This window comes from Vicugna pacos, chromosome 2, assembly GCF_048564905.1.
Source record: "Vicugna pacos chromosome 2, VicPac4, whole genome shotgun sequence".
Classification (NCBI taxonomy): Eukaryota; Metazoa; Chordata; class Mammalia; order Artiodactyla; family Camelidae; genus Vicugna; species Vicugna pacos.
In genome coordinates, this window is record NC_132988.1 from 2966584 (window position 1) to 3038499 (window position 71916).

Sequence of the window (71916 nt, forward strand, 5' to 3'; positions counted from 1 at the left end):
AGCCAGTCCTGCAGCGAGAGTGACACACCGTGTCAGATGCTGCTGATGGTTCCGGCAAGACGAGGCGTGAGCACTGACCCCTGAGTTCAGCAATGCGGCAGCCCTAGAGAAGCGATGGGGCTACCATTCCAGTAGCGACAAGAGAATTCAAGGAGAGAAGTTGAGACAGTGCACATCACCAACTCTCTTGGGAACTTTTAGTTTCAGGTGTCAAGAATAATGAAAACAGTGCTGACACGCAAGGTGTGATGGATAAAAATTCTCATAAGTTTCAGAAATAATAGCACGCTTGAATGCTTACAGGTACCACACACAGGAGTGAGAACGTGAAGATGTGGGAGAAAGAGGGCTTGATGGCTGGAGCAAAGTTTGTGAGGAGTCAGGATGGATGACGACAGAACATGCACGTGGAGAGTCTGGTAGGACTCTGGTCTGGGCAGCAAGGGGCGGGGACAGAGTGCGTGGGAAGACATGTCAGGAGGGATGGAAGTCCAAACGGAAATACTCTTCCAAGTGTTTCAGATTTCTCAGTGAACATGTGATTAAAATCATCAGCTGAGATTATAAATGAAGCAGGAGAGAGAGGGGCAGACGGCTGAGAGAGAGGGGTAGAGCAGATGGTCTGGGAATGCATGGTCTGACTTCCCCGCAGTGTGCACAGACCACCTGAGGTTCAGGGCTGTGATTTTGAAGTGAATCCAGTGGTATGGCACTAGTACTGTAACCCCCAAAAGAAGAGGAAAGACCCCAGCTCTTGTCACACTTGAAAGATACAATTACAGTCAGGAGCCGGTGCCTTGTGTAGCGAAAGATTTTGAAAGATTTATTCAGGAAAGGAAAAGTGCACCTGGAAGAATGGGAGGCGGGCTGATCTGAGGGGAGAAAGGGTGGTTTCTGTCCCCCCTCCTCTCATACCCTGGCTTAGAGGGGGTCTCTTGCTTGATTGGCAGCTCTTGCCCCTGGAGTGCTCAGCCGTGTTTGCCCCTTGGCGCTTGTCCTTACCCATGGTGCACGCAGAGAAGCCCGTGGAGGGGGTGGGGCCAAACCGCGGTGTTCACTATAATACAGTGAGCACTGGGTCATGCCTGCTCAGGTCCTTGTCACCACCATACAGTTGTGACTGTCGGGTTCTAACCGGTTTCTTGCTGGCACTCGTTTCTTGCTGGAGGCTGGAATAACACCATCTTCTGGACCCTCCTCCCTCTCCTCCTCCTGTCTGCCCAGTGCCCCACTCATCTAACTACCTAAAGTACGAGACACAGTTGTCATTTTAAGTTCTTATGTAGATGTATAAAAGGAGAAAGAGGTGAAATTAATTTTAATAATCGATCTTATGAAACAAAATAGTTTAAAGAGTTATTTGGACTGGTAATCAACGTAAGAAGTATTAAGGAGACATTTTTCCATTTTTCTACCAGATTTGGTGTATGTTTCACATTCACATCTCCGTTTGGACCAAACACATTTCACGTGTCCAGTAGCCACAAGTGTCTAACAGCGACTGTGTTGGTGCTGCAGGCGTAGTGACGACTGCAGGAGAGGCTGACTGTGGGAGTGGGTTCAAGATCGTGAGACAGGAAGGAGAGGCTGGGGAACTGGACCACCAGGCTGCTGGTGGGATCCACAGAGTATTCTGAGAGCACACAGAGGAGGGCTTTTGACGAGAATGACAGTAGTCAGGTAGGTGAAATCACTGAGAAACAGGAGAGGGTAGAGCAAGATTCTGAGCAAAGAGCCACTTGAGGAGAAAGGAGGCTTTTAGGAAGAAAGGAAGAAGGGTCTGAAAACAGGAATAAGAAGTGAGTGGACTGTCTCTCGCTCCCCGTGGTACAGAGCTCGGGGGAGAAAGAGCGGCATGTTGGAGAGGACTCCTTTGGGGTGAGTGTCCTGGGGGAGGTTTTCAGCAGCGTGAAAACGACCAGTCCAGTGAGACTTACCGGTTTGCTTACAGCTCTTCGGAAGGGATGTGTCTTTGCTGGGGGGGGGATTGCATAATAGAAATTGACAAATATACACGTATTTACATTTTTCAGTGGAAGTAAAGAAAGATTTGCCTAAATTTACAATATTAAAGACAACTGATTTCTAGACATGGGAAAATCGAGGGCACATAAGACCCAGTGACTGGTTCTTTCTGGGAAGTGGAGCCCTGGTAACTTTCATTCTTGACTTGGTGCCTGTTTGTGCTGATACTGTGTTACAACATGACGTTCTTGTTTGAAGAACGAAAAAGGCAGAGACCTATTCTTTCCTGGAGGTCTTTTAATTTGATAGATCCTCTGTCCTGAAGAAAACATTGGATTTTCAAAAGAATCGCTAAGTGAACGAGATTGTTCTTTGTGTGTGTGTGTGTGTGTGTGTGTGTGTGTGTGTTATGTTAAATGTTGAGTTAGGTGATAAACAAATTTGGACAACCAAGGTGATCAAATAGTCAATAATGAAGGAAAGTCCAGACTGTATATCACCTCAAATATGCTGCTTTGATATAAAAAATTACATAAATGTAAAAAAGCTCCCCATTTTCTGTCTTGAGGCAGGAAATAAATTCTCCTTTTCCTGCAGTCAGATCCTTATCAGCCCAGAGAAGTCACCAGAGGAGTCTGAAAACAAGCCTGATTCCACTCCCCCTTACTTTCCCAGTTACTGCTTCACCGTTACTACCGCCAACCCCTTGGTCTTGTCATTTCTTCACACACGACTTGTTTCTTGGTCTAAAAAATGTAAGAGCTTCCTGCTCTGGTTTCTTCAAGGCTTCATTCTCTGATGAAGTCTCCCATGTACATGTACAAATCCAGCAACATCTGCGCACTTTTCTCCTCTTGGTCTTTGTCAGTTTCATTTTCAGACACAGCCAGGGACCCTTAGAGGGTCGAGGGACACGTTTTCCTCCCCAAGGACATTGTCCTGAGTGCTCACTGAACACAAAGCTGAAACCAGCCTCCACCAGGACAAACACATTTCTCAGCCCAGACACCAACGCAGGCGGCTGACGCTGCTGGACTCTGCTGGTGTAAGGTGTTCACTCCCTCAAGTCAGATATAATTCAACTTAACCAAAAGCTTATAATTGCTGTTCTTTTTCGGTCTGTTTTTACAGAACTGGCCATGATTATAATTCATCAGGTTGGTTACACTCCGTCCACCAGTTTGAACAAATATCGAGATAATAATCTCTCATAGGAGCCAAAGTTAGTTTATTAACGGAAGGCAGGGTGACAGAGTAGAAACAACATGGTGCTGGCAATGGACCCGCTCAACCACTAACTGGGCGCGTAGCCAGGAGAGGTCGCAAAGGTATGGCTTCTCCTTCCCTACGGTCAGTGCAATGGTATTTCATAAAGTCGTCCACGAGTTAAACCAGATAACGCGTCTGCTGCAGGGTGAACTCTATACATGTTAACAATTACCGTTATGGATTAGCCCATGTTGTCAATTAGAAATTACTTGTACAAGTTTTTTTTTTTTTTTTGCTGGAAGATTGACAATGATTATAATTACAAGCATATGCTCCTAATTGTTGGATAGAAAGATGTCTTCAATTTTCAAAGTCGTATACAGTCTTTAGTCTTTTTGTTTGTATGTTTGTTTGCTTGCTTTTTAGGGTCATTAAGAAAACCTATTTTTTTAGTGATCAAATCCATCCTGTAATAATATCATTAAACCAAATTCATAGAACTCATAGGGTCCCTCTTGAGTAAGATGAGTAAGTAAGTATCTGCTCCTTGGAGGATGTGAAATCTGCTCTCTGACGCAGAGAGAAAGCAAACACCTGTCAGAGGAATCTTGTAAGTAACAGAGGGTCTGAAGTCACAAGGAATCAGTTCCCTGTGGGCTGACAGCGCTGCGAGAAGCCATCACGATAAAGGGAGGATGTCAGTCAGCTTCGAGAACAAAGGACCGCGTTCAGAGATGGTCCATGTCATTTTGCACCATGTGATGACTTCCTGCGAAGCTGGGTGTTTTACTCGCTGCTGCAAAGGAAACGACAAACGATGAACTCAGATTTTCCTTCCACGAACATGAGAGACTCCCACTCCTCCAGCGAAGACCCCGGACCCACATGGTCCTCCTGCCTCTGGATGAAAACCCCGCTACCCCATCACCCGTCCAGGAACGCTGTTTAATCACAGCACGTCTCCTCCCTGTATTTCCTTGTTTTACACGTTTGACACAGAAAAATTCTTCCACCCAAGATTTCCCAGGTGAGATGTCAAGACTCTGATGAGAGGAAAGCAGTATTTTGGATTTTCAGTACCCGATTCCCCAAATCGGTTCTATTTCATACTAATCCTTTGATGTATTTCTGTGGCTTTTTAAAAAGACACTCCAGTCATCCAGCAAATTACAGGGTTTCAGGGGCTGTGTCAGGAGCTGGGGTCAAACACCAGATATTAGGACAAAAGCTGCTCTGAGTACTCTTGTTTTTTGATTTTTTTGTTTGTTTGTTTACTTTTGTTTTCATTTTTCTTTATTGAAGTACAGTCAGTTTCCAATGTGGCATCAATTTCTGGTGCACAGCATCACATCATGTACCAGTCAGACATACACACACCTAGATTCACTTCCATATTCTTTTTCATTATAAGTTACGACAAGGTATTGAATCTAGTTCCCTGGGCTGTACAGTGGGTCCTTGTTGTTAATCCATTTTACCTAGTACTCTTGTCACTTAAGAATTATAAGGATGTCGAGAGCTCTGGGCAGAGACCAACATATATTTTCTCCTATCTCACAGAATGTTGTTAAAGTCTAAGGGCTGGGAGTTCCAAGGCAGCTGGTACAGGAGAAAGAGGAAACAGAGAGTCTTTGGTTTGCGTTTGGCTCTGTCAGTGGCCCGCAGACGCATGCCCGGCTCTCAGGGGACTGACATGCCTGAAACAGCCCCCGCGGTGTCTGGCTCAGAGAAGGCGTCACAAACGTCACATACTTATTCTCTCTTTCCCCTTAGGGAATTTTCTCCCTCCATGTGTGCAAGTCATTTCCCAAATACTCGTCAGTTATTTGAGAATGAGCAATTCAATCTCGGACACAGCAGCATTCAAAATGCACAGAAGATACTCAACTGCACCTGAACAACTTTTATTGAGACGGTGCCCAGTTGTTGACTTCATGACCTGCCCGTGTGCAAGTATGAGCTATAAATGGGCAATCCACAGGGCCTGGGCTTCAGAATTTTACAACAAAGCTCATTGACTTTCTTCATAGGTTATCCCTGTTCATCCCCACGTTTCTAAGCTACCAATAGGCTCCTTCTCTGCCAAATACTGAAGTTTTAAACTTCGTCTTTGACTCTGCTGAACAAAGCATTGTGGGAAGAGGAGGCTGGCTTTTGCTGAAACATCCGTTGCGTCCATGTTTCCCTGGGGGTGCTGGGTACAGAAGATTCCAGGAGGTGGACCGCAGTACTTGCCTGGAGGAAATACAGCCTAGTGAGAGTGTCAGGCAGAAAACCCAGGGGTAACAAACAAACCCAATGAGCCTAGGAGTTTGAATACAAAGGCTTGTTGACTCACCGGGGAGAAGGAAGACAGTGCTCCACCTGGGGTTATTCCGGAAGGATGGAAAGAAGCCAGAAGTGCTAATTTGAAGAACCAGGAAGACATCAGTTTGGAGAGGCCGGGAGATCACACCAAGCACCGAGAGTTTGGGAGATTCCAGAATTTCGCCACCATGGTTCAGATTTATTAAGAGATACTTGGGCTGGAAGTGATGGAAATGATAACTGAAAATTACACAACCTGTTGTTCAAGGTGTGGAATCTTGGGTTCTCTGCAAATAATTATTATGCAGATTTTGTTGAATATTTGAAGATATAGGTTTATCCTGGAAGCATCAGAATTTGCTTCCCTCTTCCTTTTGAAAGAACAGAACAGACTTATTATCTATTTGAGCATTTTGCAAATTTTCCTCACTCACAAGCCGCCTTTAATAATATTTTATTACTATTAAGTATTACTGTAATAGTAGTAAGATGAAGCATATGAAATTGCTGATATTCAACCATTCTGACTTACAAAGCAATCATTTCATATGATTCAGACTATTAAATTTCTAAACTTTTTATCATTGATTTTAGATGATTGATTATGAAGTTGCTTTAAAAATTATGTAACACATAAAAATTATATACAGTTTTTTTTATACAATTCATACTATATAGATGATTTTAACAATTTCTCACTTACAAATACCATATTAATAAAAAAATTCTATTAAGTTATATATGAAAACCATGATTTGGGGACATTTAAAATGACAATATATCATGTTTGACCTAGGGCAAGAGTGAATATTAAAACATTTATTGGAGTTTCATGACAAATTACACCACCGATAGTGGGCAAAAGTAATTTTTTATAACCTTGTGTTTGAAATTGCTACAACTTACATTTAAAATATCAATGAAAATATTTTTATAAAGTTCATGCTTGTTAATAAATAAGAAAAGTAAAGGAGAAAATATGAACTTATCTGTAATCATTTCTCCACAAATACTGCATTCTGTGGACTTGGGTTAAAAAATTTCCCCTCATCCCTGGCTCCTTCCTGATACTTCTGCTGTGTGAGCCTTGACAGCTCTTTACCTACAAAATGGGTTATTCTGAACTCTTACACAGAGAGACTAAAAATATTGGGTATATGAGTAAATATGTATATTTTATGCCTTATTAAAGGGTTGTACTATAAAGTAACATATATTTCTAAAAATTATAAAATGTTTTATAAGTTCACCAAGTCACGTAACAGTTCACAATTGTTTACTTCTTTATTTCTACTAAAAAGTAGGATTTCAAAATATTAAGAATTCTAATTAATATATGTAATTAAAACTCCTAAAATTAATAAATAAAACATCTTTTTATGCAAAGAAATTTTTTAAAAAGTTATAAAGAATGGAAATGCAGTTTGTTAAGGGAAATAAAGTGATTTTGACTTAAAACTGATTATTTCTAAATAAGCAAGAAAACAAGGGACAAATAAAATGGACGTAGAAAGTTGTAAAAGGTTTGGGGAAAAAGGAATCTTTAGAAAGGAATTTTATGTGTGGCCAATCTGGATAAAATTGGAATAATTTTAATTTAGTAAATGAATTTTAATATCAAGAGTAATCTGGTGCAAAATTAAAATTTGTTTTTCTCTGTGAAAAGAAAGTTTTCTTAGATAATTGGTCTGGTCTTAGTAAGAAATTGTAAACAAAGGTTTTCTTTACCTTTATTGCAATCTGTCTAGAAAAACAAAGGTTTTTACAACTATATAAGCTTCTATATTTGCCTAGGAAGTCTTAATTGTTCTGCTGGTTAAACGGATAGGTAAGCAATGCTTCACAGTGACCTATGATCTTATTTTACCAAGTGTTTTAAACATTTTTGATACTTTTGACAAACTTCCCCAAATCAAATTCTACTGTCTTTGACTCAGAACTAACTTTGAGATATGTTTCAGAGGGCCTCTGAAATATCTCAAAGATTTGCTCTCTCTACTTATGAAAAGGAGACGTTAACTAGGTTTATTTGCTATGTTAAATTACACGGGCATAATGATCAAATAAGTAGTGCTACGCCTTCTCTAGGTGTACACGTGTTTCAGAAATTGTGAAATTCCTAGAAATCTGATATGTTCTGGTAAAACTATTATCAGTCTTCATTCTATTTATTATCTTAAAATGTTGTATATCACAGAAGTAATAGCCCAGTTTCCTTTGTCAATTGCATTGTAATCAGCTCTTTAATGACGTTATTTTAAGTCTTTTGTTACTTATAGTCAGTTATGGTTTTACATTGATTCTTTTACAAATATGCTTCATCTTCAAAGAGATTCACGGAAGGGACTCTGGTACTTACTGTAGAGTACAGTTTTCTGATAAACTTTCAGATCATACCATTGAATTGGGTAAGAATCTACAGAACTCTAACGAAGAAACAGATGGCTTAATACAACTGCTAACAAAAGCTAAAGATCAATAATGAATTTCATAGGACTGAATGGACTGATGAGGATGATTGTAATATTTATGAATTTTCAACGTAAACCTTGCCAGTCCATTTGTGCTTTGCTTTTCCAGATTTAAGGAAATCCCTCAAGCTTTCTGTGACTTGCAGCAATTTGATAAAGTATACCTTTGTAAACAAAGATGACACGTTTATCTTTTTCTCCCTAACAGATACCTTCAGAATTCAGAAACTCTTAGTGATCATTCTTATTTTCATGGCAATATAGCTATTTGCATAAGTTCAATAAAAATCTGTTCTCCTTATAACAGAACACAACTAGAAATATTATATTAGCGAGGCTTTGACTGCAGTGTCATATTTGAAAGAGACACGCATAGACTCAGATATGGCCAGACAGCTTTAAGGAACTAAGATCGACTTTATGGAGCCAGTAAAGACTCTTGGAAATATCCACCTGCTACTTTCCTAGCAGCCTAACGAAGTAAGAAAGGTAACTTCCTAGCAGGTGCAGAAAACTCAAGATATTTTGGGGACCTCAAGAAAAGAGTTCACCCAGATCTGTAGGTATTGCAAGTGAAGTCTGATAGTAGGAACTTGAGTTGTCTTTCCAGCCCTGAGAGGGCTCTAAAATTTCAATCTGAGATTCTTTATGAAAAGTTCCAGCAAAGCAGATTTTAAAAAGCCTATATGGTCAATCATTATTGTTGTTATACATACGTAACTAATCAGGCCAAGCTTTTCTAAGCCAGACTTACTTTGCAAAAAAAATTAGCCTTAATCTGACTATATTTGGTAGAAATGAGGATGATTTGAGAGAGAAAAAGTATGTTTCAGTAATATACCTTTGTGAGTATTACTTGCTATGACTCTTAATTGTCTTTGAGGTTTTGTTGCTCACTTGTAAACTGGAATAGATCCTGATTCTTCCAGTTTCCTCCAATATCTGGCTGTGATTCTCCAAACCAAACTTTTTTTTTTTACATTTTTTAATTGAGTTATAGTCGTTTTACAATGTTGTGTCAAATTCCAGTGTAAAGCACAATTTTTCAGTTATACATGAACATTTTTTTTAGCTGTGAGCCACCACCAGATCTTGTATATATTTCCCTGTGCTATACAATATAATCTTGTTTATCTATTCTGCTGTCCCTTCCCACCCCCCACCCCCTTGGCAACCACAAGTTTGTATTCTATGTTTATGAGTCTGTTTCTGTTTTGTATTTATGTTCTTTTTTTTTTTTTTTTTTTAGATTCCACATATGAGCGATCTCATATGGTATTTTTCTTTCTCTTTCTGGCTTACTTCACTTAGAATGACAATCTCCAGAGACATCCATGTTGCAGCAAATGGCATGTTGTTGTTGTTGTTTTATGGCTGAATAGTATTCTATTGTATAAATATACCACATCAAAGTAACATTTTAAGTTTCTCTCCGTTTTTTTGTAAACTTGGAATCCCTGAGAACTAAAACTGCCATTTTCCCAAAGCCATGCAAACTAAAATTGGGCAATGTGATATAAACTTCAGAGAAATCACCATAACATCTCATGTACAGACAACCTTCCTGCCTCTTGCTGTCTGAGCCCCTCAGAAAGTTTACCTAAACACCCAATGATATCATCAGAGACATTGCAAGAGATGCTTTGACCCTGACATCTAGAAATCTTCATCCAGCTCCCCTCTTGGTGCCTAATTGTGTTCAATTACAACTAGTTATACTAATCTTTGTTCTATTTTATTCTCTCTTTGTTGTTTTTAAACTGTTTGTGCTTTGTATCTTTTGCTGTTGTGTCATGATGCCCTCCACAGGGGTAATGGTAGTTTGGGGTCTGGAGGTGGCTAACCGCTCCTGTAAGATTCCCCCTGATGAAGCATCGTGCCTTTTGAACACCACCTGAGACTCACTTCCTACGTGGCTCCTTGCTGCTCAGTTGTGGGCATAAACTCTCTAAAGGCGTCCCTCTCACACAACCACCTCCTTCCTCCTCTGTGGGACATGACTCTCTGGAAATGAGCCTTCCCAGTGCCAAGGGAGTTGGTACCAATGACAAATAACCAAATGGTTGATCATCAATGCTTTGTAATGAAAGACCTTGATCAAAAGAAGGAAATATGGAGGGGAAATCAAAACGGAGCTGGTATTGCTAAGAGAGAGCTCTAAAACGGGGCCAGGAAGCCATCAAGGAAGTATGAATTATGCACAGTATCCTGGATGGGATCTGACCTTTTGACCACTTATTGTCCTAAGGAAGGCATCCAGAACATCTGCCAGAAACTCAAGATAATTATCAGACACTTACCCTAAAATATCTTGTGACAGTCTGTCTTCTTATCTGGTCCCTGCCCTGAAACAACTCGTGATTCCTTAAGAACAAGCATTTCCTCACTCAAGTCAGAGTCAGTCACCTTCTCACCAGGAAACATTAGCAACTTCAAGGCTTTTTAGTTTTATAAGCCCTTGACACTTCCTCCTTCCCAGAACGCTCTCAGTTTTACCCAGAACTATGTCTCCCAGATTGCAGTCCTTAAGACCCCAAATAAACTCTTTTCTCAATTACAGCCTTGTGCATTGTTTTTGGTAGACACTAGTTACCTTAAACCCACACAGAGGAAAGAAACAAACCCTTAATTGATCCATAATTAGCAACATGAGTACCCCTTCCCTTGAAGTCAGTGTCTTTTCTTGGGTCCGGCCATGATAATTACAACTGAGCAAACATTACTTGTTGACGGCTGTTCCAGTCTTCTCAAAAAGACTGCGAAGCTCCTGGTTGTATGACAAGTTTAAATGCCAGCTAAAGTGTTTATCCCCATCTATGGGAGTGAAGCAAAACATCATCAACAACAAAACAGCAACAAATTACTACTTTATACAACAAATGGCAACTCATCACATCAAATAAATGAAGGAAAATGGATTATTGAATGGCTGCTGTGTTTGGAGAACTTCCTTTGCTTGGAGAGGAAAAATATTTTGAAAAACAAAAAAGTAACTATTTAGCTCCTAAATGTTTTACATCTCATGATGAACAAGACCTCGATGTATTATTTTGACTTTCTCCAAAGCAGATCCTGAGACAAGGGTTTGAGCAGAGGGAACTTAGTTGGGAAATAAGCAGGAAATAGTGAGGAGGTAGGGAGTGTGAGTCAGGAAGGGAAGGGGGAAAAGCCAAAATTGGACTCGTTTTCGAGATCAATGCTGTAGACAACTGGGGATTCCTCCCAGAGATTTGGAGAAGGGTGCAGGGTGCCTTCAGAATTATCTTCTGAAAAATAGGATGCTGGGCCATTTATCCATGAGAACTCCCCTCTTGGGTTCGTGTTTCTGTGTCTGCGACAGTCTTTCACCGTTGAGTAAGAACAACTGGGTTGCAGGGTGGGGTGGGGGACTGCAGCAGTTCCGAGCTTTGAGGGTTATGTGAAGGGCGGAATGGAACATTCCACAACAGATTACAGGTGCTTCTGTTAGAAATCAACACTGCAATGGCTGAAAGAATGAAGTAAACCCCCATCGCTTTGTAAATCTAGCCCACCCCCACTTCTTGCTAATTCTCTTTTCTTGCTCTATCTCATGGGTTCACTTCTCTATCTCCTAGTCTTAGAAATCACAAAGAGCTAGAAACATAGGTTTTTATTTGAAAAAAAATCTTAATTTATTTTGGATGTTCTTTTAATACTCTTTTATGACACATCTGAGGGAAAAAAAGGTCATTGTGTCTCCCAGGTTTTCAGTGTCTTTACTTCTAAAACAGATTAGATGTTTTCTAGGGTTTCTTTCAGAATTGGGCATGATTTGTGTCTTCTAAGCACGCTCATCCACCAGCTCTGCCTGCCGAGTATTCCTTCTGTAATCTGCGTGTACGCAGAGTTGTGTGCGTAAAGAGACATAATGACTCTACAGGATTACCACCAGCCATGCATGTACTCATACATTCTCCCCTTTTTATCTTCTGTAGTGCCTGAGGTCTCACCCTGAGCTTTGATTCTTTGATTTTAAGTATACTTCTAGAAGGTCCATATAAAATATCTAGTAGCTAAAATGTATTGGGAGCAGTGAACACTATATTGGTTAAAGAAACTTTTAATCTGTTTTTACTGTATAGCACAGGGAAATATATTCAAGATCTTGTAGTAGCTCATGGTGAAAAAGAATATGAAAACAAATATATGTATATTTATGTATGACTGAGGAATGGTGCTGTACACCAGAAATAGACACAACATTGTAAACTGACTGTAACTCAATTTAAAAAAAAAAGAAATTTTAAATTTGATAATGAAGAAGAAATTTTCAATATGAGGGGAACATCCGATTGACAAATTGGTGCCCAAGAGGCAACATGTAAGCATCGGCAAGATACTGACCAGACTATCACCAGTCATACATTTCATAATACTTTCTATTGCAAAAATTCATGGGAATACATGTGTTTGAGGGGTTGCGATTGTTACTTATTGTCCTGGCTGAAGGAACCAAGTTTTTCCTCATTAACTTATAATTTCCCTGATGCTCTGAATTCAAACCTTTGAGTAATCAGTTCTGGTGTTGCTCAGGCAAGCCAAGGAATTGACAGTACTTAGGAGATCCAAGTGGAATGCTATTAAAAAGAAAAGAAAGAAAATCTTTGTATCTTAAATATTTAATTTTTCTAATTCATAGTCAAAAAACATTTCCTTATTTCTTCCACTAGTATGTGGACCATTAAGTGAAGAACAATTCTCACTTGAAAGGCTTAATGAGAATAGAATAAAGTATTTAGCTTTATTCTTGTAAACACTTGCTGCATTGAATAACCAAGTGGAGAAAGAGGAGCTATTAAATATTTGCTCTTTCTTAAGGCTCTGGGCCAGGGCACTGCTTCTCCTGCTGACAAACCCCTGTCCTGGGTAGAAGCAACTGCCAGAGGGATCTGTAAAGAGCCAAAAGGAATATGAGGGATCTAGGATGTGGCTTAGACGATTTCCTAGGCTTCTTGCGACATTTGCACGTTGTTTATCCTGCTGCAAGACTGCATGTACACTACAACTTATTGTAGAGTCATAAAAATCAGAATTGTAGGTTGGATCAAGATTTTCGAAATTACAGTCCATCTTGAATACGTTCATTTCTTTTGATGAAGAAGTCTATTTGTATAGAAGTTAAATTAATTTTCCCACATCCCACAACTAGCCAGTGGTAGAGTCAAGACTCGAAATGAAGCTTCTGACTTCTAATGACTTCGGTAAATTAGACACAGCTCAACAACTCTGGAGCGTGAAATATGCAGAAGTGCCGTCCCCCCGGTGGTTCCTAAGGCATCACAGGGTGGACCTAGGATGAGGGGTGGCGCTTCTGTCCTGGCCGCCTGGTCCTCAAAGCAACAGGTCAGAACTTAGACCAATAAATAATGCTTTCTGGGAAGACTATGTTAGCACTGACATTGTTTGGAACTGTGGGTGTATTATTATTGCTTTCAAATTATCTGCAGACAAAGTAGGATGCCTCCCACTGCCCTGTGAGCAGTACACCACAGGGGGCCAGTAAAATGTTCATGTCTGTGGAAGTTCCAACGCAACAATTAACTGCCGCTAATTATTAGATGAAACTTAGGCCAGAAGAACTGGGAAGATGGGATGGAAATGGGGTTTAAGCACAAATCCTGCCTGTCATATAATGAATTTCTTTCCCCAGAGACATTCAAGTTCAATGATTGCCTTTGGAGTCATAAGAATATCCAAATCTGAGACGGAGAGAATAATTATTTATTTTTTACAAGCTCATCCTCTTATATATGCTAACATTTTGCTACAGGTGTTCTTGGAATAGAATAGTTAACATTTTTTCTATTGATTTAGTTAATGTTTGTTACTTTGCATATGAAAGCAGAACTTGGCAAGTCAACTATTCAGTTTGGCAGAATGCTCATGTTTTTAGCAAACAGACTGTCCCAAACACAAATGTGCTCTAAAGTTTACCGAAGTTCAGCCTCTATACCATTTGCAAATGGGCTAACAGACACAGAAGGCTGATTGGCTGGGGCGGGTCTGCAGGTGCATAAAAGGCAGCTGAGAACATCTGGGAAGGTCAGTGCTGTCACAGTGTCAGAGCTCAGGGCTCCTCTGACTGCGCTGTCACCATGAGTGGCTGCCCATTTTTAGGAAACAACTTTGGGTGAGTATTGCCCTCTGTTTGAAGTATGGCTAAGCTCTTGGGACTGCCAAGAACGAATGCTTTAATTTCTGAATTTCAAGTGCATGGAAAACGGTCACCCTTCTTCCCGTGTTTAATAAGCTACTTTAAGAACTTACCAAAGGGGAATTTTTGTGTCTCATCTCGTTAGTTACTGTGCTTTGTCCAGCTTTACTTTTTCCTCCTCACTTCTCTCATCTGCAGATATGCTTTGAAAAAACTGTCTGTAGAAGGCAGTGAAGATGACCAATCACAAGGCGGTGTGAACAGAGCCAGTAAAGGAGGGCTTATCTATGGGAACTACCTGCATGTAAGTGGCGGCGTCCTCGCCAGGCTAACCTGGCCTTGTAGGCGCTAAATTCAGCTAAATGACATTTTCATATTAGGTGGGTGTTTTTTTTCCCCCCTCAGTCACCAAGTAGTTCTCTGGTCCTAAAGATACCTCTTTTCATACAAATTTATGCTTTCTCAAGTTCTGCTAGAACAACCCAAGAGGCTCACATGGGAAGGGTCACCTGTCCGACAGAAGCACAATAAAGGTGGAGAGTGTGGGATCCGGGCAAGGTGTACTCGTGATAAGATAAAGCGCAGATTACTGGCAGGCGTTGCACAACTTGTTTAAGTAAGACATGGTTGCTAAATCCCAGGCTACAAAATGGCAAATGTATCTAGAAAATCTCTTTTTAATTCTTTATCATATAGTAGAAATGTGGAAGGCACATGCTTTCTTGAAATCATTAGGAGATGAAAGGATGTTACAAAGAGGTATTTGGAGATTATTTTTAAGACGTGAAATGATTAGAGCTCTTGATGTCCTTATTGATGGGTTTCTAAGGATGAGTTGAGAAGCAGTGTTAAGATCTCCCAAGAAGGGACTCTTGCAGAGAAGAAAAGAACAGCAGATACACCGGAGGCTAAACAATTTATCAAGATTTCATGATAACCTCATGAGATAGAAGGGATGTATGTGATTTCTCAGTGAGTTCACTAGCCTTTGCTAGGGTAGAATCCTCCCAAATATAATTTCTTCTGAAAAGAATAAAAATCATAAAGCCAACTGACGCTTTATGAGGGGACATTCATTGTTTAAAAGACTACAGATGGGTTCCTGAGAATTTGGGATTCAGGAGACTTTTTCAGTATTGTATTCTACTTATTAAAGTTGGCGAAAATCAAGTCGTGCAGTTTTAAAATCAGCCCTTTTTGTAATCTTTTTTTCCAGATTTATTGAGCTATAATGGACATATAACATTGCATAAGTTTAAGGTGCATGCATGTTGATTTGATGCAAAGCGATCACCACTGTTGCATTAACTAACATCTGCATCACGTCACGTAATTACCATTTATTTGTGTGTGTGTGTGTGTGTGTGGTGAGAACATTTAAGATGATTAAGAAAGATTAGCAACTTTCAAGTAGATAATACATCGGCATTAGCTGTAATCACTATGCTGTACGTTAGATCCGCATAACTGATTCCTCTTGTAACTGGAAGTTTCTACACAACTGGTCTTTCTCTTTTCTTGTTTAAAGCTGGAAAAAGTTCTGAATGCACAAGAACTTCAAAGTGAAATAAAAGGAAATAAAATCCACGATGAACATCTTTTTATCATAACTCATCAAGGTAAGTGGCCCAAAAGGTTAGGCGGTAAGTGCTTGGCGGGGACTTCCCGTCAATAATGAGGGAAGTTCCAGCCCTTTTAACCACCAAGATGCTGGTGGAGCAAGGGCTCGCTTTTGTTAGCAGCCCTTGAGAATGAACAGTGTGCTGTCAGATAAATTCTCATAGGCCCTCCTTCTGGGATTTAGAACAGTCTTCTTTCTGTTAACTCAATGCTAATTGGATCAGGTAGGACTTTAGTTTTGTCCTAAATCCAAGGGGACTTTCCATCACTCGGAATTCACAAGAATTTGGAAGCTAAGATGTTATTATTTTTCAACTTGGAACTTTAACAAACTATTTTTAAAAACTAGATCACTCAGATTTAGTATAATTGCCACATGGCCTGTATAAACCTGGTACTAAACAGAAATATAAATTTTGTCTAAAATGTGTGCTTATACTCCCCAGACTTCTAACCTCTGGGTAGTGGTTTTTAAAGGAGGCGTCCATGACTTTGGAGGTTTAGGAAGTCCCTGAACTCTTTGAAATTGTGTGCAGAATTTCATGAATATCTATCTTACAAAGGTGACCCCCCAAAACATTAAGATTTACTCTAAGATTGTTCGTGTCAGAAGCGGAAAGTTTGGGGGCCAAGGGCTGCCTTCCTCCTGCTGCTCAAAATTAAAAAAAAAAAAAAGCTTGTTTGTGTCATAGCACCGTGATCTGAGGCCCAAGGACTCATGCTAGTCAATGCTCCATTTGTAGATGCTGCTTCTCTTTCCCAATTCTTTGTGTCTTTTCGTCAAATGATTGTTTTCCTTACTGTCTGGCTGAAATGATCAACACCTTTGTGTTAAAAAAAATTTTTTAATGGAAAATGATTAGCTTCATGTGTTACTTCTTTCGTTTTTTTTTTAAATTTATTTTATTTTATTTTATTTTTTTGTTGGTGACTCACACCAAGACAAAATTAACAGGGGAGGAATCACAGCAGGGCAGCACAGATTTGGAATTAGAAAAGGGTTTAAAATCCCATTTCTACCATTAAAGTTCGTGTAACCTTGGTGAGATTTCTGGACCAGAAATGCTCTCCATTTCCCGATCTATAAAATGGAAAGAATGACTGTACCCCCTCATTCATGGAGTCCTTGTGAAGACGACGTGAGACAACGTGCATGAAACCCTTAGCCCAGGCAGAGCAGGCACTAAGCACACAAGGAATGGCAGCTGTCTTCACTTGATGGGGGCTTTCCTTCCATCCTTCCGTCAGACACGCGCCAGTGGGTCTTGGGACTTAGCCACACAGAGTTAAACCTGAAAAATGGATGCATAAACTGATCAGGAAATATTGGATTGGCTCTTTGTCCAAATATGAAAATTAGATCCCCCGAAGTCTCCTTAACTGTAATTTAAAGGCATAGTTTGACTCCCCTAATTAGTACAGAAGCCCGAATAGAATGTGCTGGCCATCGCTAAGATGACTGATCTTCCATGCTCCTCTAATGACTACATTAGCCATTTAATTCCTCTATTTATAAAATCATCACCCAGTGTTTATGTTACACCAGACACTGTGCTGGGAACCAAGGGGAACAGATGAATATGACAGAGTTTTAGACTCTTCAGAAGCTTGTCCCCCTCGTGATAGTCTAAGTCTCTAGAATCAAGAACCTGTCCTCTTCGTTAGAGTAATGAATGCTGACGTCTTGTCTTCCAGACGAAGCTGAGCATCACTTCTGCCCTCGGCACAGCCCCAGCCTGGGCAGTCAGAATCAGTTCATGGGGCGTAACCTACAAGACACAAACAATATTTTGTTGAGAGAAATCAACACGATAATAACTAAAGCCTGGAGGTCACGTGCCTGGCGTATTAAACCCGTCAACAAAGGCAGGCTTTTATAATGTTAGTACTAATATTTGCTTGTAGCATAAAATGGGGCTACAGTGGCCGTTACTGATTTTTAAATTGCAGTTTTATTTCTCTTTTGATGTGTTAACCATGTCTTTCCTCTCATTGTAGTCAAAAGGCTCCCGTAACTTCCCAGTTGACAATGATTCTCTCATTCCAGCCTATGAGCTCTGGTTTAAGCAGATCCTCTGGGAGCTGGATTCTGTCCGTGAGATCTTTCAGAATGGCCATGTGAGTTGTTATGTCACCATATTCTTTTCATGCTTTTTTGGGGAGAATGTGGAAAATATTATTAATAGGAAACGTTTAATACCAAATGGGGGAGTTATTACTTAATGAGAAAATAAAAAAACCACATTCATGATTACCTTACCCTTGCTTTCAGGTTCCTTTCAAATTTTTGCTTCAAGCCCCTGGATTAAGACTCAACCTTTTCCCTTTCAAAGAAGTTCTTACGAATGACGGTAGATTTCTGGGACAGCTAGTGCAGATTCTCTAATGAACAGGAACCAGATTGTATTGCTAGGAATGTTTGCTGTGGGAAGCTGGGAGCAAGGATGAGGAAAGCGAAACAGGAGGAGGAGGTGGAGGAGGGAAGAGACAAGACATGAGGGGCAGAGGAGGGGCCAGAAAGGACCATCAGGAAGGGAGGAAGGCAGAGCCGAGGGCCCGGGGAGGCTCCCACACCGCCCCTCCCAAGCCCGCCTCCTGCTCCCACCCGTCCCATCCTTGGAGGACACAGGACACAGGTTGGGTCGTTCCACCTGGAACCCCTGCTCCACATGCGCGGCTGGGAGAGAGAACGTGGGTCCACAGACCATCCTCCTGGATCTGTGGACGGAGTCCCCACTTAGGCCGATGGCAACTTGCAGCCTCAGTAGAGAGCAGACCTCCTCAGAGTTAATCTCACCCCGGAGACCCCACGTGACCTTTATTCCTTAAAGCAAAACTAAGAGACACCTTTACTTTGAAATCAGCAGGAGGCATGTGCCACAATTTCCTTGCTTCCATGTAGTTTTCTATTTTTAAAGGAAAACATGATTTCGACTTTGCAGACATCCCTTGCACACAACTCAGAGTTGCTCTGAGTTCAACATGCATTTAAGGCACATTTTAGTCCCAATGTTCCTCTTTAAAAGAGAGAGAAAATCAGTAGGGAGGCACCGTCGTTTACAGCCTAGTTTGCGTCTTCTAGAATTGGGGCTTGATCACTCAGCGCTTCGTGTCTTAACCACCAGGTCAGGGACGAAAGGAACATGCTGAAGGTTGTCACCCGAATGCAACGAGTGGTGGTGATTCTCAAACTCCTGGTCCAGCAGTTCTCCGTCCTGGAGACCATGACTGCCCTGGACTTCAATGACTTCAGGTGTGCACGTGGCTTCGTAAACAGGTGGGGGGTCACCACTCCTTTCTGGGCGTGAGAAGCCTGTCCTTCTGACACTCTGTCACTAGGAGCACCTGGGAGAGACCATCGGAGCACTGGAGCAGCTGTTGAAGATATTTTATTCCTCCATTTTACCTATGCACATAACAAGTTCCATTAATTTCAGTTTATCGTGTGTGCCCTAATTTTACCCCAAAAGGATCTTAGACAACTTATGAAAATGGCTAAAAAGGCTGATAGAATACACACAACTAAATTTAAATGATTCCAAACTGAAAATGAAAGAGAAACAGGAATGATATTTAAAGAAGCATGTCAGCAAAACTGTCAGTATAAGTTATGGGTCAAGTAGAAATTTTAGCTGTATATTTCCAGAATGAGATACACACACACACACACACACACACACACACATATACATATAAAAGCTTTTTTCATACCAAAGTCTGAGAAGAAATGTTAAGACCGTCAGGTGCTTTTAACAATGTCACAGGCCGGGTCTTCTACACGGTTGAAAATCGAACAGAGAGCAGTCGAATTCCTTTGTAGCGTATTTAACAGAGGGACGTCTCAGTGGCAGTGAGAGGAAGGATGTTTACAAGGGTGTGGGCCCGGGGGCTGGGGGGACAGTCACACCTATTGAGGGCCTGTTTTGTGCTGGGCCACATCCCACTCGCTGTGCTTGTAGGATCTCACGGGTGCTCATAACAATTCTAGGTGGTGAAATTAATGGCTTGAACTTTTAGGATAAATTGAATAATATTTCTAAAGACGCTTTCAGCACTATCGAATAAAAAATATTGCTCAGTGTTCACCTGCCTTTATCTTAGGAGGCAGTTTAGTTCACACAGGTGCATATATGTTTATGTGTGTGTATATACATACATGTAAACACACACACACACACACATAACCTTTGGCAAACTATACAAACATTCCAACTTTAAGTTGCCGGCAGTCGTGGTGATATTCCAGTAGCTCACTGTCCTCATCTGGGTGAGGTCCCAGCCATGGGGCCAGCTCTACGGACACACGCCTAGGAGAGCAAAACCCACCAGCTCTCCCAACAGAAAGGACTGCTCCAGCGACTAACATACAATATCCACCATCTCTCCCTGCTTCTGTCCCCTCCCCGCCTGTTCGCACAGAGAGTACTTGTCCCCGGCGTCCGGCTTCCAGAGTCTGCAGTTCCGACTGCTAGAGAACAAGATGGGGGTTCTCCAGAGTCTGAGAGTTCCCTACAACAGGCGACATTACCGCGACAACTTCAGAGGCGCAGACAACGAGCTCCTGCTCAAGTCCGAGCAGGAGCAAACGCTCCTACAGCTGGTGGAGGTACACCTCTGAGGCTTTTTCTTTTATTTATATTTGGGTGGGGGAGGTAATTAGGTTTATTTATTTACCTATTTATTTTTAAAGGAGGTTCTGGGATTGAACCCAGGACCGGACCTCGTGCATGCTAAGCACACGCTCTACCACTGGGCTACGCACTCCCTCTATTTCTAAGGTCTGGTTCGATACCTCAGGTTCACTTAGTTTCTGCTGGACCAGAATTTTAAAGCCCATATCAGAACTGGGTTGCATTCACTGTCATTAAGAATGAATTTATAGAAATTCTTAAACTTGTAAATACAACTAATTAAAATTTTAAGAACTCCCTTGAGAACTCCAGAAACATTTATATAATAACATGTTTGCTAATATTTAATAACCTCATTATGTTATTAAAATAATCCTTTTAAACATTCTCGCTAAGCAACATTTAATTAGCTGATTTTTAAATTGGGTATGCTTATTTATTTAATGAACTTTATTTCTTTAAAATAGTCCATGATTGAAAAGTTCCACAAGTTGTGCATTTTTCTTAATGAAACTAAATTACTAAGATTCTATTCTTTAGAATTTTCCCCTTTTGTGTCTTAATTCTCTCTGGGTCTATAAATAGTCTTGAGGGTTTGTTAATTTGCTTCTACATAAGTAGATTATTAAAGAAGGATTTTAGAATCTTGATCCTTCACAAAGACTTCCTTTGCAAGTTAATTTTTTTTTTATTTTAGTGAATTATACTCTGCTCATGAATCCCCTGGCTATGGTAAATGCAGATTTAGGTGAAGAGAGGTAATATCGTTTAATGACTTACAAAAATAAGGAAAGAAAAAAATCACAAAGCTGATTTCAAAACAAAAATAGGCTAAATAAGAACCCACAGAGATGCATGAATTTGGTTTTATTTTTAGATTAAAAATCTTGTGGAATCTTAAAATAATTGAAAAGGTCATTCATTTCAACATTGCTGCATATACAATGTCCCTGCATGTGGAAGAGATCACAGCTTCTACATGTCATAATTCCTTCAACTCCTAAGACATAAACTATTTTGAGAGTAAACCAGTATAAAACAGTATTATAAAACCAGTATTAAAACAATGTATAGATATGTCCATAGATTTTCAGGACAAAATTGGGATTTCTGTAATAATATATTTCCTAATAAAGAGTAAATATTATTAATATGCTTGAAAGGAAAGAGAAAATATTTACACACAAAAAATCCTTACTGACATATTTCTCAAAACTATGAAAATTTCCTGTTCCAAGTTCATAAATGTTAGTTACAAAGTGTCTTATATATTTTAAATTTTACAATGTATTCACTTGAAAAATATTTATTTAAGGCATGGCTGGAAAGAACTCCAGGTTTAGAGCCACATGGATTTAACTTCTGGGGAAAGTTTGAAAGAAACATTGTCAAAGGCCTGGAAGAAGAACTCACCAGGATTCAGGTAATTATGACACCAAAGTAAACTCGGCTTCCTTCAGAAGTAGTCCTGGGAATTTTATTTTAGCAATTTCCTCTTAATCTGTCATTTTCCTTATAGCATTTTTCTTTTACAAATACACCTGCTTGGTATATATTACATGCTTGATTTAATTTTATTTATGAACACTACAAATAAATTAAGGAGTTCATTGTCAACAAGATTTTTTCTTTGAGGAACAGATGAGATTAATAGACCTCTTTTCATTTCTATTGAGACTTTCACCTCATGACCAATTCAAGATAGAAGCGGGCTCACAGAGGACCAGTCAACCCGATGTATTTAGTCCTACAGCTTCCCTTCACTGGTCTGCCTTTGCTGGGTACTTCTTTTTGGCTCTCAGACAATGTCAAGTTTCTCTCACTTAAAAAAAAGTACTGTTGATACCTCATTTCCCTCAAGTCACGGCCCCTCACCTTTCTTCACGACTATATTTCTTGAAAGGGTTGTTTCAGTGCTGTCTCTCGGGAGGCTGTATGGGGCAGCATCTAAGGCGCGGACTTGGAAGTCACCCTGCTGGGCTCCAGCCCCACCTTCACTTCCTGACGACCCTGTGACACTGAACGCCCTTCACTTCACTTCCATCACTGGCAAAATAGGAAATAAGAGCGTCTACCTCACATGATTATTACGGACATCCCATTGGGCTCGCATCTGTAGAGCGTTTAGGACAGCAGTTGGCATGATTATTCCTTTTGCGTCCCATCGGATTCTCACCTTGACGCAGGCTCACCCCATCATTACAAGCAGCCTCCATGTGCACAAACTCAGTGGCCATCTTTCATCTCCATTTTACGTCTCTTCTCCTGGCGTTCAGCATTAACGGCTACTTACACTTCTTGAACCCTTTCCCTCGAGGTTTTGGTACCAGTGTGACGTCTTCATTGAGCTTTCTGTCTCCCTCATGGGCTTATTTTTCTCTCTCAAACCAGTAAGCGTCGGGGATTCACAGCACGTGGGCTCAGAGCCTCCGTTTTCTCCCTCTGCCCACTTCCACTGTGTGAGCTCATCTGTACCCACTGCTTCAGCGTCTGCTTGGACACCAGTGACTCACAAAGGTTTACCTCTAGCTTAGAGAGCTCCTTGAATTTCAGATCATATATGTCACACCTTATTTTCATTGCCTCTTGCTATGCTCAAAAGCACACTGAAAATAACCAGACTTTCAGTTTCCCCTTCCACCCAATCTTTTTTTCTCTCCTTTCTTTTAAATTGACATATAGTCAGTTACAATGTGTCAGTTTCTGGTGTACAGCAGCACCCATTCTTGAATCAACTTGGTCTTCTCCAGGTTGAAGAACTTTTTCTCCTATCAACCATTTAGTTTAAGACAGACACCCACTTGATCCTTGACACTTCCATCTCTCTCAGCCACCTCTTCAAGCTAGCACCAAGTCCTACTGATTTTACCTACGAAATGGCTCTCGAGTCCCCCCCTTTTCTACCCACCCCCATCAAGGGCCACTCGCCATTGTTGTTTACCTGGACTAGAGTCCCAGCCCCTCATCTGTTCTGTGCACCTCCCAGTTCAGCTCCGTTCCAATTTATTCTCTGCCCCAAAGTTTGAGTAATATTTTCAAAATGCAAACCTAATCACAATTGCCTTTTGCATAAAACTCTTTGATGGTTTCCCGTTGTTTTCAGGATAAAGATAAAAATTCTTACCATAGTCTACAAGGTGTTTCATGGTCTTGTGTGGTCCAGGTATAATGAATTTCCTTTAAGCTGAATTTAGTTCCTTGAATTTATTACCATTGAGTCTTTTTTTGTGTCATCCTTTGGGCTTGGAGTACTCTTCCCCAAGTAACTTCCTCCCAGTCTTCAAGTCTTGGCTCAAGGAAGACTTCAGGAAGGTCTTTGCTGACCTTCTGCTACTGTAAGTTATTAGGACGCTACGCTGCTCCTTTACAACACTGTCCGTGGTTGCAATTTGGTTTAATTTTTCAATGTTTTATTCCCACTGGGCGGAGATCTGGGAAACTCATTTTTGCTCACAACTGTATCTCTATCACATTATGGATAGTGTGATAAGTTGATAATGAATAAATGGATAATGAGTTGGCCGTAGCATCCTTACACATCCTTACTTACCATGCAGCATGGCTGTTCTGATAAACTGAAAACAGCTGGGGTGGCTGATTTTTGCTCCCGCCCAGATAAGTGGGTTGTAAGGAGAGCACATGTTTAGGCAGGCAAGTAAGAGTTTCCTTAAATGAATCGATAGGGGTCAAATGAATAAAAACATAATAGTGAAAAATATCTAAGAAATTGTATTCACAGAACACTCTACTGAATATAGAATTTCAACAGAATGATTAGTTTCTCTGACTAGGAATTCTTAACTTTCCCCACATGGAATGTCTTTATGTTCTTATATTAAATAATCACTGTCTAAAGGTAGATCTTGACTGATCACTTGTTATTACCTTCAGTTTCGCTCACGAGTCCATTTCTCATGATATTTATGGAGAATATTTGAGTTTAACAGATCACATAACCTTAAACAAAAGGACAGAACCAGTGGATATGAGGAAGAGCCTGTCTCGTAAGCCATCATCTCCCAGTTGTAGGGTTAGCTGATGCAGTAAATATTCGAAGTACTCCCTGTTTGCCTCCGGCTGGTCCATTCCTCACAAGCAATGTTGCCTAAAAGGAGAATCTATTCACTCTTGGGAATGCTAATGCAGTGCTTCCCCCTCTCCCCCAAGGCTAAGGAAGAGTCAGAAGACAAAGAGGAACAAATGGCTGAATTTCAGAAACAGAAAGAGGTGTTACTGTCCTTATTCGATGAGAAACGTCATGAGCATCTTCTTAGTAAAGGTAGGTGTTCTTATTCCAAGGATCCTCCCCTGGAATGTTACTGTATCAAACCTTCCACGGGGGAAGTAAAATGAACGTTACGTCCCCTGAGAGGATCTGGAAATTTTTTATTGATTATGGAAGTTAAATGTATTCTATATCAGGCTTTCCTAACAAGACATTTAAAGATTTGGAGAATTTGAAGTATATATATGTAATGATAGTTTCCTGAATTCAAGCTAAGGGATAAAATACTGAAAGTAACATTTGCATTACTTTCTAAAAACATGGCACACTTAATTATTTAAGGTGATGATGCCACATTAGTCAGAGTACCTTAATTTACCTGTTAAATGAGCACTTGCTACATGTCTTGCAGGGGAAAGACGGCTGTCCTACAGAGCACTTCAGGGGGCTTTGATGATCTACTTCTACAGGTAAAAGCAAATCAAAAGAGGGGAAGTCGAAGTCAAAACTGAGGAGTAGATGCAGATAATGCATCACGTGTAAGGCTTATAAGTTGCAGTCGTAGTTTAAAGAAACTCGTTTAGATTGGGGGAAAGCTTAGAAAAAGCTGACATTTCATGAGGGTTTTCTTTTACTTTAAATAACAAAAGTTCAGTTTTATCCTTGTAGTTGGCAAAAAAAAAATACACACAAAATGTTACGATAACTCACAGAGAAAAAAATGTGACAATGAGTGTGTATATGTCCATGAATGACTGAAAAATGGTGCTGAACACTGGAATTGGACACAACACTGTAAAGTGATTATGAATCAATAAAAAATGTAAAAAAAAATACACACAAATCAATCAAATATCCTTCTGATTAAATTCCGCGAAGTGTCGTGTGACACTGAATGTCCTGTAGGGCCAAAGTTTAATCAGTCTCAGAAACTCAGTCGTGAAATGTGTTCTGTCATTTGACAATGTTGTTACTCCTGTTTTATAAGATGAAAAAGAATGGATGAATAAAAGCTGTTGTTTTACTTATTTGGCAATTTCAAGTCAAATCGCTTCACTGTCTCAAGTGTCTGAGGTGTCCATATACGTCCTCCTCCTCCACGTGTAGATCCCATCTTTGTGTTCCAAAAATTAAATGTGTCAAAGCAACAGATAGCATGCTAGTAAAAAGGAACCCCCCCAAAAACAACAAACAAAAACACCCACCAAAACAAACCCCAAACCCTATCTTTATTAGATGTCTTACTTGTATTTAATTTTTTATTTAACTTTTTATTTAATTTTTTAAAGATTTAATTTTTTTTATTGAGGTACAGTTTACAATGTTGTGTCAATTTCGATTTAACTTTTAAATCCTCTCAGATCTGTTTTTCAGAATGGCAGCATAAAAAACCTTTTGATGCTTTTCCTAAACTCTTAGTAAATATATGCCATTCAAGCTCGTGTGTCCTCAGCAGAAGGACTGAGTGTTGAAGGCTTAGATGAAAAAGGGAAAACAGCTGTATTAGAGGACACTTTAAGGAGCAGTCTTTGTTTTTATGCTTTACTATCTTTGTCTGGAAGGAGTTTTTGGCTCTTATCAACCAGAAACTCTGAGATAGTGTTCAAGTCTGCCTTTTAATGAGAATGAATGTCAGGTGTGACTCTGGCTAGCTGCTTCCTATAAGTCAAGGAATGTTCGAGACTCCTTAATCACGTGCTATAAGGTGTGTGGTATCCTCCTGGTCTTTGAGGTGAGGAAAGGGAGACTGAGGAGTGAGCCGGAGCTGCTGCAGCCCCTCAGAGGCAAAGGGGACATTTGTTTCCCTTCCAACAGATGATAAAATGCACTATCTTCCTAACACACTGAATTTTCAGGTCTCTTATTGTTATTATTATGATGATTATGATTGTTTCTCCTCCAGGGAAGAGCCCAGGTTCCAGGTCCCCTTCCAGCTGCTGACCTCCCTCATGGATGTGGACTCCCTCATGACCAAGTGGAGATGTAAGTCCCCCCTCCTTCCTGACCCCACCATCCTTCTCCCCCACCCAGCCTTCCCTCCCTCATCCCTTCTCCACCTCTGTGTGTCTGTTGATTGCTTTGTGCAAAATCAGCTCAGCGACTTCTCTCAGGGCTGACCCATCCCGCACACGCAGCCGGCCCAGCCCTCAGGGTTCATGGGACTTTGAGGTCCATGAAAATGTTTTGTCAGATAATCAGAAGAAAACAATAAACCTTAGGTCAAAGCAAATGCTTTAATAGATCATAGAGATTTATTCATTTTGTGTCAGTACAATTTTAAAATGTATTTTCAATAGTTTGGGCTTTTTTTTTTTTTAAATGGAGGAAGTGTCTCCTAAAGACAGAGTAAGGTGGGGCTCATGAAAGTCGCGGTGTTCAGACTAATGTGAGGGTGGCTGGAGTCACGGGCAGGCAGCCTGCGCACCTGCGGGGCCCTCGGGGCGCCACCGCACTCCCACGCGGCGGGGCGATGAGGTGCGAGCCTGCTCTCGGAAGCAGCAATCACCGCCAGCCCTCGGGTTCAGAGCCACGTGGAACGTCCGGCAGAAAACGTCCAGGGACTTAGTCTGTGTGTCTGTCTAGACAACCACGTGTGCATGGTGCACCGGATGCTGGGCAGCAAAGCCGGCACCGGGGGGTCCTCGGGCTACCAGTACCTGCGCTCCACAGTCAGGTAAGCGGGGGGTTCACCTCCGGATCTGGGGGGGCGTCACCCACTCGTGTTTCTCCGCGTCCACATGCGTCGTCGGGGAACCTCATTTACACTTGCTCCGGCCTGAGCTGCTGGGACTCACTTCTCGTTGGGTTAAGTATTCCTGTTGGAGCCTTCGGAGGTCATGGTAAAGATCCTTCGCTCAGACGTCATCGTTTTGGTCCTGTGAGGAAAGGCAGGCATGGGCCCGAAGGCCGCAGGATCTACGCGGATGCGAACGAGTTACTCCAAGCAGAACCGCTCTCAGCTCGTTCTGGCTCAAGTCTGGGCGAGAGTAAGACAGCTGTCGCTGATTCCACTCATGTCCTCCTGGCCAGACGAATGACACAGCTGAAAAACTGTCCCTTGTTTGCCAATATGACTCTACGTCAGAGCATAAAATCTGCTCCCGTCCACTCCGGACCAGGTCCACGTGGGCTGAGCCCTTAACATGTGCCGGAGAGATTTCTAGGACATCCGTGTCCTTATTTTACGTAGGATTCACAATGTTATGAAAATAGATGGATATAGGAGCAGGCAGACACAGTCGAAAACTGGGAAAACTGCAAGGCCCCCTGGGAAAGGGGACTCGGCTCCGGAATAAATTAGATGCGCACATTCGGCCCCCGAATTCTTTACGGTGCACTGTTTTCATCCCTGCTCTTACTACCGGGTTGACCACGTTATGCGCAGGCGGCATTCTCATCACTTTGATACACTGTCACTTTCCCTGGATATGCTCTGCAAGCGTGAGACGTAGATGACCGTTGGCACAAAAAGCCACGCCTCTGGGCGGTGGGGGTGATGGGCACAGACCGCGTCCCTAGGGTGTCTCCGCCTCGCTAAATCTCCCCGGAGGCCTGGCCGGAGGAAGGGACCGTAGATGTTATTTGCCAGAGTCAGAAACCCAAACACACACTGCGGTTTAGTCAACTTGTCCGGGTGACGTCAGGTGAGGTGTAAGGGGCAGAGCGAAATTTGAACCCAGATTTGACTCCAAAGACAAGTGTTCTTCCGCTATGAAACTGCCAAGCGTTGACTGACAAAGACAAAAGCAACTTTAAATGTGACTCTTTTTATAAATCTAAGATGGCACTTCAGTTTTTTAATGCCTTTGCATTATTAATAAACAGCTTCTTTACAGGTGGGACACATTTTCCAACAAACAACTAGGCACACGGATGCTTTACATTTAATTTTTTTGGCACACCATCCTTTAAAAGTGAGAAATTGAGGACACACCTTTATCTTTACGAAGGTGGCATGATAATAAAACAACTCTGGGTTCTAATCTGGAACAGCCTGACCCAGCTCACTGAAACATGTAATATTGCTTTATGAGTGTGACCTTTGGATGTGGACTAAAAATGAAGCAAATTAAAACTAATACTATTTAATATACACAACATGTAACATATAATACAGAATGTAACATTGAATGTTAGAGCAAAATAATAATTATCTGAGAAATTTTACCATATTCCATGTCAATAAGTCTAAAACATCTGTATACATGTGTTTTTCCAGTGACAGGTACAAGGTATTTGTAGATTTATTTAATCTTTCAACGTATCTGGTTCCCCGACACTGGATTCCGAAGATGAACCCAATTGTTCATAAGTTCCTTTACATGGCTGAGTACTGTGACAGCTCCTACTTCAGCAGCGATGAATCAGACTAAAACCACCTGCAGAAATCTATGAAGAACACGGATTTCTCAGTCTGTGTTTTTTTTTCACTTTCTATGAATTTTCGTGAATATAGACTCCTACTGTGATATATGTACATACATAGTTGATCACTGTGGCGCTCTGATTCAATCCTAGGAATAATTTTATCGCCTCCTGTTTGTGAGGATATGAGACTAAGCATTAAGATAAGAAATTAACCCAGGTAAATTGTAACTTATACACAGAGTGTTTCCCTGTTAAAAACTTAATGGCTCAGATACTCACTTTAATGTAACCGTTTAATGTAATCATCATCTCATTATTTCACACTTTATAAGCTTGTAAACTTCAGCTATTTCAAATATTTCATGCAATAAAATATGCATTCTGTACAGAGGCTTATTCAATCAAAAGTTTTAAATAATAAAAATTAGCCTTTTGACATATGATCTTTTGGAAACATTGCTTGTGTATGTTAGGACTTGATGCTCACAACAGAAATCTATCTGAAACTAACCTGGGGGCGGGGGGAGGGATTTACCGGACAATGACGCCACCAGCTCCGAGAACTGGGAGGCCCCTGGGGAGCTCTGAGCCCACAGGGATGGACTCAGTTCCTGGAGAATGGCACTCCTGGAACTTTGAGGACCCTCTGTCTCCCCTCTTCTTTTCTGCAGGTGTTGGCTTTCTTCTTCCCTGTGGTACACGGGCTCCTCCCTCAGGCTGGGTGCCCGCTCCCAGCACCTCCGGACCCCCACAAGGGAAAGGTGCTTTTCCCAGCTCCAGGGCTCAGGGTCTGGGAGGCAGAGCCACCCTAATGCACAGCAGAATTGAGGGAGCAAGGAATGTTTTTTTCCCAGAAGAACGGAGAGGTAGACAGACTAGACAACGACCCAGTTCATTTGTAGTAAGGAGGGTTAGACTGAGATTTTAGATCAGACATGAGTTTAATTCTTCTCTTTCTAGCTTGGTCTGGCAATCCTTAGTTAAATTTCTGTTATGAGGGGAGTACAAAATCTCATCAAAAATGCTGGAGTGTTCGCCAGCCTTGCTCTGGGGCGATTATCTAGGGCGAGCAGCAAGCTCTTGGTGGAACCGAGCTATTCTTTGGTCTCAATCACAAGTTTTTCTTATGGGTCACATTGTCTAATTCGTCTCTAAATGATATATAATTGCTTTTGCCTACATGGCTTTGGGGGGTGTCTCTGTGTGTGTGTGTGTGTGTGTGTGTGTGTGTATGTACATGTACAAAGAGTGCAATGGGGGTTAAGCTGGAAAAATACAGGGACAAGTAACATGGGGGCTAAAGGCACTCACTTTGAAATAAGTCAGCAAACTTGAGAGCAAACCATCTATTAATTTCTTGCTTTGGTACAAATCACCAACTTAAGCCCCAGTCTCCTACCAGTATAATGAGAATAAACATACTTATCTCATCATCTTTGTTTTTACTGCATTCTGTTGATATTTATTTTGTAGTTGGCTTTATTCCTTTGATAACGTAAGTTTAAAAAGCTAAAGATAGAATCTGTTCTTAGAAACAATTAGTACCTATATGAAAACTAAAAAAATGTGCAGTATGCTGTGTATATGTATTTACATGCAATATAATGTGTATGTGCAGTTGCACTGTAATAATTCTACATAATAAAACTGGAAAAAAGATAGAAAGACAGACACATATATGTCTATATTTATAATCTATTATTTCATACTATAGTTTTATAATTTGCCTTTGTTTTAAAATAAACTTAGCTAACACACACACAGAAAAGAAATAATGAAGAAATATGTTAATGGATGTTCTGTCACTAAGATGCCTTGAGATCTTGGAATAAATGCTATTTTTCAAGGCTTATTCTTTTAATAATTAAGACTAAATAATTTGATTTAGTTATTTTTATCTATATTTCTTGGTGCAACTAAACTATATAGTTGCAAGAGTTTTTTTTCCCCCCAAATGATGTAGCAGTGATTCTTAATGTAAATGTCAAAACAATTTATATCCCAGTTAGTAATCTTGCCCCCATTTAATTTTGCTTCTGATCCTGGCAATCGACTTCAGATAATTCTTAAGTGACTCACAGCACCACTGTAAGGCTGCCTACCTCAGGACTCACTTGGAGACGCCTGTGAAATCACACCCAGGAACATCTTGGTTATCTTCATTCTTACTCCCAATCATTACTGGATGATTTCACTGCTTTCCTCTTAGCCTCGCTGGGTGAACGTCACACGCCTTCTGTGGCTGGAGCACAGCGTATGCCCACAGCGAACACTATCGCTACTGAGGCTGGGGAAGAGGGCAGAGCTTCTTCCTGAAAGCTCCTTTAAAGAGTTGCTACTTTCGGGCATGGGAGCTGCTGAATGGTCTAAAACAGAGGAATAACCGTGATAATGGTGTCTTTTAGAAATGCAAGTCCAGGGGACATCTAGCAGATGGGAGTGTAACCTGGAATCACCTGGAGGGCTTACAAAACAAAGAGCTCTCAGTGCTCTCAGTCCTGGTCTGGGGGCTGTGCCTGGAGACCTTCTGGACTGAGGGACACGGGTTTAGCGGGGAGAATACAGAGCAGCGGAGCTGAAAGGCACTGAAGAAGGAACATGCCCCGGGAAAGGGACAGGAGAGACAGAAAGGGGGCAGGTGACTGAGGGGTGGCTGAGGTACGGCTGACCTGACACGGTATCGAAGAGTTCCCTCAATTTTACCGATTCAGTGATGACATCACGTTGATACTGTTAGACTAGATGGAGACACCAGGAGGTGCAGGAGTTTTTGTTGTTGTTGTTTATTTGTTTGTTTGTTTTGTGGAAGTTAAGGGAGAAGGGAAGGTTAAGGTGTCTATGGAGAAAACCAAAAATTAAATATATGGATTCGGAGCTGAGAAAACTCTTGTGTGAATGTAAAGCACATTAACACTGTGTTCACGAAATGTCAGCGCTACACTTGTGGACAGAGGCTTCTTAATCCAACGTCAAATGCAGGTTGTTTTATTATAAACGTCATCAGAATCCAGAAGAGCTGAGAGGTAGGGCACACCTTGTAATTAAAAATATCTATCGTTTGTAAAAGACTACCAGAAAAGAGTTCATATTTTACAGAAATCAGTAAATTAACACAAACTAGACCAACCAAGACATAGTTCCTTTCTGGCATACTTGGATAAGGAGAGCATTCACCAAATTGTATATCAATTTGTCATTCTGGAACATTTCCAAACCCGAGTCAACACACGCTCTTTTTAAACTGCTTTCAGTTGGTGTAAAGAAAAGAAAGAAATACAGTGTTTGCTTTTGCTTTTCTTTCTCTAATAAGAGGTTTGATAAATAAAGGCCAACAGTGAGAGAAAAAATGGGATGTTCTCAATTGTTTTTTCAGCGGTTGTTGCAACCTTCACAACTTTGCTTCTGTTAAGATGGTCTACATTGGAACGCAACCATGAGTTTTAGAGGAGAGATACGTGTACGTGTATTACTTGATACAACTTTCTTACAGTTGCGCACATGGTACCATTGAACCTATAGTCCAGAAGAGAGCTTTTCATGCTCTGGGTTCTTACACAGCCACACAGGTGACAGAGAAGCGACAGATGGACATCAGGAACCCAGGACCAGGGGACAGCCAAAGGGAGCATCAAAAGCTCCTTTGGGATAGGAGTCTGGGGATAACTGGGAAAACAGAGGCTGGGAAACTCACATGTTGGCTGACATCCCAGATTAATGAGATTGAACTCTGAAAAGGGTGGTGCCTCCAAGTGGTGGAGGAACAACTGAGTGAGGTCCTGAGGTGGACAAAGGCTTAGAGAAATGGAGCCAAATAAATGGTTATGAAATGGAAATGGAAAGTAAACAATGATCCCTCTTTCCTGGTGGCCAGGGGGGCCAGACCACCAGGAAAATTGAGAGGTTTCACAGTCAAGAGCAAGAGAAAGAGTGAGAAATACGGGCAGACACGTTGTTCTTCAATCCAGGGAGAACAAAGGCGGAAATAAGATCTATTGGACTCCTACTGGCAGGGAAAGTTCCAAACAGCAATCTGTCTCCGAGGCAAAGCTACGCAAGACTTTCCTGTCTCGTGGCGGCCATATCGGTCATCTAATTTCAGTCGGGCTGGCTGCTTCTCTTCAAAGTGGCTTTGTCTTTTGCTTCTTTCTACGTGATCTCTGCACAGGCCAAGGGGTAAGCATCGTCTGTTGGGGTAAAGCAACTGGCACTTGAAAATTCTTACGAGAGTTCACCTCGGAGGGCCGCACATCCAACTGTGAGAGGCGCACATCCTTCAAGGCTGGCTGTTCTCATGTACACGGGCGGCTGGGGCTGGCCATTATATTCCATGAGGAAAAGAAGTTCTTGTCACCTCTCCAATCCTACCGCAAGTATGCCACTAAAAATAAACGAACAGCCAACCAAAGCAATCGTCAAACGAAACCAGGTAACAGCCCCTTCAAAGCGAGGAGACCTAAAATATCCCCAGTCTGACCTTCCTCTGAGGAGGGAACCTTCCCACAGACTTGCTCCCAGGACGAGATGCTGGCGTTCTCCCTACCAACCCGGGATGTCCCTCTCTCCGTGAGAAGAGAACACCCTACAAGTCAGTTTGAATACTGCGAGGTTCTAGAACCTTCGGTGGGTAGCTGTTAAGCCCAGGAGGCCAAAAATGCCAAGAATGAAGCACCACACCTCATTATGAACCTTCAGGTTGGCAGCCGTCTCTCGACCTCACACGAACACAGCAGAAACAGAATCCGCAATGCCTAAGAGAAGAAGAAATGGTCAGTACCGCCCTGTTCTTCCTTACCTGCCTTTCAAACAGCAAATTGAAACCACTTTCATTTAGGTTCAGAAAGAGTTAATATCTATCAAGAAAGTAATTTGCTGGTTACAACCACCTGTCAGTGTAAACACGGCAACCTCAGAAGCAGGTATTAGAAGAGATGCCTCATATTTTTGTTTCAAGAAACTACCAAAGAAACAAACAAACAACTTATTAACTGAACAGGTGAATGTATCTGAAATGTATCGCACTATATATATATATTGCTTAGAGGCAGTAAAATTATTTTTAGGATTATTTTAAATACAATTTGAAGATTTAAATTCTAAGATTTGGAGTCTAATAAACTTTCAATAAGTTACCAGCCTGCTACCATTTTCTTAGCACAAAAGAACACAGACCTCAGCATCACGGTGGAAGTGATTAAACATCCAGTTTGAAGACAGGATTTCACTGTGATTAGCTGTGTCTTTGAAATCTCTCAGGGCCATTGTATATAAGAGTAATGTGATCACCATCAGGGATTTAACTTTCAGGAAAGGATTTGAGTTCCTTTATAAGTACTAGTCAACCAGGCAGGAGATGGAGACTGAAACTGGGAAATGGGTGGAGAGGAGAAATTATCTGAACTCACCCTTTATGGCTGGGGACTGGGGAAGAGGCTGTGGACTTAACTGAGGCGATAATGAGCCTGTAACTGAATTATATTCTTGCAACTCTCCTGCCAGGGCTGTAAAGGTGGCTGCCCTCAGCCCAGAACCGGCACTGCAGGTGCACGGGAGATAACTGTAACCCAGACCCCGCTCCAACCACAGCTTCGGTCCTCGACCGTGATCACATCACTTTTATGGACAGTGGCGCAAGGCAGATGGGCTTCCATGGCCTCAAGAGATTTCAAAGACACAGCCAATCACAGTGAAGTCCTGTCTTGGAGAAGGATGCTGATCGCTTCCGCCCTGCTGCTGGGGTCTGTGTCCTTTCGTGCTGAGGTAAGTTGTGGCTAGTGGCAGGGGGTTCAAGGAGTGGCAGCATCAATTCATCTGCATTTTCTGATGATGTCAACCCCCCAGTGATGCTGAAAAGTCGAGGCCTGATTGGGTTGCTGGCTGAAAGATTCCTAGGATGTTGACTCCTTTCAATACATAGTTTATGGAACATGTTTTACTGGGGTGATGGGACAGGCCATGTATTAAATTGCATGGATTCCACTTTATGGAACAATTGGGCAGTCCTCACCTGACTGAATCAAAACATAAACTCTCAAATTTTTCCATAAGTCTCTTCTATCATAAATATCGCCATCTGGATTGTTGTAAAGTTTTTAAAAGTTGTATATATGTAAGAGCTAACAAGAAATTAAATGATTTCTCTCATACACAATATAGTTTTGAGTCCAGCCTGATTTGGAAAATATGCTATTTTCTAGATCAAAAGTTTTAGAATACAGTTTGAGTACAGATTTTAGAATATGGTGAAAAGACATAAATAGCTATTTTTAACTTGGCTTGTTAATTAACAAAAAAATGTTGTTATTCAATAAAAGAGCATGTGTGCTATTGGCTTAAGCCTCTCTATTCCAGTGGGTGCTTGGCTAGAAGGTTGTAGGTGACAAGGGGCATATTAAACCAGAAACAATCTGAATGTTCGGATTTGCATCCATTTTGATACCAAGAAAAGGTGATTCCTGATGATCCTAACTAGGTGTTATCATACATAAAAGAATGGAAGACCGTACAGCTATACGAAGCAAATTTGGAACTCGGAGACAGTTTTGGGGAAGTTCAGCCCCCCAAGTCGAGTACTTTTCTGGTTTTCAAAGTAGTTCACTTGGGTAAACTATTACTATATCTTGCAGTGGTTTGCTCATTATATTGGTTTTTTACTACAGTCCCTTCCCTCTTTGAAAACAGGGTTATGTGCAGCAGTGTCTTTTTTTTAAACATGATTTTAGTTTTATCAGTTGGCTAAAGGATGAAGGTTATTACTGTAAAGGTGACTTGGGTACCCTGGGCACACAAGACGGACTGGACAGGTTTGTGATTTTCATACACTCCAAGTCCCTTCCTTGACACTCAGCCTGGAGTGTACCATGTAAATTCATGACTCACCACAAACGTTACCTCCCATTTTAACGTGGGCATAGCCGTCAACTCCCCACGAACTTCCCCATGAGTTCCGCACAATCCAATATGGAGGACTTCCTACAAAACATAGAATGGTAACAAACCCCAGAGAATATATTTGTGGTAAAAGAATGCTTATTTAAAGTTTGGTTTTGGAAAAGTATAGTGGCTCTAAAAAAAAGATTAAAAAAATGTAACTTATGCCAAATTTAGCTAAGTAAACATGAGCTGTGTCACAAGCCAATCAATGGAAAATATGTTTGAATTTGCTTCCTTGATATGGTTACTGCACAAAATAAACACACACACACATTTCCAGGGAATTTGAAAAAGGAAAAAAATTAATCATTAGATAAATATGATACCATGCACTTTATTTTCCCAACAGTTATTCTAAATACTCCAGATTGAGAAGGCACATTATTTACATCAGAGTTTAGGAGCAGTTTAACAAGGCATCCGCCAAAGGGAACCCACAGGTGTTTTTTCCTGCAGGTCTAGTGAAAAGCTGCACCTGCTAATCCCAAACTCCTAATTTATCCCTCCCTGCCCTTTTCCCCTTGGTAACCATTACTATATATAAAACACACTACTGAATATAAAATAGATAAACAACAAGGACCTACTGTACAACACAGGGAACTGTATTCAATTTCTTGTAATAAGCTATAATGAAAAGAATCTGAAAAGAAAACATATATGTATGTATATGTATAACTGAATTGCTTTGCTGTACACCTGAAACTAACATTGTAAATCAACTACACTTCAATAAAAATTTTTTTAAAGAAATAAAAAAAAAGAAAACAGAAAAAAGAAAAACTGTAAGGTTATGAGGACTTAGCGATAACAGGACCAATTTCAGCATTTTAAAGACTAGCAACCACTTGTCAAACTGCAGGTCAAGCTGGAAAGCAGCCATCAAGTCTTGTTAGCACTCACCTGTTCGGTCAAAGCCGGTCACGAGAACGGCGTGATTTGCCTCCCCGCTGGAGCAGTGATGCTGTATGATGCCGCCCAGGTAATCCTGCCAGCTCACTGCATCCACTATCACTATCAGGGGGCCTGAGGTAAGGAGCACTTTTGCCATTTCGTCTTCTTGGTCACTACCAAAAGAGGAAATGTTGGGTTAAGAAGTTTCATTTTCAAGGTAAAAATATCTTATCAAAGTGATCTATTTAATCTGAACATGGTTAGGGGTAGGTTTGGTGGCAATTACCAAGACCTAAGTGATGGAGGCTAAAAAAAGTCTGTAAGGTTGGCAGTCCAGGGTGGCTGTGGGAGTCCAGAACACCAGAAACCCAGCTGGTTGTATATGAGGTTTCCATTCTCCAGGTCAATTCATGGTCCACAATGGCTGCTGGAGCTCCAGCCATTTCACATGTATTTCAGACAGCAGAAAGTGGAAAAGGAAGTGCTGCATCCCTGCTGAGATCCCAGAAGCGATCCCACTTTCTGTATGTATCTGCATGGGTCTCAGTGGCTACGACTCAGACAGATGGCCACGTCTAGCTTCAAGGAAGATGGGAAACAAAGTTTTGGCTACAAAGTACCCAGCTGCAACATGGGGATTCTTTAATAAGGAAAATGGAAAGCCTGGATGTGTGGAGATATCTCGCCATCTCTGCCACACCAGGAAGAATTGCGAGACCAGCCAACTTAAGTTAGTGAACATCAAATAAAGAAATTACAGGGAAGGGCTACCCAAAAGAGGTGAATAAAATCTTGGGGTAGAGAATGTTAAGATGCCACAGAACTAGGAGCAAATTGTGAAGACGGCAAGAGATAGTTACTGCTTTCGCACGCGGACTTGTACTGATAAAGTCTGACATTACACAGTACTCCGCCTTCATGGATCTTACAAGGACATGATTAGACCATTAATTTACATTTTTAAAGTTCAGCTATGTGGGTGCAGGACACTGAAGCCAAGTGACTGATATTTCAGGCCATTAAGATAGCATTTGGGAATTTATGGCTGCAGCAAACCACGGTGAATTAGTGGCTTGAAGAATGAGTAATCCCTCATCATGCCAGCCAGAGATCAGCTTCCATCAAGGGGATATTCTGTGCACAGATGAGGAAAAAAACACGAGTGCAAAACAGTGGAATTTATTGAAATAGAAACCACACATTCACTCGAAACATTTACTCATGTTACCTGTTAACGTAAAGATCTGTTTTGAAGATCTGTAAGCAGGCATTTCTAACTGTCTTGTTACTACAAGGTAGTGAATAGAGTTCCCTGTGCTGTACGGTAGGGCCTTGTTGTTTAGCTACTTTATACACAGTAGTGTGTGTCTGTTAATCCCGAACTCCAAACTTATCCCTTCCCAGCCAAACATGGGGACTTTTTAGGGGCCTCTCCTGTCTAACCAAAGGCCGGGTGACTCCTGTTTCAAGCCCAGTGCAGCGACTGCTGCCTTGTCTCCCACCTCCTTCCCTCCCTCTCTCACTGTCTCTCTAACTCACACCAATCCCTTTTCTCTTGTTTCTTCCTAATATTTTCCAATTTGCTTCTCAGGACAAGGGACTCCCTGAGTCTTTTCTCATGACATTTTGAAGATCTGGCTCCTTTGTCTGCACACGCCTCACCTAGATTCTCCAGGAACTCACTTTCCCGTTTAGAAAGTGCGTTATCTTCACCCTCAAAGGAGGTGTGGACCAGTGTGCTCAGTGACTGCACGTCCATCATGCGTTCTGTGTGTCCTGCCCTCTCAGAACCGAGGTGCCTGGTACATGGTCCCTAGTCTCCCTGAAAGCCCCTCCTGCAGACGGGAGCCGTGTGGACCAATAGCCCGTCCCCTGACTCACAGATGGTTATCAGAGGGTCCATTTTGGACAAGGACCCAATCTCACCCTGGACTTCTTTCAGACCCACGGGGAGACACCAACTGGACCAAGAGTACATTCAGTGAGCATCAGGGCAGTCTGTCACCTTAGATGGATTTAATTTAATCTTTCTATTTTCTCTGTTTTAAAAGACTGTGCAAAGCTCTGTTCATTTTTTTTTTTTAAGAGAAGCCAGAAGTTGGGCGAATCTTCCTCTGTCCTTGTCACCCTGAGCACCTATTTTGCACCACATGCAATGGTCATAAAGGACCCCTAGGCACTTGGAGTTCTCATGTGCTGTTAAAGCATTTTCTAATGTTTATTTTCCCTGAGCCTGTCCAGAGTCACCGTGACCTTCAGGTTCCCACCCCGGTCCCCTTCCTCTCCAGTCCCCCTGACCCCTGCATCCTCTCACGCTTCTGGGTGCATGACCTCGTTGACCCCTCAGCATGCTCTCCCCTCTCGGCCCTGGGAGGAGAACTTCAGTTTACGCCTTCCTCCCAGCTGGTGACTTGAAAGATGCCAGCAATACAGAGGGTTCTTGGTAAGGAGACTGCCTGGCATTAGCCAGAGTGTCCACACAAAGTGATTTTTGTTGATTCAAGAGTAAGATTGAAACATGCTAAGGGTAACCGGGACACTTAAATTTGGAAAGAGATGTAAATGTCAATTATACCTTAAACTGGATTTAAATGTGTGACTTTAAGTTTGCTATTTCTATTTGTAATGACCCATGGGAAAATAATTAGATCGCATTTAAGAAACGGCATCTCTAGAACTCTATGGTGATCACCAATTCGTCTCCAGTAAAAAGTCGGTTTTAAAACAATTAAGGGTACGCAGTGATGTAGTCAATCAAGTTATTAATTCCAAACAGTCCACAGAAAGTAAATTAAGAAACACGGAGAACACAACAGAAGAAGACACATACCTGAAGTCGTACGCGGAATAACCTTTGATTGAAAATCCAGAATGTGAAGCTGGAAAGTAGCGGCACAGGCCGTTCTGGGCTGTAAACGGGTATTCCGAGTCGCTCACCAGCTTCACTTGCATCTAAAGGAAAACAATCACCCCACATATTCTCCGTCACAAGGCTGCTTTAAAAATGAAATAGAACTTGTTACAATGTGTGAAGTAAGATTCCGCTTGGCCACCTTCGTCATGTGGGTATTCCTGGAGTTATTAACATCTTATAAAGTCAAGCTTTTGGTGTTTTTTGTGGACGTCCTAGGTAATTAACCTCGATGTCTTTCTTTGTCCTTTGCTCCTGTTTCTCCTGAGCCTCGTTTTCCTAGGACCTCCGATCTACTGATCAGGTGCAACAGTGTCACTCACGCTCACCGGCCACCACTGAGGCTCACTCCACCTCACAAGCATCCTTCTCTCCACTTCCCTCTGCCCCTGCATCTGGCGTGGACCACGAAGTTCAGAGCTGTCCAGCCAGCATCCTCCCCTCCAAACGCTGGGCTTCCGGGAGTGAGGGGCACGCTACGCACTGTCGCGTGTGACACACAGAGCAGCTCCTGGTGTGTGGGGACGTGAACACGGTGGGTGCGTGGGGAAGGATGTTAGTGTGGAGGACCGTGTCTACACATCCTGCTAGCACCCTCTCTGGCTGGTCTCGCCCAGTTGACGCTGAATCCAGGAGGATGTCAGAGAGTGTACCTGGGTAAAGCCCCCGGAGACGAGGAGGGGAGAGGGCCAGGGTGCATTTCCATCTCAGCTACTGGCTTGGCAACAGGACCTCACCTCTCAGGGCTCATTTCCGCATCTCCATAAAGAGCTGCACGTTTTGCTGATCTCCAGTGTCCCTTTTAACCTCAATTTTCAGAACCTTAACCTTAACATTAACCTTAATCAGAAATCCTATGGAACTGAATAATCATACACCCTCATCTTTCTGGGTCATTATGCATTATTATATATCTGCAAAAAAGCATTTATTAAGCAATGTTAAATAATTTTCTGAAAACAGACTTCAGGTAAGTTTTTCACATTTTGATTTCTCCATGGCTGACCTGCCCGGAAGTGATTCTTTTTTTTTTTTTTTCATTTTTTTCCTGCTGTAGAATATCATAATCTAATGTTCTTATGTGTTTTTAAAATTAAAAAAATTATTTATTTTATTTTTTTGCAGGAGAGAGGGAGGTAATTAGGTTTATTTATTTACTTATTTTTAGAGGAGGTACTAGGGATTGAACACAGGACCTCGTGCATGCTAAGCATCTGCTCTACCACTGAGGTATACCCTCCCCGTTTTTAAAATTTTTAAAATTGAAGTATAGTCAATTTACAGTGTTGTGTTAGTTTCTGGTGTACAGCATAGTGACTCAGTTATACATATATATTTCTTTTCATATTCTTTTTCATTATAAGCTATTACAAGGTATCAAATATAGTTCCCTGTGCTGTACAGTAGGACCTTGTTTATTTTATATATAGTAGTGTGTATGTGCTAATCCCAAACTCACACTTACATGTGGAGAACTATGAAACGCTGATTAAGGAAATCAGAGAAAACTTAAAGACATGGAAGGATATCCCACACTGTTGGGTTGGAACAATCAATATTGTTAAAATGGCCACACTGCCACTGCAGATTTAACACGATCCCCATCAAATCACCCAGGACAACTTTCACAGAACTAGGACACGTGATCCTAAAATTTACATGGAATCGCACAAGACCCAGAACCACCAAAGCGACTTATCCTTAAACCTTGTGATGGACTCCAGCTTGGCTCACCTACGTTTCCGAACCTGAAAACACTACTTTGTATGTGAGAGTGAACTGTCTTGAGTTCTGAGCAGACGTGCAACAGGCAGTTTAAAAAAAGCAGGCACCTTACTGAGCCAGTTCAAGGCGCTGAGCGTGGACCCTCCGCTGCAGCCGTAGTTGTTGTAGGAACAGTCGATGACCTGCTGGACACTCAGGGCCTCCAGAGGCTGCCCCGCCCTGGCGCGCGCGGACTCGGCGGCCGCCACCACGCTGAAAGCCCAGCAGCCGCCGCACTGCGGCCGGGGAGACAGAGCGGTGCCCGTCAGCCAGGGCCCCCACACCCAGCTCACCGCGCCTCTAGACGTCCCGCGCGAGCGAGCCGGGTCAAGTGAGCAGGGTCCGGAGGCCGGCAGAGCACAGACGCTGACCCTGGAGATTTTCCAATGGAAAAGAGAAAAGACAACCAAATCTCTTAGAAGCATCAAAATCTAGTCACAGATGCAAGGTACATGGGCGGTGTCGCTACTGTAAGTTGGACAACGCAAAATCAAAGTGAGTTTTAGAGACTGGGGAGACGCTTGGACTGAAGGCCTTTTCAAAAGTGAATCAGGTCACTGAACAGGTGGCCTCTGTCCTGAAGAAGTGTACCCCCCACCGCCCCCTCCAGGCGTCACCCCGACACTGCTGCTGTGCGGTTCACCAGCTCCCCCGGGGGCGGCAGGACAGCGAGGCGGGGGTGAGGCTGCAGGTGCCCGCGGGGCAGTCCTTATCTGACGGACACAGGGCTCCGTGAACGAGTTTCCAGTCTATCCGGTTGCCAGCGCGGGCACATCATGAATGCATCGAAACGTCTCACAGTGGAAACCCATACGGATCCTTCCTCCCTGAAATACTGGCTGACGAGTTTCCTGATGTTGGATCTGGTAATTCGGACAAACAAGACCAGAAGAATAAAGTGCTGGTCCTGGAAGCAAGGGGGGAGGTGGAGGAAACGTCCTTGGGATTTCACACAAGAATGAAGGGTCACAGAGAAGGCAGGGATGAGAGCAGGGCTGAGGCTGGGCAGAACCGACTGGGCCCCACGTGCTGCAGGAAAGGAGGGGCACCTGGCCGTCTCTGTGGAGTGAAGTTCTGAGCGGCTTCAAGCGGTCTTACCTACTGCGTGTCTGTCCCCAGAGCAGAGCAAGACCTCCACTCAGGGACTCCACTGCAGGGTCTCCGCCCCTTGAGCAATGTCAGTGCAGACCCTGACACTAAAGTGATGGCTAGCGTTAGGTCACCTCCCCAGAGCCACCCAGGAGGGCCTTCCTCTAGTAAAGGGATTTCTAGTTAAAAGTTCCCCTTTCACACAATATAGGCACTTCCTGGATGGTTTCAGACTCCCACACATTTGATTATGGATCCAATAATAAAGCAAAGGATTTGGTGGTGGCATTGAATGCACAACATTCAGTACAGAACCTGAGACATAAAAAAGGATCATCCCAACAAGACGGAAGCGCCGGCTTCAGGACACGGGCCTCACGAGAGGAGGCTGAACGGCCCGTTGAGGTTCCCAATGCAGACGAGTTGAGACCACGTCCCTGTGTCCAGGGACCGACTTCCCGCAGCACTAGACACTCCGTGTGCCTGGCGGGGGCGCAGAGCACGCACACCTGCCCTCCACCAGCTGCCAGCGCAGGGGGCTCACCACCGGGGAGGTGCACACCCACCTACACCCTTTTTTTCTTCCATTTTTAAAAAACAGAAGTATAGTCAGTTACAATGTGTCAGTTTCTGGTGCACAGCATCCTGATTCAGTCATATGTGTACATGCATATATTCTTTTTCATTATAGGTTACTGTAAGATGCTGAATCTAGTTCCCTGTGCTACACAGTATAAACTTGTTGCTTATCTATTTTATATGTAGTAGTTAGTATCTGCAAATCTCAAACTCCTGATTTTACACTCTTTACAAGGACTCACAAGCTGCAGCCCCTCCCGCCTCCACCCCCACAGGCTCGCTCAGGGTAAAAGGCTGCATTTATTGCTGTGCTGATTCACTTCTTTATCACTTACCACGTGTAAAACTGTCCTGACACTTGGATTACTTTCCTGTGTTTTCTTTAAAGCGTCACGCACTTTTTTAGTGCTGTACCCTGACTTCACTTCTCCTGCAATCCTTATTGCAGGATTTTGTACAGTGGGCGATTTTTAAGGAACATTTATGTCACATTATAGCAGGGCTGACTGCATCTTTAAAGATCACAGATAAAATGTGTGTGATCCTGCCCGGGTGGGGCTGGGGCTAAGTTTTCTGATGGCGCTCAAGGAATGAGCACCCAAGGGCTCAGGGCACTCTGGTGGTGAAGGTATCTGATTCCAGGTGACTTTTTCGGTGTGGTTCTCTTTTTGAACTACTTGTGCATTTAGCAGTCAAGTCTGCCTCCCCCAGCCCTCTGTCGGAGGGTCTGCAGAAGGCTCGGTGGCCTGGCACAGCTACGGGGCAGTGTCCCTGTGTCAGTGTGGGAAGCAGCCAGCAAGGCTCGCCTCAGAATACAGGTAGGACTTTTACATCTGCTCCTTCCAGCAGGATTCTCCTTTCACTGTCACTTTTTGCTGATGGGGTGTGATTTTACCTACAGAAATGCAAGTCTCATTGAACTTGACCTCAAAGGTGACCTCCCATGCTGAGATGATTAGAAAAGAAAAAAAAAATCTTAAAACATACCGCCTGCTGGTTTCTCACTTGCGTTACAACATGCTTGTCCCTCCAGTCAAATCTTAGCGGCAAAGACACGTTAGGGATGGCTTTCTGCATGTCCGCTGGGTATCTGGGAAATCTGGAAGGTCTGCTTCTTAAATAAATGGCTGGATATAAACATGGAACATGTATATAAACATATAAACATGGAAAAGACAATCAACATTATATTATAGAGGTTCTTTCTGGAGGAACTTTTCTACAGAAGCAATAAAGTTGCTAATGAAATCTGCCATGTGTGTTTTTCTATAACATGAGATGGATTAGCTGAAAACTACAAGAAATACAAATTTCCATAATAGGATTGGAGCTGTCACATGAAACGACTTGTTTGATAGAAACAGGTCAATATAAAACTGACTATAATTGACATTAGCTGCTTCATCATAACCCATGGAACCATGGTGTCTTGAGTAGAAATAGCAGGGAAACCTGGGGAAGGGATAAGCTGTTGTCCCTCAGAGCCACAGGGAAGTGTCCGTATTTATACTATTTAGATCTGGAGCAGGAATTTGAAGAGTGTGGCCATGAATTTATTTTCCTGTCAGCACCTGTACATGCTTGACACTTAGTGTTTAATAAATGTTAATGTTACTCAATTCACCAGATTCACAACTGAACAATTCTCAAAAACTAAGGGCATAAGTTAAAATCAGGAACCCAACCAGCTAATAGCACCACATCGCACCACACCTTTAAACTCTTCAGGAAACAAATAAGAAAACTGGTTTATTCCGTAGACGGCAGTGGAGTTTTCACGAGGAAATAAAGAATTCAAATATCGATGTCTGTTAAGACTTTCCTAAAAGGGGGAAAAAAAAACACGCTGATTTATATCACCTGTTAACTTTCCAGAGCCATTTGTGTGTAACTGACTTGGAGATACTTTTCAGATGTAAAAGTCAAAACCTGATTTATTTCCTGCAAGTCAGAGTAAAAGATTATATAAAATAATCAGATTACATTTATAAATGTTTTGTATTAAAAATACTGTCTGATTTCAGGAATAATTTTTGAGGCTGGGAAAGGTATGTCTTAACCATTTATAATTCTCTTCACCAAGCATGCTGAAACATTAAATATATATTTATTTAATGTAGTGAGAAAAATAAAATAAACTGCAAATAAACACTAGACACTAATGGAAGTTGTCCCCAGTGGACACTCCTGTGATCAAACAATTATGAACCTGGAACAGGTTGCCATTTTTATCTTTGGGTTTCCCAGCACAATGAATAAAGTATGAAAAAAAAAAAGAATGAATAAATAAATCTGATTCCACCTGAGCTGTATAGTGCTCCCTAGTTCATTTATGGTAAAAAGGCTTGGGGAAAGACACTCATCCTTGAAATGGCCCAGAAAGATCGTCTGGTTTGTCTGTCCCAAGGGAAAAATTGGATCATTGTTTATGGATTTCTCAGCTTTGAGTTCTCTGACAATTCCCTTAGCTTGTGTTTTATACAGATGTGTCCCAATGTCCTAACACTGACCAACTGCGTGGGTCAGTGAACCTTCAGGGCACCCCTGCTGTGTGAGTTCCAACCCCAGCTCTTCCGCGTTGGCTTGTGCACCTGTGTGTCGGTCTCAGAAACCTGTGAGCAGAATGAGGGCCAGGCGGGTGTGTCTCATCACCACTGCGCTCCCTGCACTCACTGCATCCCGGCGTGGAACAGACACTTAGTAATACATACATGATTGCACTGTGTAAGCCTCGTGCCCTTGATAGCTTTAAGCTGGTTTTTTTTTTTACATATGTATATACATTCTTTTGCACATTATTTTCCATTGTAGGTAATTACAAGATACTGAATACAGTTCCCTGAGCTCTACAGTAGGTCTTTGTTGCTTATTTATTTTATAGACAGTAGTGTGTATCTGTTAATCCCAAACTCCTAATTTATCCCTCCCCCAATCTCCTTTCTCCTTTGGGAACCATAAATTTGTTTTGTATGTCTATAAGTCTATTTCCAGTCTGTAAATAAGTTCATTTGTATCATTTTTTTTAGATTCCACATATAAGTGATATCATATGGTGTTTGTCTTTCTCTGTCTGACTTCACTTAGAATGATGATCTCCAGGTCCATCTATTTTGCTGCAAATGACAATAAGCTGTTTATTTTTAAGTAAATTATTAATGAGGCTTGTCATAATCTTATGCTAATTGATGAAATAATCAATAGTTATCGAGTTTTCCACATTTAAAAATAACCTTGATGAAGCAAGGCTTTGAATATAATTTGGAAAGGAGATGTATACATATAAAAATAGAGCTGGTGTGAGGAGGCCACGTTGACAGACAAAAGCCAGTGACGGCAAACTGTTGAGGATTTCAGAGGATTCATTCATTCTGTAGTATTTACTGGCATCTTTGTGAGTGGAGTGATGGGGGAGGCACTGGGAATGCAGGGCCTTGATGATGCACAGGGGAGCACATGGAGTCAGGAGAATGGGCTCCCAGGCCTCCACCCGCAGGGGCTTAACCACTGTGTCTGAATCACACGACTGCACGAAGCGGGCTGGGGTCCCCACCCGCTGCACCCAGCCCGTGACTAAGCGCTGAGCCTGGCCTGTTCGGAGAAACGCAGGTTTGTGACCAGTGAGCTCCCATCGTCTCTCCTCTTCCTGCAGCTCGGAGCAGCCCTGCACCCAGACACTCTCCCCACTACTCCTGTGATGCAGAAAAAAGGAAGGAAAAAGAAAGAGACATGTCAAGGACCAGTATCAGGGATGGGAGAAGGGGCTACTGCAGATGCTTCTGGCACTAGAAGAATAATCTTTTGACAACTTTATGCCAATAAGATTGATAACCTGTATGAAATGGACCAAGTCCCTGGAAGACCCAAATGACCAGATCTGGATACCCAAGAAACAGGAAACTTGAACAGCTTTTTAGCAACGAGAGGCACTACATTCCTCGTTGAAAATCATCCCACAAAGAAAACTCCAGGCCCTGATGTTTTCGTGAGTGAATGTTACCCAATTAAAAAAGAAATAATGCCAATCATACACACTTTGAGAAAATAAGAAGAGAATCCTTTGCAACTTACTTTATGCGATTAGTATAATCCTGATTTCAAAACCAGACCAGGACATCTCAGTGAAGGAGAATGACACCTCAGTGGCCCTCATGACTACAGATGTAAAATCCTTAGCAAAATAATAGCAAATCAAATGCAACAACTTATAAAAAGACAATACATCACGGCCCAGAGAGGTCCATTAAAAAATCTACGTAGGTTTAACATCTGAAAATCACCAACATCATACACTATGTTGATGGAATAAAAGAGGGAGAAAAACCATATGATATTTTCAATAGATGCAGAAAAAGGCACTTGACGTAATTCACAATCCTTTCATGATAAAATGTCAGCAGTGAATGAAAGGACAGTCCTTCAGTCTGACTGAGGGAATCTGTGAAATGCCTGTTTCAACCAGAAGCCGGCTCTCAGAAGAATCCCATTTGTGAACTTCCATGTGACTCAGGTGCAGTGACTTCTGTCATTTTACGGCTGTCACCAGCCTGTGCCAAGACTGCTTGCTATTTACAATGTCACTTGTTGGCAAGAGCAAAATCCTCTGAACTCCTAGGGGCTCTACCCACCTGTCTCCCCACCTCTCAGCTCTACCTCCTTCTTTCAACTCTGCAAGACCATTAATAACATTTAAAGTACTCCCTCGAAGAATTCTGAGCAAAGCATAATTCTCTCATATGTCTACACACACACACACGGTAGATTTCTTTATTCTCTTAAGTTTGTAACTAACCAAAACGTCTTACCACATAAACAGATACCATATTGCTGTGTGATCTTTGGCTGTATACTCAACCTCTCTGGGCTTTATTGTCTTTGTCTGCAAATGGGGCAATACTGACCTGGCAGAGTGTGAGTATTAAATAAGATAATGTTTGGAAAACACATATGACAGTGTCTAATATAAAAATGCTCAATTAAATACTGTCACGTTCTACCTTTTCCCTCTTTAAACACAGAACTTTTGGATGATAGAAAATGTCATTCATAGATGATGTTTTCACATTTTCTTAGGTTAATGTGGAGCAAATCTGTCTGATGGAATCAGATATTACCAGGGATCTACTGAAAGTAATAGACTGCTTTCATAGTAAAATAAAATTATCAGGATATCCAAGAACATTTCGTCTCCTATTTGCTGTGACAACAGGACTCTAGTTATGTCTCCATAACGGTGGTTTTGGATCACTTAAATCCCAAAAAGTCCTGTATCTCACTTCTGGAAATCACTATTCTTTCGAGTGACTTCCTGGTCTAATTCCATTCTAGTGGCGAGGACAGGTTTTCACAGACACACCGCACCCCGTCCATCTAGGCTGAGATCCTGCTAACATCCTCGGTCACAGAACCAATCAGCGCATGCGCTCAACACAAGGCAACGGAGGCTGGAACACCAGTCAACTACACAGGAAACAATCCTAAGGCCAAACAAGATTTTAAATAAGAAACTGACCCTTCATTTTGTTTATGAAAAAAAAGTGTACGGTTTTGAGGGATATACAGGAAACCTATCATTTGCTAGCTTTGAAAGGCACAGACGAGTGAAAAACAGGTGGCTCACTTAGAACTGATAAATCAAAACAAACTTTCAATAGATCTGTGAACAAATAATCATCTTCACATATTTTTGTTTGGTTTGGTCTTAACCGGATGAGTTACAGTAAGACACACCAGATTCCTGCCTGGAAGGGGAGTCAGGGCCAAAGAACCTAAGGAAATTATCCTAGGATTGTAAAATGAGAGAAAAAGTGTCCTTCTGACACCTTAGGGTGTACCGTACACCCTAAGTCTCTCTAATCAAAACCATACCTTAAGGCCCTGCACCTAAAGCTACCTTTATCATGCCTTCTAAAGCCAGCCCTCCTTCTGAAGCTGGAATCTCGTCATGTACTCAGAGTTGCCTCTGTGTGTGCGTGTGTGCGTGTGTCTGTGTGCACACACGCACACACACACACACGCTTAAGGAGTCACATATTCCAACTAATGATTAAATGTCAGATGTTTCTGAGCGGTCTCTCCTGCATCTAATCTGCTGCTTTGCTGGCCCAGCTGGGATATTTCATTAATTCTCTACAATTCTTACAAATCCATAAACAGAAAGGAGGGACCTTGTTTGCTCAAAACAAGAAACCAAGAGAACTGTTTCATTCTAAGAAGGATAAATGGTAACTCAGTAAGAGACCTGGCCAATCTCACAGAGAGATCGGGCGGGAGTTTTAAAATTCCTGAGAAACTAACCTTTTTCCCAGAGGATTGGAAAGCTCCTCCTCTTTCCTGGGCATCTTAATTTCCCTAACTTTCCAATTATTGGTAACAATAATCAGGAGTTGTTCTCTGTGTTGGGTGAGTTGAGAGGAAAATGACCATCCTCAAAACGAAGTAAGAGTAAAATCCCCCCCCCCCCGGGGTGGGTAGGAGGTGGGGGGGGTCTCAGCTATCTGTTGGTCCTTAACACCACCTCTTGAAGAAGAACCAGTTCAGTCTTATTCACAGACTGCCAATAAGTGAGAGTAAATTAAACAGTGCATTTTCTTCTTGCAGGTGCTCAGCTGTTTCTAAAGGAATAAGCAAATCCTTTAAGACCAAATTACCTTTGGCTCTAAAATGAAAATTTTCAACTGTTGGGTACCCTAAATATGCAGGATTGAAGGGATTGCTAAACTGAATGCGAGCAGTTTTCTTAGGTGCTTTATATGAATTAAGTTAACCCCGTACCAGGCAGTTGCTAATATTGCTCCATTTCACAGATGCCTGAACTGAGGCATGGATAGGTAATGTGTCTTAGGTTGCCCAGCTGGGATCTGGAGGAAGGTGTGGTTATTCAGCCAGCAGGAAATCCTTAGACGAGATAGAAACTTTCCTGGGCTGCACATCAGTATTTTTGAGCCGAGAAGGCAGTGGGAATTTGATTTATCTTCCCCTCTGGTATCTGGGTTTTCTTCTATCAGTGGTGATTTGCTATGTACTTAGCAAATGGTGTGCGCCTGGGATGTGCCCCAGGTACGGACGGGATAAGCTGCATATTGAAATCACCAAGAAGCAAGTGTGGTTTCTAAGATCACTTCCTGCCTGGCACGCTCAGCCCAAAATCTCTCACTTCTGCTTCTCAGGCTTTCTCTTAGAGTCCTCAGTAGCAGGTTCCGAGGTTTGGTGGAGGAGAAATCATACATTTTACAAACAGATTTAAAGATACAAAATGTTCTCCTGGTCGCTGCTTTTAGTTCCTGGAAGTTGCGGGTAAGTCCAGGAATGAGCAAAAAGTAAAAAGTTTGTGTTGGAGCGCTGCTGAGACGTTCTTAGGAGTCTTGGGAGCCGTAAACCTTAGATGTTCATCTGACCACACGGCAGTGCGCTGGCCAGCACTCCTGGGCAGTTGATAATCCAAATATCATAGGCTGCCGTTGGGGAAAACAGTATTAGAATAAAAAAATGTTTTTCAAAGGATGTACTTCTATAAATTACCGCTTTGGAAAAGCTCCCTAGACAAAGCATTTTTTATATGTTCTGCTGGAATCTGTATAAAAATAGTGTGCACACATATTTAACATGCAAAGTAAAATAAGAAAAGTACAGTCATTTAGTATTTGTGTGTGTGCGTGCAAATAAAGATTGAATTAAAAAGTTGCCCTTTGGCGAACTGCCTGAAACAGCCTGGTTTGCTAGTACCAGTCTTCACATTCTCCTGTTTGCTGGAAAATGGATTATAGTTCCGTGTTTAAACATAACGATCTCCATATACAAGGCTATAACTTCTTCGAGGTTAGCACATGCCTTATTCTCCACTGAATCAGTCAGGAAACCTAGCCCATCTCCTTATACAGAGTAAATGTCAAAGTAATAGATAAACGGTGGACAGGTGAGCAAATGAATGATAAATTCTGGCCCGAGACCTCAAGGCTATGATGCATTTTCATTTTGGGAGAGTGCGCGTGAAGCTAGAGCCAAGAGAAATCACCACTTGAACAGCAGTACCTTACGTCACATTCACCTCTTAATCTTTCTGGTAGATAGAAATGGCGCTTTCAAGCATCCTTGGATAAAGTCTTTTTGGAGGAAACCACCACGACTGTAAGGCGCTGTGTCTAGCAAGCACCTGTGGCCCATTAGTTACGCTCATTCACTGTAAAACGCTATCATCTTCTATTGAGACCTAAAGAAACGTGCCTAGAAGTTTTTCTTTTTGAAAAAAATGTAGCATGTAACATCACGGCGAGAATTTGTAAGATGAAACTCCTGAAACGTTATGCAGAGTCACACGTGTATTAGCACGTAGACACTTCACCTTTTATGGCCCCATTGTTGGGTCTGTGGTCTCCAAAGGGATAAGAGGTGGTCCAGCCATGAGCATCTCTGAGCATCTGTGCACACCGAGGTTGTACCACAAAGGGAAACAGGCCTGATCCAACAGCTCTGGTCACTTCCAAGGAGTAAAGAGCAGAGGGAGGGGCCGCTGTCCCTCCTGCCACATCGGGTATCCTGTGAGGCAGCCCACAATCATCCAGGAGGAGCCTCGGCTTCACCCCACAACAATGTGATGGTGGTTTGTGGGCAAGTGTAACAGATGCCACCCAACTTCCAAGGTAAGGGCTCTTCCTGGGGAACTTAGGAAAATACAGAAGCCACGGAGGACAAAACCTGCCACCAATCTCTGAACCCAGGGCCAGGAGAAACAGGCTGATCAATCATACACTTGCTCCAACTGTGTCCGCAGTGCAATTCCCGGAATACTGTTTTCCACACCTTGCTTCAGACAGCCGCTGCTCACCCACCCACCTGCACAGCTGACGGGAGCTCTCAGCCATCCCGAAATAGGTCACCGACATCCGAGGGCGACAGCGCCCGGCCCTCAGTATGTGTCTACTCTCTCCCTGTTGCTGGTCGATTCTCGCCCGCTCCACACAGATCACTTTATAACTCTGCTTTAAGTTTTAAACTTCTTTTTTTTTTCCATTTTAACTTGACTGTGGAGCAAATTTTCTAGATTCTGTTCATCGTTTTCCCCGGATAGGTAAATAGCCTCAACCTAACCGATTCATAATCTGACATTATGAGTTAAAGAGACCTTAACTTGTAGAGTTACAACGAGTTTCAGGCTCAGCGCGCTTTAGTGCATCCTGCCAGGAAGATGCTCGTGGGTTCCCAGCAAGCATCACTCTTTCTGTCTTGACCCATGACCAGCTTTCCCACCTAGGTCCAAACAGCCATCGAGGTACAAACTCAAGTTTCCAGTGACTGCAGACAAGAACCCTAAAAACTCTCCTTTCCTGGGGCCTCCTTCTGGTGAAGCAAACTCCCACTAGAAGCAAATGCTTTGAACACCTTTTCAGACTCTTTCAACTCGAGGTTTTTCAATGTACGGAGAACCCCTGACCCTCTGTCCTCCTCCACTTAAAACCTCCCATCCCCCCACATGTACCCTGAATTTCTCCTGAGAAGACTTGTCTTTCTAGACACTCATCTCCTGGGACTGGCCTCCTCACAGGCCCAGTACGAGTAATTACCGAATACAAGTACCTACATATACATTTATAAATAGTATAAATTATATACATTTAAAATATACATTCACTACACTGGCCTCCAATCCTCAAACATTTTTGTGAGGCGCGTGGCGTGCTTTCATTTCTGCAGTCAATGAACACACCACCAGTGCAGGTGAGAGCATTCTCCCCCTGAGGGCTTTGGTTCACCACCATCTGCAACCAGGCTCAAGGCAGGAGTAGAGTCCAGGATAGAAACTGTTCTCCAGCAATTGTACCAGTGCTTCTGGTTTTGAAAGCTACTGGAACACAAGACCAATAAAATGGAGATGAAAATACACAGCTTGGTTTAAAGAAGAGGAGATGGGATCAGGGAAGGCTGGCCCCTTCTAACCACTGGAGCTGCAGGACAGAGCAGGGGGCTCGAGGGTCCCATGAGAAAGTTCATGAACATACTAGGAAAAGTAATAACTACAATTCCGATAAGTTGCAGTGTTCTGGATTAGGCATGAATGGATTTTCCCTGATAACGAATGAAACCACAATCACGACATCTCATGAGTTAAAAAATTATTAAATAGTACCAGAGACACAGAACACAGGACTCTAAATCACGATCTTTTGCAGTTTCCTTGGTTTCAGGAAAAGCCTTATATTTATACCCAGCTAACTGGTCTGTTCCTGGGTCTTAAAACTGGGTGGAATCTGAAATGATGAATGAAGCCTTTTAAAAATGATCTGAGAAGGAGATGAAACTCCTCTGCCTTCTGTAAGTCAGTCCCCACCGGGTCAGGTGAGCTTGGAAGGTGGTGCACTAATTCCCGGAGCCCGCGTTCAGGAAAATCACCAATGGGTAGGATTCTCCGAGTTTGCTAAATGCACGCTTCGTTGATACAATTCGGATTACATAAGGTTACCAGCGCCCCCTTCCGGGAGAAGGACGCCAGGTGTCCTCCGCCCGTTTCTGGTTCCTGTAACCGCAAGGTGGACAGTTCAGGAGGGCGGGGAGGACGCCTAGCGGTGTGTCCTCCCATCAGGAACACCCGGGACGCATCCAGTGCTCGCCTGGGGCGCATCACGCAAACCCACAGCCACACGTCTCTCCAGGACCGATCTGCGGGCCGGCACAGGCCTGGGCGGAGGGGGAAGTTCGCGCGTCCACCCAGTCCAGAAACCCGGGTGCGTCCCCGGACTGCGTTCGGGGACCCTCCGCCCCGCCCCGCCCGGCCCGTACAGGAAGGGACAGGCGACCCCTGGGGGTGGCGCTCGGGGACCCTCCGCCCCGCCCAGCCCAGACGGGACAGGCAGATGACCCTTGCCCCCTCCACCCCCCAGCCCAGACCCCGGACAGGGCTGCGCGGTACCCGGAAGGCGGCCGGAGGGTGGCGGCCCCGCGGCGGGGTCGGGGTCGCGGTCGGGGCGCCGGGGCCGCAGCAGCAGCAGCAGCAGCAGCAGCAGAGCAACCAGAGGTGCCTCAGCTCCATCCCGCCTCAGCCATTTCCTCTTTCGGTTCCCGGGCTCCTCCCCGCGGCGGGGCGGGGCGCGGGGCCGGGGACTGGGGGGTTGTGGGGGCTCGGGCCGGGGGCGGGTCCGGGGGCGGGTCCGGGGCGGGGCGGGGCGGGACGGGGGGCGGGCCCGGGGTGGCGGGGCCGGGGATGGGGTGGAGTCCGGTTCTGCGTCGGGGGTCCGGGGGTCCGGGGGTCCGGGGGCTGGGCCGGATAAACACTCGTATTGATGATTTTCTCAGCATTGTTCTAAGCACCTTACAAGTATTATTACCTTTATTCAATCCTCGGTAACAAATCCTGCAGTGGATAGTATTATCGTTATTTCCATTGTACACATGGGGAAACTGAGACACAGAAAAGGTAAGGTGCGCGCTCAAGGCCGTGCATCTGACAATGGTGGGTCTTGGGTTTGGACTGAGATGGAGTCTGGCTCCAGTCTGGGCTTGCGGCCTCTCCAGGTCTGCATCCTTACTTTTATATGCTTTATGAAATTCTGCAGTTTCTGAAAAAGGCATTATTAATTCATTATCAGTGAGCAGTAGGATTGCATGAGATGTAAACTTTAAACAACCAGCTAAAGATAGTCAAATAACCTGGAACGTGCGCTGAGAAAGATGCTAGTGTTAAACTGGGGAAGTATTTGAATGGCTGTTAATTTTATAAGAGGGTTAGTTCTTTAATGATTGCTTTTTACAATACGAAGAATTTTCTGCCCTGACATAACCTCATGACTGCAGGATTTCACACTTGTCCCTCACCTCTGATCCTTACAACAACTCTCGAGGCAGAATCAACATCCTTACTCTGCAGTTGAAGAAACTGACTTGTGGTGATTAAGGAGCGCACTTGAGAGCCTACATAGTCAGACTTCAGAGCCCAGACTGGGATCAGTCACTCCAAGGAACACCTGTGGTTGTTTCTTCTCATTATTTTTATTTTGTGTTGGCTCTTCTTTATCAACAATATCATTTGTAGTCCACTGTGAGCTTTCTATGTTCTGATACGATTTACAGGAAAGTGTGACACTCAGTAACGCAGCTGAGTCATTGTGCTACCTCCAAATGGAAGAGCTTTTTTTTTTCCTTTTAATATGTTTCTCTCTATATTATGGGAGAGAATCCTATTCCTCCAGGTAATTAATCAGCTAGTGTCTGGACTGGAATATTTGATTATCTTTGGTTTTGGATATTACAGGGAAATTTTTATTACTGCCACAAAATCCACCTCTCATCTCCTTTGTGAATGTTGTTGTTAACTGGATTCATGTTGGTGTTGAAGTCATCTTGACTTCTTATATTGGCCACATGTCATCAGAACTACATAAATCCTGAATGAGAAAATATGTTACATACATTTCTGGGTACAAGACTTTCCAATTCCCTCTAAGGCTGAAGAGGAGAAATGCTGTCTAACAGCCACTGCTGATGGCAGGATTTGTGAGGCTTTAGAAGTAGCTCATTCCAGTTTCCAAGCTGGAGGGTGGTGCATCAGGGGCCGCCAGATATGCACAAAACGAAGAACTAGGTGGTGCCTCCACCAGCCAGCTTCCAACCAGGAGGGAAAATGTCAGCGGTGAAAAGCCCTGCCTTACACCTCCTTTCTCCAACAGGCACTGGGACAAGATGCCCCCAGAAACACCTGAAACCAGACTGGTTTCTGTAGAAACCTCGATCCATTTCTGTTCTGCTGACATTTGAATAAATGTGAACAGAGGGATGCACACACTGTGGATGGAGACAGCTGGTAAGTTTATCTGAGAACCATTACTAACCACTCATAGCAAAACAGTAGTTCTCTACTCACAGACTTAGATTATTCCAGTCAAGTACTTCAGAAATCTGGGATTTGTAGGCAAAAACAACACATTTCACATGGCAATAGTATTTTGCAGGAGCCTGAAACTCCCTTTCTGTCTCATGTAATCATTTTAAATAGCATAGATATGCCCTTTTCGGGATCTAAGAAAATAATTCCAGTGTCCTTTATTCTCAGAATGTCACTAATTCTAATGTAAATTCTGTTTTAATACCACTCCATTCCCTTAAGTCAGATGGAGCCTGAAACAATTACATGCCTTTTGACTTCTACTGCCTGTGCAAAAAAATCACATTACCTCAAAGATGAGATGTAAGAAAAAAGGAAGACTTGCAGGAAGAGGCAGGCATATAAAAAGACCCATCTTCAAGTGGAATTTGCATAAATGAGGGTGACTCATCCTGGTTATGAATCTAACTTTACACGCAACAATTACAGGGAACTCTATAACTCAGGAACCCTATGAAAATGAGAACTACTTACAGAATGATTTCATTTCATTGCTTTGAAGGATTGCTTGGTTTAAATGATTTTTAATTGATCACTGTTTTGTTTTACAAATTAATAATATATTAATGACATATGATATCGAATATTTTTATATGTTCTTTGCCATCTATTTATCTTCTTTGGTGAGGTGTCTGTTAAAGTCTTTGGTCCATTTTCTATGTGGGTTGTTTATATTCTTATTGCTGAGTTTTAAGAGCTCTTTGTATATTTTGAATAGCAGTTCTTTATCAGGTGTGTCTTTTTCAAATACTTTCTTCCGGTCCGTGTCTTGTCTTCTCATTCTCTTGCCAGAGTCTTTTACATTTTAATGAAGACCAGCTTACGATTTCTTTCTTTCATAGTTTGTGCATTTTGGTATTGTGTTTTAAAACGTCACAACCACACTGGGGTCATGTAGATTTTCTCCTATGCAGTCTTTTAGGAGTTTTACAGTTTTACTTTTTACATTCAGGTCTATACCCACCTTGTGAAGGATGTAAGTTCTGTGTCGAAATTCATTATGTTATACATGGATGTCCAGCTGTTCCAGCATCATTGGCTGCAGAGATTATCTTTGCTCCATTGTGTCGCCTTTGCTTATTTGTCAGAGATCAGTTCATTATATCTATGTGAATCTGTTTCTGGGGTTTCTATTCTGTTCCATTAAGCTATCTGTCTGTTCCTTCACTGATACCTCACTGTCCTGATTACTGCAACTGCACTCTAAGTCTTAAAGTCAGGCCGGGTGGGTCTGGGGCTTTTTTTCTCTCCTTCAATATCATGAGGGCTCTTCCGCGTCTTCTGCCTCTCTGTCTAAACTCTAGAATCAGGTTGTCAGTATCCACAAATTAACTTGCTGGGCTTTTGATTGGGATTCTGTTGAATTCACAGATCAAGTTGGGAAGAACTGACATCTTGACCATACTGAGTCTTCCTGTCCATCAACATGGAATATTTTCACATTTATTTAGTTCTTCTTTGTTATCTTTCATCAGAGTTTTGTGGTTTTCCTTATACAGATCGTATATTTCCTTATACAGATCGAACTTTCTTGGACTTCGATTGCTAAGTACTTCTTTGGGGGTTGCTGATGTCAATGACATTATGTTTTTAAATTCCACTTGGTCATGATTGGTATCTAGAAAAGAGACTGACTTTATTATATTAACCTTATATCTTGCAACCTCAATATGATCACTCCCTAGTTCCAGGAGTTTTTTGGTTGATTCTTTCTGATTTTCTGCATTGATGAATCTGTCATATGTGAACAAAGACAGTTTATGTCTTCTCTCCCAATCTCCATAACTTTCATTCCCTTTTCTTGTCTTATTGCATTAGCTAGGACTTCATGTACAACGTCGAAGAGCAGTGCTGAGAAGGAATATCTTTACCTTATTCCTGATGATCACTATTTTTATACCATATTTGTGCACTGCAGTCTTTTAGGTCATCCTTGGACTAAGACCCTAAATAATGCCACAGTGGGTGTGACATACATAGTGGAGAACACACAGCCTTGGATTTGGATAAACATGGGTTCTGACACTTGTTTGCTTATTGTCTGTGTGACCTTAAGAAACTATGTATCTTTCTCGATTATATTGTGTATAAATTAGAAATAATTTCTAGTTCTGGTGTCATTATGAGGATTAGAGATAATGGATAAAACATGCTTGAGCCACAGAAGTTGACTCATCTTAGTGGCTGTAATTGCTTGGCTGTAAAATCTCCCTTTGGGACAAGATTCAGAACCAACATTTGTAGACTGTACTGTCTTTATGTTAAGTCCTTAGGGAAAAATCACTTCACATTTGAAGACAGTAGCTCTCCACTGTCTGTTTTGCATCTTAATGACCTTCCTTACTGATCTCAACAGTGGACTCACAGTCATATAATTTAAGAGCTACTGTCATCATCATCAGGGGAATAAGGTAATTTCCTAATGACTAACTTGTTTAGGTTTTGTAAATACAGCTGTAACTTCAGCTTAGATATTCCCCCTGACCCAGCACATTTGGAGAATTTTTGTTTAAGTTTCTATTTCTTCACTTAGAGATGTTTACGGAAATAGAGTTGTTGGAATTTGAAATAGAAAATCGAGGTAATGTGATTTCTGCGTGGACTGTGGGAAGAGGGAATGTTATGTGAAGTTCAATCACTAGCTTGCTCTGTCTGTGCGATGCATTAAAAGGATCTAACGGCACCTGATCTGTCATTGAGTTATTCTGGACCAAGATAACACTGTTAACCTCAGGCCTTAGGCAGGTGGTTGAGAAATAACTGAAGAAGTTAAATGAAGCTTAAACACATATCCTCCTACCGTGGGGCTTTCTGAAACTCAACCCACACAGTCAAGGAGTGACTATATTATTAAACAAAGCAGGCCGAAGATGAAGATGATTTGAACCCAAGACATTTTAGGATCACTAGGTTCATGGGATGTACAGCACATACATATCTAGAGTCTAATCTCTTTAGTTTGCAGAAGAGACATTTCCTAATGAGATGGAGAGCTCCTAAAATTTACATAGCCAGCCCCTGGAGAGCAGAGCTTAACATGTCGACTGCTTCTGTCATTCTTCTAAGATCCTGTGCTGCTGCTCTGAGTGGACGTGCCCTCCCACTTTTAAACTGTGCTTTTTTCTTTTTTGCAACTTGAAACACACCCACTGATGATCTGCCTTATGCAGTCATAAAATAGAGCTATAAACCTGAAAAAAAAAAAAACGCTTCTGCACAGAATTCTTAACAGATCATTTTGCACTTGCCAAGGATAAGGTTTGAATTGTTGAGAAAATCAGTATTCAATGGTGGGTGTAAGATGTTCAGTGTCTATTGATTCACATCACAGTTGGTTAGTATTGAATGTTAGCTATTAAAGCGGTATTGTACCACTAGCAATAGGCTACGTAATTCAAAAATAAGTTAACATTTTTGAGTTGTTATTTTCATATTAGGCAATGCATTTCTAGTTTCCATCCATATTACCTCATCATATTTTCAAGAATTCTTTGTCCATTTCCTTATGAATGTCCCCTGAAATAACAGAAGGTTAGAAAATTAGCTTTTGTAAATATAAAACGATCGGATAAAGAGTGAATGATGAAATGGTGAAACGGTTTGAGCTAGCAGACAGACCAATACCCATTTATTTACTGTGACACCCTGGCATTTCCCCCGAGGGTGTTTTAGGGTCTATATCTGAAAAATACTATATCAAAGCAACCCATCTTTGAAAACCTTACATGAGATGAGGTACGTGAAGCACCATCCTGCCTGGCACTTAGCTAGTGCTGGTTAACGTGAACTCACATTAGTATTTGTGTCATTATTCCTACATGAGAATTTTGCATCACGGTGAATGGATAAGACCTTGACACTTTCACTGGATAGGTGATCCAAACTGATTTTGTTTTTATTTATGAATTTTAACTTCAAGTGTAGGATTTCACTTGCCGTTCATTAAAACAAAAATGTGCTTACTGGTTTTAGTAAGTGTGTGACAGTTCGAGTCTGACCACATGAGGGCAGCATGGCACCTTTTAAGACAGGGATGGAGTCATTGGGGGTGAAAGCAGTATTAAAGCTATGGAAATCACAGGTACAAAATTAAAGAAGACTAGAAGACTCCATAATGATTCTCTAATCCAGACTTCCATCTTACAGTTAGGGGAACTGGGGTTTGAAGAGGCCAGTTAGCAAGTCCCCCGTTACACAATGATGTCTGTGGATAGTGGCAGAGAACCACCCCACAGCACCAACAGCAGAACGGTTACAGCATCACCAGAGCACCTAAGTGCTCTGAGACTTTGTATTATGCACTAGTCGTGTGTGTGGCAGCATCGTAGAGGAAACTGAATATTTCTGTTAATGAATTAGCCTCAGGAATGGTCCTTCCTGGAGAAATAGAAAAATAAAAAGGAAGAGTCTCATTTCCAGAAGACGTGTGTGCTTGGAGGCAGGAGACTGAACCGTGTGACTTCTCAAGGTTGTCATTAACATTTTGCTCACAGCCTCGTGCCTGTGCGTTGCCTTGGAACTGCATCATCGACTCCACGAAGCAGGAGCTAGCCAAGGAAGGGTACTCTTCTGTTTTGCCTAGGAAATTTCCCCCTTTTTTTAACCCAGTTTTTCTCCATACCCCACTTCCAGCCACAGAGTCACACAAACACACACAAACAGCCAGAAACATGCAAAAAATCCATCCCTGTGGCCTTATTATCATGGGGACACCTGTAGGGGGAGAGTTGCTTTACCTTGGCACCCACAGTCTTCATCACACTTACCTCCTTTCCCAGCCTAGTGAGTAAGCACACGTCCTGCTGTCCCCATGACCCTGTCCTCCCTTATATCCGTACCTCTTTGCAATTCTTTCCTTCTCTCCTGCCTCACTACCATGCCACGGCATTAACCCGTCAGCCTTGAACTTTGCATGCTGTGATGCTTAATTTTATGCATCAGCTTGCCTGGGCCACAGGGGTCCCGGATACCTGGTGAAACATGGTTCTGGGTGTTTCAATGAGGGTGTTTTTGGGTGACATTAACATTTACATCAGTAGGCTGGGGAAAGCAGATTGTCCTCCGTGATGTGGGTGGGCCCCATGCAATCAGTTGAAGGCTGAACAACAAGATCAGAACAAAATATCTCATCCTCCCAAGTAGAGAAGAATTCCTCATGCCCGATCTTCTTCAACCTGGGATGATGGCTTTCTTTCAACTCAGGCTCAGCCTGAAACCCTGGCCCCCCCCGGACCTGAAGCCAGACAGCCTTCAGAACAGAACGTCACCAGCAGCTCTCCTGGGTCTCAGGTCTTTGGATTTCAGTGGACTTACCCTGCAGATCTTGGGAGTTTCGTGTGAGTCAGTTCCTTGTAATCAATCAATCAATCCATGAGTATGTTACATTGGTTCTGTTTCTCCGGAGAACCTTGAATAGTACAGACACTTTGGTTCTCTTCGATATATTTTCAGATGAAACCAGAATATCATATGTACAACAATTTGCTCATTAGGATTATTCACTAACTTAATAAATTATCTGTTAAACATGAAATCCCGACCTTACGCTGGCACTAACCTTGAGTCCTCAGTAAGTGTCACAGATTTTTGGCATTTAGTGGGATTTAACAAGAATGTGTTGATGAATGAATATGTAAATTCAATTACTTATCTTTTGAAGAGATTTTTGATTCTGTCAGAGAGCTGGCATTTTTCTTTCCATCTACATGTGGGCGTCTCACAGCACAAAGGAAGTACTTATATTTTGGTTGCTAGGATACTTCTTTGTCCAGCCACAAGCTGTGCATATTATAGGTCTGGGCTGAAGGACGGAACAGATGCCAAGAATGATTCACTCAGAATAAAGAGGCTTAAGATAACAGTGTCAGTTGTCAGTCAATGTTAGATCATTAGATTTTTAATTTAATGTCTTAAAGTCTATAATGGGACCTTGACAGCATAGACTCTGACATGATACAGGTAAGACAAATAAGACCCTTAAGAGTGGTTCATGCGGCAAATTGGTGTGGTTAGTAAATGAGAGGGTGATTACTGGAAATAAGATCCCCAAAGGCCCAGTCCTTGCTGCTCCTTCACAAGCAAACAGCTTCTCTATTGGCCTGTATCCAGCAACCCCTGGAAATCACCGCCCCCCCAGCAAACCACCACCATCTGTGTCAAAGCTCCCCTGGTGACCTGCCCCCCATGAGGAGCCCGCCGGGCACCATGCTCCCCCTTGCTCACTGGGCATCAGCATCTTTTCCTTCTGTTCCTGGGTCTCGCGGACCCACACGTCTGTCCACACACTGGGATCCTGTCTTCTCCTCTGAGCCTAGAATTCTCTCCTCCTCAACCCCCACATTGCTGGAGATCCACAGTGTTTGTCCCTTTCTCCCTTTAGACTTCAGCTCAGGTGTCTTCCCTGACCTCCGTGATCCAGGCAGCACACATACTGGGGATCATCTTCAACCTCACTTCTCAGCTTATTCTTCATGAAAACATTAAACTCTCCAAAAATATGTTGTCTTTTCAATTAGTTTTGCTCTTTCTCTATATCCCTGGCAGTAAATATCTGCAAACTACAGACAAATCTCCAGGAAGACAGAAATCTATTTTGGTGATTTTTGTGTTTTATAGAGTGTTCAATGCTCTGTACGTGCTAGACCATCAAGGGATGTTCTTTGAAATGATGGACTCTGATTCAGTGAGAAGAGCAATCTGAAAATGTAGTTCATGAACTTGACTCCCGCATCAGAGGCTCACCTGCAAACACGGTTCAAGACTAAATAATCAAGTAAAAGTTCAAAAGTTTAGTGCTGTCTAAATCAGAAACTGCATTATTTGAATGAATTTGTTAAATCTGTATGGAATTTTTACACTTTGAAATGGGAGGGATTGCATGTGTGTGACTTTGGGATTAGTTTTGAATAGAAGATATGTGTGTCTTTAATTAACACAGATAATGTTGGGACCTTGTCTCAGACATTTAGTGTCACCTGAGTAGGATTACATGAGGCACACTCTGCCATTGTTTGAGTGAGGTTCTCAAGAAATCAAATACAGGAATACGCATTGTGTAAGAAGTATGTCCACTGACATATGACTGGATAAAGAAGCTGTGGTAAATTTATACAATGGAATACTACTCAGCCATAAAAAAGAATAAAATAAAGACATTCGCAGCAATATGGATGGACCTGGAGATCATCATTCTAAGTGAAGCCAGGAAAAGAAAGAAAAATACTATGTGATATCACTCATATGTGGAATCTAGAAAAAGAGGACACTAATGAACTTATCTACAAAACAGAAACAGACTCAAAGACATAGTGAACAATCTTATGGTTACTAGGGAAATGGGGGTGGGAAGGGATAAATTTGAGAGTTTGAGATTTGCAAATATTAGCCACTATATATAAAAATAGACTTTAGAAAACCAAATTTGCTCTGTATAACACAGGGACCTATATTCAATATCTTGTAATAATGTTTAATGAAAAAGAATATGAAAATGAGTATAACATTTCTTTAAATGTTATTAGTAGTCTAAATTCATGATGCATTTTGATTGACTGGTGACTCGCCGGCTTTGAGAGTCAACGTCCTCGGTTGGAAGTTGGATGAGCCAAAGGCAGGACGCGCTCGAGGCTGGGGTCGGGTTCTGGGCGCCGGGTGCTGACGCGGGAGGTCGCACAGCGGGAACATGGACCCAGGCTGGGTGAGCAGAAACGGAGGATGTGATAAGAGTGAAGATCGGAGGCAGAGGCCAGATTTAAACCCGCAAGAAATGCTGTTTGGGGAATTGCTGCCAAAAGACTAACCCCGATGGAGGTGGAGCGGGCGAGGCACAGCCGAATCAGGAGCGCATCCCGAATGGTGCGGAGCAGGAGGAATTCGCAGGTGCGGAGCCGCCCGGGGGCTGGGGGCGGGCTGAGTCGTCCTGATTAAGCAGTTAAATTGCCCATTCTGACTTCTCTCCCAAGTTGGGGAGCTGCTGCTTCTTCAGCCTGGATCTTGGAAGGAAGACAGGACCAGTCTGAAGCCTGCGATCCAGTCTGGCTTGGAAAAAAAGGCGAGCCCAGGTGAGGTCAGCCCAGCAGCAGAGCCCCACCAACATGTGAATGTGGAAGAGGATTGTTTTGGGTGTTGCTTGCCCTAGTGTGCTTCCCGCAGAAGCCTGACTGATTACCACTGGTAAATGCTTATGGTTAGTAAAATGGTGCATTTACTGAACAGAGGATACAATGATTAACTGAAAAATGCACCTAGAAATTGAAAAATTATGTCCAATTTAACTGACAAAAAGTGGATCATCACTATTTATTTGTATTTTAAATAGCCTGCTGGATCTCGTTAGGACGACTCCAATAATTTACCTCCAGCTATGTCTACACAGCCCAGTTGTCTGGACTTTGAGCAGTTGTGTCTCTGTCCTCAGGGCAGAAATCAATTGTGGGGCAAGATTCTATTTAGGGAAGGACAGACAGTTAACCTGCACCGGGACCCTGGTGTCTGTACACTGGGAATTTCCAAACAGGATTTTCCCAGTGAGCAGTTCCGACAAACGCCATGTTACCATGTGGACTGAACCGTGTGTCCCGTGTGCAAATGACGCACAGACCTGCTGATCCGGCTCGGGTGGAACGCCTGTGGTTACTCCTCTGCATTGTGACCGAGCGGTCCCATACACTGTGCCCCTGCCTTTCTTTCTAGAAGTGGGTCAGTGACAAACAAGGAAAGAAATGCAGTGACAGTCTCAGCCCTAAGGGCACGTGCGCTCCCAACAAAGCTACGTCTGATGTATTTGTTTGTTTGTAAGTCATTAGCGTATTTATTTATGTATATGGATGCTTTAAAAATTTTTTTTCTTATTTACTTTTAAACATCGTGAAGTTAGGGGCCGTTGCTTTCATGAAGGCTTTTCATGGGGCATCTTAGAAAGTTTTCAACACACATTTTGTCCCAGGAAAGACTGGATTTCTGGTTTAAGAAGTGTCCAGGTTGGGGAGGGGTGAATCTATTTCAGGCATTTTTCTTTTCTGATGCATGTCTGGCATGATGAACTTCCCGATATGAAATTCCAAAGGAAGGACTGAGGCTCAGGGCCTTTTGATTTCATATAAGTGGCCCCCACTCGAGCATCCCGAGACCCTGGCTTTCCTGGTGGACGCCTCTGGCAGACACAGCGTGGTCGGGCTGCCCGCTGTCACCCATGTCCTTGTTGGGAGAGCACCCACGTTGCCCTGGGGTTCCTTCTCCAGGAGCATCCGGGAGGGCCGGCTGCTTCCCATCTCCACGGGGCGAAGGTGCTGACCACCCGCCGATGGTCATCAGCTTGGGCGAGGGCGACCATTCTGGGGGTGAGACCTGAGGGGTGGTCTGCAGGGTTTCTGGCAAAGGGCTTCTTGATCTTAAAAAACTCACAGGATTGCACCCATCCTCTGCCTTAGACACAGTCAGGTGGGGAGGGAATCCCTGCAGCTGCTCTTCCCTCTGGCAGAGGGAGACCGATGGCCTGAGGGTTAAGGAATCGGGCTTTGGAGTGAGTGCCGGCTTCCAGTCCCATCTCTGCCACTGGCTGGCCACGAGGGCTCCTGCCAGGTGGGGAGTCTCTCAGGGCTTCCTTGCCCTTCTCTGGAAAGTGGGCGAGAGTGAATATTTGGAGGATAAATGAGCATCTCAAGTCCCCTCTTATGAAAAACAAGAATAATGAGAGGTCTCCCTCGTAGGACCCTTATGAGGATTACACGAAGTAACACAGGTAAAAGGCGCTTAGACTGAAGCTGGTGTGCAGGTGGTGTTAACAAGCGCTAGCTGGAAGCAAAATGTAAGAGCAGGAGGCAGAACCCAGGCGGACTCCAGCAAGCAGAGCAGAAGCCCACTTGTACTGCATGTGGAGCTGCCATAGCCTTGAGACGCTTTTTCACCAGATTTTTAAAGCTGATGTCATGACCTGGGCCACTACAATCAGGGTGGTCCCTGTCTTCCAGTGAAAATCATCTGGATGACATGTATTGCCCGTCAGTGCAGAGGGAGTGAACCTGGTGTTCCGCCACACCTGAGAGGCTGGTACCATGGGCTTCTCTGTCCACGTCAGTTTAGACCCTGATCAGGAAGAAGGGAGAAACTCTTGCTCATACTGAACACTCTGCTTCCACTGGGGTGAGTTTTAACTCAGCCCCCAACATTTAAATGCTCTTCACCTCAGTGACCGATGGAGCTGATCGCAAGTCCAGGCACAGTTCTGAATGGGGACCCTGTGAATCATCCCAGCATCACACAGGGCTTTAAAGGGCTTCATCTTGGGCTAAAGCAGCAGTGAAAGCTCTGCATGTTGGCTTTCTTCCAAATCCAGTTCCCAAGGCTAAAATTCTCAAGTCCAGAACATGCACTGTTTAATTACCTGACGACTACTGAGTCTCGTTTGAGAAAACACAGTTTGATTGATGGGTCCAGCTGTGGCCCTCGTGCAGCGTGAATTTTCTGATCACTTTAAGATGCTGGCTCCGCAGCTGTCACCTGGAACTTTAACATGCACTAGCACAAAGCTGCTTTACAGGCTCGTCTCCATCCACGAGAGAGGGACGGCGTTTCCCAGGGAAACTTCAATATACAATTTGTTACATATCCTAGCGATGCTGTCATCAGTGTTAATGTTTTTGTTTTTCTTAAATGTCCAGATTTGTGTAATTGAGCAGTTTAAAATGGGGTGATCTCAGGACAGGTTTTGCCCAGTAAAGGACTGTTTGCTGAAGTCCTGTTTTTCTCCTGCTGACACAGTGATGCTTCTGACAGCTAAGATGGTGGAATGGGATTTCAGATTCTTCCATTCCCACAATCTACACAATTGATTAGGGAAACCATCGGAGGAAGGGCCAGTCCACCGTCGTCCTCACCAGGGCTGTCGGAGCAATCAGGATTGTTGAAGGAAGAGCTAGAAGCAGGGAGACTGGCTCCTCCTTGGGTTGGGGAGGTTTGGGGACAATGAGGCAGCAGGTCTAAGCTTGTCTCTGAGCCATCTCTGATTGTGTTTAGGGCATGTTCATTGGGTTCTTACCATCTTCCATCAAACCCACCTGCGCCACCCCTCCGAGATGTAGTAGGAAGAAGATGTAGTTGTGATGGCAACTTTAGTGAGAAGAGGGACCTAGGGTTTTCAAATGGCCAAGCAGAGAATGAGAATAACAAGTGTTTTATACAACATCATTTTCAATAATGCTTTCTTGTCAATTGAAGTATAGTTGATTTACAATGCTGTGTTAATTTCAGGTGTACAGCACAGAAATTCAGTTACATATTTATGTTCTTTTTCATATTCTTTTCCATTATAGGGTATTACAAGGTATTGAATATAGTTCCCTGTGCTATACAGTAGAAACTTGCTGTTTATCTATTTTCAGTAATGCTTTCTCATATCCTTTCTTTGTTGGGCTCCAGTGACCTGCATAATCCCAAAGTCTGCAGGAATAAAGGCAATCTCAGTGTAAGAAGGGCATCTGGATGTCTAACTCTGAGGAAACAGATCATTTATGTGCTTTCAAGGTCACCCTTTCCATTGCCAATCAAAAGGAGAGCAAAATAATCATTTAGTTGGAAATGTCTGTTTTGACATTACAGGGAGGTGAAGAGATTTCTCTCTGAACTCTATAAACGTTAACAACATGGCCCATTCTGTAGAAGTGTTTCTTTCCCTTCTTCTTCCTTTAAGGACATTCTACTCTAAACCCACTCAGGTGCGTTTAGCATGGGAACAACTCATGACCTTGACCTTGACCACCATTAAGTTCCCTGCGAATGCTTCTGCTGGTTTTGATAACACTGAGAAAGAGAAGAATTAAGTATCTGGAAAGTGCAGTAATATACTCCTTATAGGGAGCATTTAGATATTTTTGTTGGGAGATTATTCCACACAAAGTAGAAAATCCTCCACAGCATTCAGAGTTATTTATCCCCATAAAACATACTGACTTTGATTTTCTTCAGCAGAACTGAATTTCCCAAGCGTACTTCCTCCTGTGCAAGGGGGTTTCCACCCCTGCACGTGGCACTAACCAATGATAATTTCAGTTCCTTCGGTTCAGAGAGAATTTTCTTGTTTTTGCTGTTTTTCAGGTCCCAAGTCAAAGATGTGAACTTGTTCGTCTTCTTTATTGGTTTGTGGGAGAGCCACCCAACGGCAGTGTCGCTGAGACTGACCGTGCGAGGAGCCCCGGTCCAGGGGAGAAAGGAATGAATGGTCACCGCTGTAAAGCAAAGGGTCAGGTGGACACCGGGTGACGCAGGCTGCTCGCTCTGAGTTTGGAATCATGGTGATTATTGCGGGACTTATTGCAAGAGTGGATGAACTGGACTTTGCAAAGCTGTATATGTAACTTCCGTTTTATTTCAGGGTGTGTAATGAAGGGGTGGGGAGAATTCTCAAATCTAGGTACAAAATAGCAAAGCTTAGGAGTATTACTGATAATTTCTATTTTTTTTATAAACCTTCTGGCTATGATTCACCATTTTAATGTTAGGATTTTTCTTAACAAACTAAAGGAAAACCACAGGGAATATATATATATATATATATTTTAAACAAAAGAGCACTAATCTACTTCACTCTGACAGTGATTTGCATTTAATGTGCAGGACTGTTTGTTTTTACATTCTTACCTAAGACGCTGAATTTTTTTTTGTCCCTTGCACATGAAAGGAATTTTTCATAATTTGTGTGATATATAAAAGTCTTCCTAGTCTCTATGTATTTAATGGTCAGTTTGTGCTACATTTATTTGTCCTTGTTTATAGCATCTTTTGAAATGTCCTGTGCACCATATAAGAAACCACTTTCTCTTCTAGTTGGTTGATCACAGAAAAAAACAAAAACAAAAACAAAAAAGCAGGGATTGAAAATACAAAAATATTGAGATATCAAAGATAGACTAATAGAGAAGCAACGTTTATCTAGTGAGTTCCAGAAGAAGAGACAAATGGAATAGAGAAGAGACATTAGAAGGAATGATAGATACTTTTTCAGACTGATAAATAAATAATTCCTTAGATTGTAGAAGTAACTTAAGTCCTGATAATCAACTAGGCACTGAGATTCACTATAGAGACTGCAGAACCACAGAGATGAAGAGAAATATTTAAAATGAGCAACAATAAATCACATATTATAAACAATAAACCACAGGAATCGGAATTTGACAGTAAATTTCACATTGGCCAAAATTGAGTGAAGGAAAAAAATATGACCTTGAAAACACTGAGAGGACATAACCATCAACCTAAATTATCCTTCCACAGTGAGGGTAAAATAAAGATATTTAACGTAAGGGTTAATCTTTATCACTCATAGAATTTTGCTGAAATGATAAACGAAGTTTATCAGGAAAGAAATGGGACCCAGAAAAAGGCTAAGTGAAAAAAAATTTAGAAAGAAGATGTGGGTAAATAGATATGAAACATTATATAGTATATGTAATTTCCATATACTATATATGGAAAATATAATAATAATTTAATGATGATAAATAAAAATTGAGGATTTTAAAGATGAGAAGGAAATAATACACCAGGCAAATTTTACCACAGAAGATGGATTAAAATATTTTAATTATTATTAATACAGACATATTAATTAACGCACATGTTTATTAAGAAAAATATGCACATAAAAATTTAAGGGTAACCAATAATGGGTTCTTAAACCTAGCTGGAGAGAAGGTGAGTGGACTGGAAGACACATTCAATGATATTATTTAGAATGCAGTACAAAGACAAAGCCTATGTAAAATGGAAAGAGAATTTAAGATACAGAGAGGTTTTAGAAAGTCTAACACGCCACTAATTGAGATTCCAGAAAAGAACAGGAGAGAAGACTTTGGAAGGTGTACTGAGAGTATATTAGAGGTAATAAAAGGTTACTTTAAGAAGTTACTTAAGAAGTCAAATAAATAAAAGCGTATTTGTATCGTGTGAGGCTGTGTGATCATTCCCAAACGTTTTCCACTCCTTCTTACGGGGTAAAGGTGTTTTCCACCCAGTTATTTATTGAGCTTGATGATGTAGCTTGCTTCAGTTAATGAAACGGAAGTGGCAGTGCCACGGGTCCCTGCCGGGCTGTAGCCCTGAGAGCGAGCATGCGTTTTGTCAGGGTTTCCTTCTCTTCCTGCCATGTTGCTGGGAATGCCCCAAGTCAGGGCTCATCTCTCCGCCTAGATGCAGACAAATGGAGACATGGGGCAGAGCCACGCTCAGCCCACAATGGACACGCAGCACGGATGACACAAACTTCTGTTGTGCTCATCTACGGGTGTGACCCTTTAAGTCTTTCAACGTGCAGTTTAAGCTAGCTGAGCAGCTCTCAGTGGGGAATGATTTTACCCCCGGGGGGGTACTTGTCAATAATGTCTGGGTGCACTTCTGGTTGGAGGAAGGCTGTGGTCATGCCGCTAATCACCGTACAAGCTCCGCAAGACAGCTACCCAACCCAAACGTCAGTGGTGCCCAGCTTGAGAACCCCTGATGAGCCTACCTCCTGGTCATGGTCCCCAGACACACAGCAGGAGACGGCACGTCACCAAAGACACGGCGTCCTTAACGGAAGCCACCGAGAACTGACTGACTACAACCCAAGAACCAACAGTTGGACCATCAGCTGATTTTTGAATGGAAACCAGAAGGCCACGGAACACTACTTCAACTTGCTGAAAGAAAATAACGGTAAACATAGAACGGTGTAATCAGCAAGGCTATATTTTAGACATGAGAGCCAAATAATGGCACTTTTATGTAAACCAAACTAAGACATTTGCTGCCAGCAGACCTTAAGTACAGAGTATACCCCAGCCTCCCACTACCCTAGAAGTCATTCTAGCTGAGATGTCTGACATGCAGAACGCAGTGGGGAAACAAAGAAGCAAATGTGGGGGTGCATTTCCACAGACTGAGTGTATACAACAATATCTCACTGAATCAACAATGAAGATGAAGTTGAAATACTTGATAACTATCAAGTGAAAATCAGAGTTAAATTTCCCATGGTCCGTTTATCATTTGAAGTTTCGTAGAGCTTAGTGTAGAAATTAAAATTGCTAAGGGTCTCCAAGTCTTAAAATATATAAAATTGACTTTGGCAGAAACTTACAAGAGAAACTGACAAATATCCAGTCATCTTGGATTTTTGCTAGCACGTGAGTTCATGCCACTGTTCACATCCAACGTCCTCACTGATGAGAATGCAAAGCAAGGCTTGGAAATACTAAAAAGCAAGGCAGGCTTCTATTCACTTCCATATTACAAGATTTTTCAACCCAGAGACAAAAATTGGACTAACATCTAGATGGAAAACTGTTAAATACATACATACCTGAAAATACAAGAAAGAGGACTTTGCAAATTCACGTGTCTGTATGATCCCTGAGTCAGAGTCTGGCTACAGTGTGGGTTGGTACTGAAACGATTGTCTCTAAGATGAACTGTTTTATTGTATTCAGGGAATGGGCAGTCATAAGATAAAAATAGTATTTTAACTTATTTTCTATTATGCGACCCAATGAATGTAACATCCATTATTTAAAAGCAATGGGAACATTATTAGACATACCAATTACATGCAAAACAAACGGAAATTAAAAACCACTTTTTACATTCATTCACTATATACAACACTCTACACTTCAGCCGAAGGTGAGCAACAGCCAGGCAGAGTTAAAGATTAAACTGAGAATTGTGATGCATAGTTTTTTAATTTTAATACCGAGGTCTGTGGAGAAAAGATAGACAGCAAATTAAAATTGTAGACAGAATATTAAACATGTAATCCCTGCAAGACAAAATTGGTTTCACAGAGCATGTCCGTGCAGAGGTTAATGAGAATTTGTTGGACTGGTTTCATCTGTGAAAGTAAGAGCTTCCATATGTTTCTTTCATGCTTCGTTTATTT

At 42.4% G+C, this 71916-nt stretch overlaps 2 protein-coding genes across 4 annotated transcripts; one reads left to right on the forward strand and one right to left on the reverse strand.

Annotated features, from left to right (window-relative positions):
• Window positions 1-13971: 13971 nt before the first annotated feature.
• On the forward strand, window positions 13972-29411 carry TDO2 (tryptophan 2,3-dioxygenase). The gene is made up of 12 exons (XM_006213581.4): window positions 13972-14103; window positions 14326-14431; window positions 15656-15746; window positions 17795-17865; window positions 18873-19000; window positions 20167-20353; window positions 21694-21801; window positions 24546-24657; window positions 25016-25073; window positions 26507-26586; window positions 27187-27277; window positions 28823-29411. The coding sequence occupies exons 1-12, from the start codon at window positions 14069-14071 to the stop codon at window positions 28974-28976; spliced, it is 1221 nt and encodes a 406-aa protein (XP_006213643.1). The 5' UTR covers window positions 13972-14068; the 3' UTR covers window positions 28977-29411.
• A 2524-nt stretch (window positions 29412-31935) lies between these two features.
• On the reverse strand, window positions 31936-54196 carry CTSO (cathepsin O). 3 transcript variants are annotated; one of them, XM_072974740.1, is made up of 9 exons: window positions 54039-54196; window positions 44852-44960; window positions 44126-44265; window positions 41539-41706; window positions 39626-39747; window positions 36805-36968; window positions 35848-35940; window positions 33646-33719; window positions 31936-33349 (listed from the first exon to the last, which is right to left on the reverse strand). In XM_072974740.1, exons 1-8 carry the CDS (start codon window positions 54156-54158, stop codon window positions 33685-33687), a joined length of 951 nt encoding a protein of 316 aa, XP_072830841.1. In that variant the 5' UTR covers window positions 54159-54196; the 3' UTR covers window positions 31936-33349; window positions 33646-33684. The 3 variants fall into 3 exon arrangements, with proteins under 3 accessions (XP_072830841.1, XP_072830848.1, XP_072830856.1); XM_072974747.1 differs by lacking the exon at window positions 44852-44960 and adding an exon at window positions 44999-45079 and having other exon boundaries at window positions 41539-42333; window positions 54039-54163; XM_072974755.1 differs by lacking the exons at window positions 44852-44960; window positions 54039-54196 and having other exon boundaries at window positions 41539-42377; window positions 44126-44208.
• Window positions 54197-71916: the final 17720 nt, after the last annotated feature.

Excerpts from the sequence above, each read along its gene's own strand:
- TDO2 (XM_006213581.4), top strand. The coding sequence starts at position 14,069 with ATGAGTGGCTGCCCATTTTTAGGAAACAACTTTGG. Across the intron at positions 14,432-15,655 it reads TCTATGGGAACTACCTGCAT|CTGGAAAAAGTTCTGAATGC; the intron begins GTAAGTGGCGGC and ends TCTTGTTTAAAG. Across the intron at positions 17,866-18,872 it reads AGATCTTTCAGAATGGCCAT|GTCAGGGACGAAAGGAACAT; the intron begins GTGAGTTGTTAT and ends CTTAACCACCAG.
- CTSO (XM_072974740.1), bottom strand. The coding sequence starts at position 54,158 with ATGGAGCTGAGGCACCTCTGGTTGCTCTGCTGCTGCTGCTGCTGCTGC. Across the intron at positions 44,266-44,851 it reads GTTTCCTGAAGAGTTTAAAG|CCATTTATTTAAGAAGCAGA; the intron begins GTGTGGTGCGAT and ends GTTTATATCCAG. Across the intron at positions 35,941-36,804 it reads GACCGGCTTTGACCGAACAG|GAAGTCCTCCATATTGGATT; the intron begins GTGAGTGCTAAC and ends TATGTTTTGTAG.